Source organism: Meriones unguiculatus, chromosome 7 (genome assembly GCF_030254825.1).
Source record: "Meriones unguiculatus strain TT.TT164.6M chromosome 7, Bangor_MerUng_6.1, whole genome shotgun sequence".
NCBI classification, from domain to species: Eukaryota; Metazoa; Chordata; class Mammalia; order Rodentia; family Muridae; genus Meriones; species Meriones unguiculatus.
The window spans coordinates 59745965-59800100 of NC_083355.1; the positions used below are offsets into that span (position 1 = coordinate 59745965).

Here is a 54136-nt window from a genome sequence, read left to right on the forward strand (position 1 = left end):
CTCAAGTTCTTGAATTACAAGTATTTGAAGCACGTGTTTAGGTCAGTCATAGGAAAAATTTTCAAGATTCAATTCTCTCTTTCCACAAATGGATGCAGGGACTGAAGTCAGGCTGTCGGGCTTGCATGCCAAGTGCAGAGCCATCTTGTCAACCATAGAAACTCATTTCTCTGTAAGGAGCCAATTGGTGAGAATTCTGGAATTTTGGTGAATATCGTAAATACATGCTTTCATTTTCATCCCAGGCATGGGGATATGTGGCCGCTTTGTAACAGCTGACTATGATCTGCCTCATGCTCTAGCAGAGGCAGATGGAGACAGTTCCTGTGTTTGAAATGCCGGGAACTTTTCAGAGGGTATATAAATGCTAGGGCCCCAAGAGGCAGGGTTGGTGGTTGTAGGTCTTTCAGGGGCTTGTCTGTAGTTTATTAGTAATCATGATCAAGAAGAAAGAGTAAGAAAGAAATCAGATTCAAAGATCTCTTTCTCTCCCCTCCCCCATCTTTCTCTCCTATCTGGTGATAGGGGGAAACCGGGGGATAACTGGTGGGAAAAAGAAGAACTTACAAAGTAGCAAAGACCAGCTACGAGAGAGAGAGAGAGAGAGAGAAAGAAAGAAAGAAAGAAAGAAAGAAAGAAAGAAAGAAAGAAAGAAAGAAAGAAAGAAAGAAAGAAAGATTGATTTTAGATTCAGAGATCTGTCTCTCCCCTCTATCCTTCTTTCTCTCCTATCTAGTGATGGGCTGAGACCATGGGTGGTGGTGGAGGTAGGGGATGGTAAAGGGTAGAAAAAAGAAGAACCCACAAAGTAGCAAAGACAAGCTAGATACCCAACCTCTAGTATTTTATTTATAACAATAAAAAAAGGACCAAACATTAAGAAACAAAAACTTATTGCAAAACTGTTTAATTCTAGGAAGCTAATTTAATAAATAAGAAACCCAGAAGTCTCCAAATAATCATCAGAAATGGATTGGATAATCAGTCCCATCATCACTCATGGGAAAATTAAAAAGAAAAAAGGGAGAAGAGATAGAGGTTGATAACCATTCCTTTTCCTAAAGATGAAATACTGTTTTAATAGCGCAACGTCACTGAATGATACGAGTAGAAAGAGGAAAGCAGAGTGCATATTTGCCCTATACACAGCGCTGAACAGTTACTTGTCATACTGTTCAAGAATGGCTTGCTAAAACATTGAAAAAATGGAAGACTTCATCCTTGTCATAGACTGCCACTTCAGTTGAACACTCTGTGCACATGACAGGGTGATAGATTTCTTCCACTTCTGTTTCTGGGGGATCTTCGGGGTTAGACCTCATCTTCTTAATGCCTCGCTTTTTCTTCCTGTTTTCTGGATTCTTGTATCTTAGAACCTCCTCTCTGTTGACAGAACAATTCATCACAAACATTGCTCTGTACTGAGTCTTGTAGGATTCATGCCTAGAAGCAGAATGAAACAGAGAGTTTGGATTTAACAGCTGTCAATTTTAGATTGACTTTGAACACCAAAACCTACATGAATATCCACCAAAGGAAGGATAAGGGAATGAACTATAAATTTAAGGAAATTTGAAAACGTTGTTACAAAGTGGAGCATCTTTTATTTATTTACTTATTTTTTGAGATGGAGCAGCCAAAGCTAACCTGAAACTCACAATCCTCCTGTCTCAACCACTCAATAATGAGACTGCAGGCACGTATGGAGAAATAATTCCTTAAACGGAATGTCAGTGGGGCACAGTGACACACAACTTCGACTCCGACACTTGGGAGGCAGAGCCAGGGGGATCTCCTGTGAATTCATGGCCAGCCTGGTCTACATAGTGAGTTCTAGGACAACCAGGGTTACATAGAGTGACTCTGCCTCAAAAAAATAAATAAATAAATAAATACAGTAGAAATGTATTGCTGGGCTAGGGATATAGTTCAATGGAAAAGAATACACAATTGAGATTTAATCTCCAGCACTAAATTTATTTTTATTTTTATTTTTATTTTTTTAGACAGGGTCTCCCTGTGTAGCCCTGACTGGCCTGGAACTCCATCTGTAAACTAGGCTGGCCTCATACTCACTGAGAATCACCTGCTTCTGCTTCCTGACTACCAGGCTCAAAAGCATATGCCACCATGCCTGGCTCCAACCCTGAAGGGTTTTAAAATATACTTTTTTTTTTTCCTTCTTTTAAGACAGGATACATTTCACTATGTGTCCTTGGAACTCTCAGAGGCCCACCTGCCTCTGCCACCTGAGTATAAAACTGGATTCTTTTTCTTTTTTTGAAGATTTATCTATTACTTATGCAGTGCTCTACCTACACATAGCCTGCAGGCCAGCAAAGGGCACCGGATATCATCATAGATAGTTATGAGCCACTGAACACCCAGTGCTCTTAACCGCTGAGCCATCTCTCCAGCTCTGGGTTCTTTTTCTATTGCTTTAAAAACAATTTTTAGGGGCTGGAGAGATGGCTTGGCTGTTAAGAACACTGGCTGCTCTTGCAAATTTGGATTCGATTTCCACTGCCCACACGGCAGCTCACCTATTCTGGCCTCTGTGGTTACTGCACGCATATGATGCGCAGACATACATATGCAAGCAAAACATTTATACCCATCACAACAAAAATCAAGAGGAAAAGCTGGACAGTGGTGGTGCATACCTACACAGAGAAACCCTATTTTGAAAAATAAAGTGGGAAAAACGATTTGTATCCCATAAAAAAAATTATTTCTACAAAAGTTTTTAAATTTGTTTTTTAAACTTAGACAAAAAAAAAGTTGCTGGGAACTTGATGGACACTATTTAAGATTTTTTTGAGGCAGGTCTTTACATAACCTGAGCTGGCCTCAAACCTGCTATGTAACTCCCGATTCTCCTGCCTCTGCCTTTCCTAGTCTGGGACAGCAGGTGTGCACCATCATGCCAGTTCTGGATCTGTGGAGGTGGGAGCTGGAAAGGCGGGCAGCCATCACAGTCTCTGTGGAACTGAGAGGGAGCCTGCTCTCTTCTATGATGTGGCTGTTGGAGTGGAATGGAGCTCAGACTGTCAGGCTTAGTCACACCTTCATCATCTAGGCCATGCAGCCAGACCTCAAAGTTTATCTTTTCAAAACAAGGTCTTGTTATACAATCCAAGCTGAGCTTGAACTTGATATGTAGCTACAGTAAGTTTAGAATTCAGGACTCTGAGTCAGGTGTGGTGGTGTCTGCCTTTAACCCAGCACTCAGGGAGGGAACCAGCCTAGTGTCTACGAGGCCAGAATAGCCAAGGCTACACAAAGAAACCTCGACTTGCAAAAAACTGAAGAAGAAAAAAAAAAGGAAAAGAAAAAGAAAAAGAATTCAAGATCCTTCTCTCCATCTTTCAAATACTGACATTACAGGCATGTGCTGTTCTGTTCAGTTTGAACCAAACTCTAGAGAACTTTTACAGGATCCAGGAATCCCAGTACATTAGAGATGAGAAAGGACTGCCCAAAGTTTGAGGCCTGCTTACTCTACATAGTGAGATTCTGTTTCATAAAACAAACAATACAACAACAACAAAAACCTCAACAACAAAAACAACAACTTTCTATATATACAGACAAACTTAACTGGCTCAAATCTAAAATCAAATTGGAGGAAGTAGTATAAATTAAGATAACATGATACCCAGACACTTCAATTAAAATCAGAAACTTAAACTTCTGTCTTGAATTATTTGATGTTTATATTGTTTTGTTTGCAAAAAACAATTTATGTGTCTAAGTGTTTGCCTGTATGTACATGACAGGCAGGCCTGATACCTACAGTGATCAGAAGTTGTTGGATTACCTGGCTTCGGGGTGCTAGGGACCGAACCTGAGTCCTCCACAAGAGCAACAACTATTGTTAACCACTGAGCCATCTTCCCAGCCCATTTTTTAAAAGATTTATTATTCATTCATTCATTCATTCATTCGAATGAGTCCTCTATAAGAGCAACAAGTGTTCTTAACCACTAAGCCATCTTCCCAGACCATTTTTTAAAAGATTCATTTATCCATTCATTTAATGCTCTATCTGCATGTACACCTGCATGCCCAAAGAGGGCAACAGATCTCATTATAGATGGTTGTGAGCCACCATGTGGTTGCTAGGAATTGATTGCTAGGATCTCTGGAAGAACAGCCAGTGCTCTTAACCTCTGAGCCATCTCTCTAGCCCCCATTTTGGTTTTTTGAGGCTGGTTCTCACTTTGTAGCCAACCTACAACAACCATCCAGCTTCAATCCACAAATGCTGGGGTTATAGGCCTGAACCGCCATGCCAGCAAAAGTTTGAAATACTATTAATTAATAATTACACTAATAATTACAAATTTTAACAACTGTCCCTTGCGCACATATATTAAAACTGGAACAATATAGAGAAAATTAGCATCTCCCCTGTGCAAGGATGACATGAAATTTTTTTTTCTTTTTTGAGAAACAGTTTTTCTAGGCAGCTCTAGATGTCCTGGAACTCTCTATGTAAACCAGACTGGCTTTGAACTCAGAGAGATCCTCCTGCCCCTACCTTGAAAGTGCTGTAATTAAAGGCCTGTAGCATCATGCCTAGCAATGACATGCACATTTCTGAAGCATTCCATATTAAAAAATGAAATAAAAAATAGTCCCCTGAGCACAGCTCAGTGATACAGCGCTTGCTTCAAATGTGATGGCCTGAGCTTGGTTATGATTTCAATCCCCAGAACCTACATGGTGGAAAGAACCAACTCCCCACAAATTGTCATCTGACCTGCACATATGCCACAGCACGTGTGCAAACACGCGCACACTAAGTAAACAAACAAAAGAACAGACTACGGAGAAGGCTCAGCCACTAGGAGCACTCATTCCCTCAGAGAAGCCAGGCTTGCTTCCCACCAACGTGGCAGCTCACAACTGTCTGTTAATTTCCAGTTCTAGGTGTTCCAACCATCTTCTGCCTTCTAAGGAGCACTCATGGTGCACACACACGCAGGCAGGTAAACACTAACATAAATCTAGAATTAAACACTAACATAAATTAGAATTAAACACTAACATAAATTAGAATTAAACACTAACATAAATCTAGAATTAAACACTAACATAAATCTAGAATTAAACACTAACATAAATCTAGAATTAAACACTAACATAAATCTAGAATTAATTGTTGCTGGGAGCCACAGCGCTCCAGCTCACTGGGCATGTGCAGTATGCCTGTGACCCCAGCACTCAAAAAGGCTGAGGCAGGAAGGGCAAGTCTGCCAGACCATCTGTTGCATGGTGAGGCTCTGACTGAAAAAACCCGCAGTCTAGTAGTGGCCTGCGGTCACCCACCTAGGAGGCAGGTGGGCGTGCAAGGCCAGCCTGGTGTGCAAAGACAGTCAGGGCTGCACAGTGAGAACCCATCTCAAAGGAACACGCTGTCATCACTACACTGGGCAACAAAAGGGTCCCTGCAGCAACAGAGCAGTGACAGAGAAACGGGCTCAGCTTCATTTCCATTACTCAGGGAATGGAAAACAGAAATTTACTCTGCAAGGCCTTGAATTCCTTCTGGATTAACACTAATAAAAAACTAAGAAGCTCCTGCTTGAATTGGATATGGAGTTCTGTGTAAGTGGAAACTGCTTTTTTTTGGGGGGGGGGGCTTTGTTGCAGTTTTGCACTCTGTCACTCTCTCTTGACTTTTTGAGACAGAGTTCTCTGTGTAGCCTAACTGTCCTGGAACTCCCTCTATAGACCAGGCCAGCCTCTGCCTCCCAAGCGCTCAGATTAAGGATGTGTGTCACCACCACCTGGCTAGTTCTGCTTTCTCAGTTAACATCAGACTGAAACACGCCACATACCCACGTGGTATGGAGCCAACTCAGCCTTAGCTCTCTGCTCAATCACCCTGTTTCTGACTTAGCTGAACCCCTGCTCTCACTCCTATTTTTTAGGCATCACAGAGAGAGGAACTTTTAGCAAACTATACACTTGAATAAAACCAATTCTGCTCTTTAAATTCCTGCAACTATATCATATATCATAGTTATCACTTTTTCTACATTTTTGTCAAATAAATTTTTACTTGAACATGACTTAAGCAGAGAGCCACGAAGCTGTTTGGTTTTCAGGAAGATCTGCTTTAGGTTGGGACACACTCACTAGTGTGTATGTGATACGTTTACCTTTGGCAATCAAGGCACAGTGTGGTCATACAGGCAGGGCAATTCAAAACAGCATCACTGTTCGGAACGGGCTGTTGTTTCTGACGTGCTCTCTGTAATCCAAAAGCATGATAGCTAAAACAGAAAAATAAAATTGAGAAGGAAAAATACATTAATCAACCAAATCTTGGTTTCTAATGCCACTGTGCAGAGAAATGGCTAACTGCTTCATTATCATTACTTACATCTTTGGTGTATTTTAAGTATGTTTTGTCTGCATGTGTCTAAGTGTACTACATGCATGTCTGGTGTGGGAAAGTGTGGGATCTCTAGGGACTGGAGTTAAGGACGGTGAAGAGCCACCATGTGGATGCTGGAAACCAAACTCTGGTCCTCTATAAGAGAAACGAGTGTTCTTAACCACTGAGCCATCTCTCTAACAGAAATGGCTAACTCTAGGGATATGGTTTACAAGATCTATCTGAAACATCCTGCAGAAACAGAAAGTGAAGGGGGTGGTTCAAAAAAGAAAAAAAAAGAAGAATCAAATCTCAAGGAACCTAACTCCTCACTCAAGCCTGGAGTAGACACAGTAGCTTTCTTCCAAAGAAGAAAGTTTGGTGGGATGTTATAATCCCAGCACTATAGAGACAGAGGCAGGAGGTTACAGAGTTCAAGGCCAGTGCGAGCTAAAATGAGATCTGTCTCATAAAAGCTAAACCTAACAAACCATAACGTTACTGTGATTGTGAGGAAAATCTCAGGTGAATGCTAACAGGAAGCTAAGTTTCTCACACCTGACTCTTCAAAATACTTCAGATGCCAAAAACAAGGAGACTCTAAGAAAATATTTTCACCTTTGCAGTCAAGAACTTCAGTTGGCCAGGCAAGGCAGCCCAGACCAGTAATCCTAGCACTAGTGAGACAACACAGAAGACCACAAATTCAAAGACAGCCTGGACCACACAGTGAGCTCCAGACCAGTCTGAAAGAAATACCGTCTCAAAACACACAAAAAGAGGGGCAGGAGGCCTGGGGAGTGACTTAGTCAGAAAAGTGCTGCTGTGCAAATGTGAGGAGCTAAGCTAAGATTCCAGCACCCACTTAAAATGTACAGGGGCACAGAGCACGAGCCCGTGGCCAGTGCTGCAGGGACACAGGATGGACACAGGCAGATAACTGGAGGTCACTGGCCAGCTGAGCAGAGCTCAAGGTTCAGCCGACAGCATGTCTCAGAATGTAAAGGTGCAGGATTTTGTAAGACAGCCTAACAGGTAAAGATGCTGGCACTAACCCGATGACCCGAGTTCAAGCTGGAGAACTCACATGATCCCTACAAGTTGTCCACTAACCTGAGCAAGCATGCCTGCATAGATACACAGACCAATAACCAATTAAAAATAAATAAATGGCCAGATGTGCTGGTGCACATCTGTAATCCCAGCACTCTGGGAGGCAGACGCAGGTGAATCTCTGTGAGTTCGAGGTAGCCTGGTCTACAAATTGAGTCCAGGACAGCCAGGGTAAAAAGTAAAATTCTGTCTTGGAAAACCAAAAAAATGAATGAACGAACGAACGAACAAACGAAAGAAAAGTAAAATGAATCCAGAAAGCTAAGGCAGGAAGAGCAAAAGCTCCTAATGCCAGGCTGGGCTAACACAGCAAATCCCAGGCCAACCTACGCTTCCTAGGAGATCCTGCCTCAGAAAACAAAATGAAGGAAGCTTCAGGAACTGAACACCCGGAGACACTGGGGAAAGCATCGCAGGAGTCAATAAGGAAGAGGGAAAGGACACTGTGGAAGAACAGAAGCTGAAGGACCCCACAGCAATGTGGATCCTCTAGACTTGAAAAACAGACACCGTCTGGACGGAAGCAAAGCCTGCTGGGCACTGAGAGTGACGCTCAGCAGCACAGCACTTGCCTAGCACGCACAACAGCTTGAATTCCCTCTCCAGCACCACACACAAAAGTGAAAATACAGGATCACCACCAGATCCTGTCATGCCCCTCCTAAGTTCGTAACCAAAGACAGAACGAGGGACTCAGCCCAATACCTGTGCTGATAGCACTGTTCATGGCAGCCACAGGCAGACACCACACAAATGTCCCTTGGTGGACAAGTGGACAAAACACTGAGATACATACATTCAATTGCATTGCTCAGCCATAGAAAGAAGTTGAACCTCAGATGCAAATGAACCTCAAACACATTTTGCTCTTGGGCCTGCAAGGTGAGGCAAGCCTTTAATTCCAGCATCTGGGATTAAAAAAAACAACAATCATTTGAGAGGCAGAGGTAGATAGATCTCTGTGTACTCAAAGCCAGCCTGGTCTACATAGTTCCACAGCAGCCAAAATAAAATAAAATTAACAATTTAGATGCTCAAAGTAACAAAATTATAAAATAAGCATGTTAGTGCACATGCATAATCCCAGCATTTGGGAGGCTGAGGCAGGAGTAGCCCTGGGACTTTAAGGCCCTATCTTCACAACAATAACAACAAAAAACTAAAAAAAAAAAAAGTTAAAACCTGTCTATATGGGAAAAGTTAATTTGAAAAGACCAAAAAGAAACCAAACCAAACCAAACCAAAGGCACGGTGACACACGCCTTTAATCCTAGTGCTTGGGAGGCAGAGGCAGGAGGATCTCTTTATGAGTTCCAGGACAGCCTGGTCTACACACAAAGAAACCCTGTCTGGAAAAAAAAGGAGGGAGGGAGGGAAGGAAAGAGGGAAGGAGGAAAGGAGGGAAGGAGGGAAGGAGGGAAGGAGGGAAGGAAGGAAGGAAGGAAGGAAGGAAGGAAGGAAGGAAGGAAGGAAGGACTTAGTTTATCAGTACAGGCCCATAATTCCTGCTTCCCAGGAGGCTGAGGCAGAAGAATTGCAAGTTCCAGGCTCACTGGTCTACAGAGTTACTTCAAGGCCAGTCTGAACAACTTCCTGAGACCTTGTTTTAAAAAGGAAAATGGGGGTTAAGGATACAGTTCAGTGATCCATTTGCCCAGCATGCTTAAGAGCCTAGGTTCAAACAATCCCTAGTACCATGGGGGTAGGGTTGAGAGGGAAGGCCAGGTATAGTGCACATACCTGTAATCCCAGCTTGTAGGAGGCTGAGGCAGGATTGCTGTAAATTAGCCAGGACAACACGAATGAGTACCAGGCCAGCCAGAGCTACATAGCAAGAGCTTGTCTCACAAGAACAATAAAAAGTTATTTCATTTCTTAAGTGAAGAGACTATAACAGTTTAGATTCATCAATAACCCAACAGCTAATTGTTGTGTGAGACACACCTGTCACTGTAGACAGCCTTTAGAGGGTGGAGGCAGGATGAGCTGGAATTTAAGGCCAGCTCCAACTAAATATTACGTTTTGAAGCCAATGTGGGTTACATGAGAATCTGTTTATTCCGCCGGGTGGTGGTGCCATGTGTCTTTAATCCCAGCACTCAGAGAGGCAGAGGCAGGCAGATCTTAGAGTTGGAGGCCAGCCTGGTCTACAGAGTGAGTTCCAGGACAGCCAAAGTTACACAGAGAAACCCTTTCTTAAATACATATATATGGATCAAAGACCTCAACATAAAACAAGACACACTAAACCACTTAGAAGAAAGAGTGGGAAAGAGCCTTGACCTCATTGGCACAGGAGACAACTTCCTGAACAGAACACCAACAGCACAGGCTCTAAGAGCAACAATAAATGGGACCTCATGAAACTGAAAAGCTTCTGTAAAGCAAAGGACACTGTCGTCAGAACAAAACGACAGCCTACAGACTGGGAAAGAATCTTCACCAACCCTATATCTGACAAAGAACTAATATCCAGAATATATACAGAACTCAAGAAGTTAAACAGCAACAAATCAAGTAATCCAATTTAAAAATGGTGTACAGAGCTAAACAGAGAACTCTCAATAGAGGAACATCGAATGGCAGAGAAACACTTTAAGAAATGCTCAACGTCCTTAGTTATCAAGGAAATGCAAATCAAAACGACCCTGACATTTCACTTTACACCCATCAGAATGGCTAAGATAAAAAACTCAAGTGACAACACATTCTGGAGAGGATGTGGAGAAAGGGGAACCCTCCTCCATTGCTGGTGGGAATGTAAACTTGTACAACCACTTTGGAAATCAATCTGGCGCTTTCTCAGAAAATTAGGAATAGTGCTACCTCAAGATCCAGCTATACCACTCCTACGCATATTTCCAAAAGATGCTCAAGTATACAAAAAGGATTCGTAATACCCAGAATCTGGAAACAACCCAGACGTCCCTCAATCGGGGAATGGATATAGAAATTGTGGTACTTTTACACAATGGAATACTACCCAGTATAACAAGGAAATCATGAAATCTGAAGGCAAATGGTAGGAACTAGAAAAGACCATCCTGAGTGAGGTATCCCAGAAGCAGAAAGACACACATGGTATACACTCACTTATAAGTGGATACTAGGCATATAATATAGGATAAACATACTAAAATCTGTACACCTAAAGAAGCTAAGCAAGAAGGAGGACCCTGGGTAAGATGATCAATCCTCATTCAGAAAGGCAAATGGGATGGACATTAGAAGAAGGAGAAAACAGGGAACAGGACAGGAGCCTGCCACAGAGGGCCTCTGAAAGACTCTACCCAGCAGGGTATCAAAACATATGCTGGGACTCATAGCCAACCTTTAGGCAGAGTGCAGGGAATCTTATGAAAGAAGGAGGAGATAGAAAGACCTGGAGGGAACAGGAGCTCCACAAGGAGAGCAACAGAACCAAAAAATCTGGGCACAGGGATCTTTTCTGAGACTGATACTCCAACCAATGACCATGTATGGAGATAACCTAGAACCCCTGCACAGATGTAGCCCATGGCAGCTCAGTATCCAAGTGGGTTTCATAGTAATGGGAACAGGGGCTGTCTCTGACACGAACTCAGTGGCTGGCTCTTTGATCACCTCCCCCTGAGTGGGGGGCAGCCTTACCAAGCCACAGAGGAAGACAATGTAGCCAGTCCTAATGAGACCTGATAGATTAGGGTCAGAGGGAAGGGGAGAAGGACCTCCCCTATCAGTGGACTTGGGGAGCGGCATGGGAAAAGATGAGGGAGGGAGGGAGAGATGGGGGGGATATAGGAGGGAGCTCCAGCTGGGATACAAAGTGAATAAACTATAATAAATAAAAAATAAGTTAAAAAAATACATACATACATAAAATTGTCTAACTGAAATTTGCTGGTTATTTTCAAATAAAGCATTCAAGTTTTTCTCCTCCAACTTTTTGGTGTGTTTGCATAAAAACAAGTGTACATAGAGTAAAGGGGAAAGTACTGAAAAGCCACTCTGACCTTCTCAAAAAGAGTCTAAGGGGCTGGAGAGATGGCTCAGAGGTTAAGAGCACTGGCTGCTCTTCCAAAGGTCCTGAATTCAATTCCCAGAAACCATGTGGTGGCTCACAACCATCTATAATGAGATCTGGTGCCCTCTTCTGGCATTCAGGTGTACATGCAGACAGAATATTATAGATATAATAAATAAACAAATCTTTAAAAAAAAAAAAGATTGTCAATATAGACTTAAATTCTTACCCCCTTCTCTGCGCATCAACCCAGGCCTGGTCTCTGTTATCTTTCTCAGGATCATAGAGCAACTCATCGTTTGTTGGAATCCTGTGTTGTTTCTTCTTTTTCTTAGTCACTTGTGCTAATTTTTAAAAGGTTAAGAATATGGATCAGTATGTCTAAAGTTTATACAAAATGATGCTCCTGTTTCCCACACTGTGTATTTATTCTATGTACGTTATCTTTGAAAGGTGCCTAAAGCGTCTCTTTAGCCAGCACTCCCAGGCTTGGAAAGCTGAGGCAGTAGGACTGCCATGCCTGAGCCACTCAATGAGTCCCAGAGCACCCTGGCCACAAGAGCCCTACTCCCCAAAATGCATAAAATTAAATAAAGCTATCCTCAAATAAGAGTCTTGTCCAATTAAGACACTAAAATAAAAGATACAGGAGGCCAAAGGGCTAAATTCAGATAATGAAAATTCAGTCTCAAAAACCCACTTAAGCTGGGCGTGGTGGTGCACACCTGTAATCCCTGGGCTCAGGGAGTCAGATCTCTGTGAGTTCAAGGCCAGTTTGGTCTACAAAAGCAAGTCTAGGACAGCCAAGACTACACTGTCAAAAAAGAAAAAACAAACAAGAACAAAAAAAAAAAAACAAAAAAAAAAAAACAACACTTAAAACTACCTGGGCACATCTGTCACCCCAGAGCCTGGGAGCCTGAGACAGGTGGATCCTGAGCTCAAGGTCATCCTTGGCTACAGAACAAGTCTGAGATCAGCCTACCCTATATGAGACCCTGTGAAGAACACAAGGAAGAAGGTCAAGATGACTCACTGGGTGAACATGTCAGCCACCCTGCCTGACAATCTGAGTTCAATCCCTGGGACTCACATGGTAGAAGAGAAATGACTCTCACAAGTTGTCTTCTATAGCCACACATAAATTGTAGAATAAGCTCCCATAAACACACACACATACAGAGTAATTTTTTAATTAAGAAAAAAAAGACTGTTAAGAATGTGATTTGCATCTTGCGTAGCCTAAACTACGCAGATTCACTATGTAACCTGGGATAATCCTGTACTTCTGAAATTCCTGCCTTCACTTCCCACATACTGGATTTTAGGCGTGTGCCACTGCACCCAGCTTATCCACTGCTAGGGATCATATCTGGGGCTTTGTGTATACCAGGTGAGCTCCACCCTTATTCCTATGATCTACTTTTCACATATAAGCTCATCACAAGTTCTCAAACATAAAACATTACTAAACTAGACAATGGTGGTTCCCACCTGTAATCCTACCATTTGCAATGCAGAAGCATGAAAATGTCACAACTTTGAGGCCAACCTGTGCTGCACAGTGATTGCCACGTCAGACAGGGCTACACTAAGACCATCTCTCAAATCAATACTAAAATTAGAACAAAGAATATTTTAAAACCAAATGGTAATTTTTAAGTTTATTGTTTTTTACTTTATGTATGTGAGTATTTTGCCTGAATTATGTAAGTACATGAATGCCTAGTACTTGCTGAAGCCAAAAAAGGACCCCAGATCCTCTGGAACTAGAGTTACAGACAGCTGTTAGGGCAATGTTGAGTTCTAGGAATTGAACCCAAGCCCTCTGCAAGAAAGGCAAGTACTCTTAACCTCTGGGCCATTGCTCTAGCCCAGTGGTTCTCAACCTGTGGGTTGTGTCCCCTTTGAAAGTTGAACGACCCTTTCACAGGGGTCACCAAAACCATCAGAAAACTCAAATATTTACATTATGATTCATAACATTGCAAAACTACAGTTACAAAGTATCAACAACAACAATTTTTATGGCTGGAGAACATGAGAACTGTATTAAGGGGTCACGGTAACAGGAAAGTTGAGAACCAGTGCCCTAGCCCCTTGTCTAACATTCTTGAGTACCCAGAATATGTAAAACAAAAAGAGTAGACTTACAAGATGTGCTTTTAGCTGGGCTGTGATGGTGGCGGGCACCTTTAATCCCCGCACTTGGAAGGCAGAAGCAGGTGGATCTCTGAGTTTGAGGCCAGCCTGGTCTATAGAGTTAAGTGAAGTCCAGGACAATCAGGGCTACACAGAGAAACCCTGTCTTGAAAAAAATAATGTGCTTTTAGACCAGATATGGTGGTACACACATTTAATCCCAGCACTGTTGTTGGTATAATGTTCTTGTGGAATGTATACAATTTACCCTTGTTCATTCAAATGCTGATTTCTCTATCCCACTATCTGGCTTCAATCTGGACACTGCATTGTGATGTTTATTCTAAGCATCACCTGTCTCAAGTTTGTGTAAACATGCCACCATTTGTTCTCTGTATTGTCAATAAAACATCCAGCCAATGCTGAGCAATGGAGAGAATAGGGCAGGAGATCCTGGCCCAGAGAGGGAAGGGAAAGAAGCAAGTGGGAGGAGTGAGAGAAGAGAGATCCGCAGGGAAAGGCTTCAAACTTTGAGGAAAAATGAACCAGACCTAAGATATGACTAAAAGCAAGTATAATGTAGGAAATCTGAATGAGAGGGCCTGGAGGTTTAGAATGGAGTAACTATTGCCCAGCACTGTCCTCTAGGATAATTAAATAAATTCTAGTCTCTGTGTGGCGATTTGGGTATACAGCTGATTTAGGAACAACTGCTGTTTAACTAAAAGATAAATCAATATTAAATATTAATAACCCACAACACACTGTGGAATGGGGGGGTGGCAGGACAAAGGCAGCTGGATCTCCATGAGTGGAGGGTACCCTGATATAGAACAAATAGGTAGAGGTAAATATAAAAACATAAGAGCCAGACAGTGGTGTCAAACACCTTTAATCCTAGCACCAGGAAGGCACAGGCAGGTGGATCTCTGATTTCAAGGCCAGCCTGGTCTACAGAGCAAGTTCCAGGACAGCCAAGGGCTACACAAAGAAACCCTATCTTGAAAAAGGAAAAAAGTATGTAATAAAACATATATGTATAAAAATGTGTATGTTTACACATAATGTATATGTTTATATACATGTATATGTCCAGCCAGATACAGTGATACATGCCTTTAATCCAGTGGCTCTCAACTTTCCTAATGCTTCATTCAACCCTTTAATTCAGTTCCTCATGTTGTGGTGACCCTAACCAAAAAATTACTGTCATTGCTACTTCATAGCTACAATTTTGCTACTGTTATGAATCATAATGTATATATATGATATACAGGATGTATTTTCATTGTTATAAACTGAACATAATTAAAGCATAGTGATTAATCACAAAAACAATATGTAACTATATATTGTGAAATATTTATTTCTAATTACAAATAAGTGAAATTTGTCTTGAAGTATGGTGTAGCAATGGGTAACAGTGTTAGTATAACAACAGTAAACTACATTGATACGTTTTGTGACAGTTTGCATAAAAAGCCTGTGTGTCAGTGTGAAGGTTAAGACTGCTTCTTTCAAGCTGAAAAGCAGCAAACCAAGTAATCCAATTAAAAAATGGGGAACAGAGCTAAACAGAGATTTCTCTGTAGAGGAATATAGAATGGCAGAGAAACACTTAAAGAAATGCTCAACCTCACTAGCCATTAGGGAAATGCAAATCAAAACGACCCTAAGATTTCACCTTACACCCATCAGAATGGCCAAGATGAAAAACACAAATGACAACACATGTTGGAGAGGTTGTGGAGAAAGGGGAACCCTCCTCCACTGCTGGTGGGAATGTAATCTGGTACAACCACTTTGGAAGTCAATCTGACGCTTTCTCAGACAATTAGGAATAGCGCTTCCTCAAGACCCAGCTATACCACTGCTAGGCATATACCCAAAATTTGCTCAAGTACACAATAAGGACATTTGCTCAACCATGTTTGTAGCAGCTTTATTTGTAATAGCCAGAACCTGGAAACAACCCAGATGTCCATCAACGGAGGAATGGATACAGAAATTGTGGTATTTTTACACAATGGAATACTACTCAGCAATCAAAAAGGAGGAAATCATGAAATTTGCAGGCAAATGGTGGGATCTAGAAAAGATCATTCTGAGTGAAGTATCCCAGAAGGAGAAAGACAAACATGGAATATACTTGCTTATATAGACCTAAAAGATAGGATAAACATAATGAAATCTATACACCTAAAGAAGATAATCAAGAAAGCGGACACGGGGTATGATGATCTATCCTAATTTAGAAAGACAAATGGGCTATGCATTGAACGTATGACAGGAGTCTACCGCAGAAAGCATCTGAAAGACTCTACCTAGCAGTGCTCCAAAATAGATACTAAGACTCATAACCAAACCTTCGGCAGAGTGCAGGGAATCATATGAAAGAAGGGGAGTTTGATGTGGAAAGGATAGGAGCTCCACAAGGACCAAACGTATCTGGGCACAGGGTCTTTTCTGAGATGGACACTCAACCAAAGACCATGAGAGGATAAAACCTAGAACCTCTGCTCAGATGTGACCCGTGATAGCTCAGTAATCAATTGGTTTCCCAAAGTGAGGGGAACAGGAACTATTTCTGACAGGAACTCAATGACTGGCTCTTTGACCTCCCCACCTCCCAAGGGAGGAGCAGTACTGTTAGGCCACAGAGGAGGACTTTGCAGCCAGTCCTGAAAATACCTGACAAAAGCGAGTCATATGAAAGGGGAGGAGGTCCTCCCCTATTAGTGGACTTGGAAAGGGGCAGGGAGGAGATGAGGGAGGGAGGGTGGGACTGGGGAGAGAATGAGGGATACAAATGGGATACAGAATTAACAAAATGTAACTAATGAGAAAAATAAAATTATGGAAAAAAAAAAGACTGCTTCTTTCCCTGGGTGGATTGGGGGTGGTGATGTCACACCTTAAATCCCAGCTCTGAGGAAGCAGAGGCAGGTAGATCTCTGAGTTTGCAGTTAGCCTGGTCTACAGAACAAGATCCAGGATAGTCAGGGCTAAACAGAGAAACCTTGTCTAGAAGGTGAAGGGGGAATGGTTTTTTTCACAAGTCTTCTGTATTTAGATTTGATAAGCAATAAGCTGGAAAACCCCGTTTCACAAAGATATGTTGTTGGGAATGAAAGAAGGCACAATACAGTCTCAGACAGAACAGGATTACTTGATCACTTGCAAACACTTGACCCAGACTTTTGTAACTGGTGTTGTGGAAAAATGAGTGCTTTTATTGCTGCTGGTAGATTCAATGAACCCTTCTTGTGCTGTCTCAGGAACACCTTCAACTTACTATGAATGGGCTTCTGGCAAGGGCAAATGGGGTATCAGGCAGATTTGGAAAATATGATAAAATTTTGTCTGCAGGCATGTACAAGGGTTCTTTCACAGAAATTATCATCCCAATCCTTTTGTCTGGTTTAAGGTCATGTTCCTCAAAGAAAGCAGCTAAGACATTCAACATGTACATTTTCTTTTTATCCTTTTTTTTTTTTTTTTTTTTGCTAAAGCTAAAATTTCATTTGGAACGATTAGATCTTTTCAGACAAATCAAGGCATGCTGCATTTAGTCCTTGCATCAGTGATAAATTTAACACATTCAAGATGGCAAAGATGTTAACCCAGTAAGCTATTTTTCTGCAATTCACTACTACTGCTGAAAAGTGCTTCGAACTGTAGTTTTGTTTTCTGATTTAAAAACATCCTGAGTTTATCATAAAGCTCAAAAACTTTTCCTCTCAATAGCCATGTCACTTCAGTATGAACTATCAGAGCTTTGTCCAAGTGTATCTAACTTTTGCAGCTGAGAAAACAGTCGACTTTTATAAAACTGTTTACAAAACTGACAGACCTAAAGACACTTCTCCTCTGGGAACTCCCACGGCAGCATCTTCGCTGCTAGAACTGCTGATGAATCAGTGAGTTCTGATGACTTTTGGTGACTCACTCACTGGGAAATCCAGATGGACATCCTAGCACAGTTGCAGCACCTTGTGTGCAAACACCACAAACATTTCCCAAGAGATCTTACACGCTTTCAGAAACGAATCAACTGTGTCAAACACACCGTGTGCAATAGGTGTTGTTTATCTGTAAAGTCGCCATCATCAATAACCATGTAAACCAGTAACTGTGAACTACAACGTCTGTAGCGTCAACAAGCTCAAGTGCTGGAAGTGGAGCAGATCTCATTTCCTGGGCTACCTGATCAAGAATAACAGCAGCCAGGTCATCTATTCTTCCATGGACAGTGTCATTAGATAAAGGTACTGCACTCGACTGTGTGACAAATTCTACTCTGATCATAACTCCAACAATGGCAACAGGAAATCCGCAAAGATGTGAGCAAAGATATGAGGTTTGTTTCATCGCTCTGGCAATTCTGAGTGCCACCAAATATGAATTTTCTTTTTGAGACAGTTTGTATAGCTTTGGCTGTCCTAGCACTAGAGCTCTGTGTAGACCAGGCTGGCCTCAAGCTCACATAGACCTGCCTCTACCTCCTGAGTACTGGGCTTGCAGGTGTGTGCCGCCACTGCCTGGCTAGATAAGGCTTTCTAGAGTCCATCTGCTTTCCTTCTAAAATAGTTGGTACCCCTGTTGGCAAAGCTCCAATGCTTGCTATCAAAATGGCATTTTAGTTTGTTTGGTTTCATAGATTCTGCTGATAGAATTTCACAACAAATAACATGTAGTTTTTCAACTCCTGTTGTAATTATTAAAGTAAAACCATACAGTAAAAAATCCTCGCTGTATTTTCTTAATGTTTTTCTTTATGTGATCCATTGTCATGGGACAGTTTTCTAATGAAAATAAGATATCACAATAGCTTTACTAACACAAAAGATAAATGGCATAGTTTGGTCAACACAATTCATCAAGTTTCCTAGGATTTACCATTGTTTTGTTTTTTACCATACCTGTTGCTGTCACAAGGGGGCAGTATTCACGTCAACCACAGCTGAATCTAAAAACCAATCCAGATGAAGTTCCCCGGTTCAGAATCTTTTTTTTTTTTGGCAGAAGTTGATGATTTTACATTACCCAGTAATTCTAATTCATGAAGTGTCGTTTTACCTCCAATACCGCTGCTTTCAGCACAGTAGCTGTTCTCTGCACGTGTGTGACTGGCCGCATAAGTACAACAAGGCGCCAACCCTACCACACACACCTCTATCTGCATGTACATGATGGGGTTGGCCCGATGATGCCCTCGCACCGGGTACTCGTATGTGGGCCGACCTGCCTGGAGATGGATAGAGGAGTGTATCTCAGTTCCTAAGACCACAGGAAATAGGTGTTTTCCGACGGCCTTAGGCGACCCTGTGAAAGGATCGGTCCACCCACAAGGGAGACCCACATGTTGAGAAGTGCTATTGTAAATGAATGCACATATCTGTACCCCTCGCCTTTCTTCTCAGTCCTGTTGTGTTCCACTCCCCCAACACACACCCCATCAATAGCATCCAATCTCCTTCTGAGACAGAGTCATACTGTGTAGCTCTGGACTTAAACTTACTACATAGACCTTGAATGTGCTACAAGACCAGGCTGGCCTCAAACTCACAGAGATCTGCCTGCCTCTGCCTCCCTGAGTGCTGGGATTAAAGGTGTGTGCCATCACACTTGGCTGAGGCTATAGTTTCTTAAACACAAAATTAAGAGAGGGGCTGAAGAGATGGGTCAGTAGTTAGGACAGTGGCTGTTCTTCCAAAGGACGCAGATTGGATTTCCAGCATCAACACGGCAGCTCATTAACTTCTATCACTCCATTTTCAGGGAATTCAATACCCTTTCCTGGCCTGCACCAGGCAAGCACATGGTGCACACAGATAACCATGCAGGCAAAACACCATTAACATAGAAGTTTCAAATATAAAACTGAGGGGAAATCTAACATCAAATAAATGTTAGGGCAAATATTATTCATAAAATACACCTGCTAAACAAAATGTTTCTTACCTGCTTTGTCTTCATCCTCAGAATCAGAATCGAAATATACCTCATCGTAGTACTTTGCTGTAACTCCTCCCACTTGGCCAACTCCTGAGGAAGACCCTACCAAACCAGAAGTGAAATTTACAAACTCAACCATAGATGATACACACACGCACACAAAAAAGCCTCCACATATACTTCCATCACTTCAAATAGTGTTAATTTATTCATAACTCATTTGTATAGTAAAATATTCTTATTTATCCCAGTAACTTACTTGATTTCTGTGCCCTATGTACCTATAGGGAATCACTCCCTGATGAGTTTACCAAATTAGGGGAAAAGCATTCTTTTTCCCTTCCCATAGATCTAACTGAGGTTTAAATGCATATTTCCAGGTTTTCAGCATACGTGTTGTTACCTTTTAATGACACAATACAAATGGAGAACAGGAAAGGACGTCTTGAATCAGTAAGGGGCAGTAAGCAGTGAGATGAGCCAAGAGTACACACTTCCTCCTCCAGCTTACGTCATCACACACCTGTGGCCCTGACTCTTCCTGTGCCTCAATTACACCTTCCAGTTCTTCAGGTTACAGCACAGACCAATATGAAAATAAGTTCTGGGGCTGGAGAGATGGCTCAGAGGATAAGAGCACTGATTGCTCTTCCCAAAGGTCCTGAGTTCAATTCCCAGCAACCACATGGCGGCTCACAACCATCTATACATGAAATCTGGTTCCCTCTTCTGGAGTGCAGGTGTACATGCTAACACACATTGCATAAGTAAAAAATAAATAAATCTTAAAAAAAAAAAAATCAGTTCTGACCAGTCTTGCTTTCACAAACCAATTTCAAGTCAAGGAAATCATATATAAAGATCTAAAAACAAAAATGTTTATTTATTACCCACTACAAAGACATAGGAATTTGTAGTGATACACCATTAAATCTGCCATCACAACCTAAAAATATTCTTGTATGCCTTTTGGGTTTTTTAAAATTGTTTGTTTTTTTGTTCCAGGCAGGGTTTCTCTGTATGTAACGCTGCCTGACCTGGAACTCATTTTGTAGACCAACCTAGCCCTGATCTCTCTGAAGTATTGGGACTGAAGGCATGTGTCACCTCACCCAGCTGTGGTTTTTATTCTAACTACAGAAGGAAATAATACCAGGACTTGCTACTAAATAGTACCTAATTAATAATACATAACAGGTTAGTCATCAAAGAGAACTGGCAGACTGCCAAGCACATTCATCCCTTCATTTAACAGTGCAGTATTAGTCAAATTTGGTGGTGAGGATCTGTCACTCAGGAGGCTGAGGCAGAAGGATCACGGAGGCTACAGTGAGTTCAAGCCAGACTGGGTAACGCACCCAGAACTTGTCTCAAAAATTTAAAAGAAGTGAGGCTCTACCTCAGTAGTACAACAATTTACCAAGCAAACATTAAGACCCAGGCTTAACCCCAACACCAGCACCATTCACACACACACACACACACAGAGATTCTTAAGCACCTATACAAAATTCTAGAGACACAAAAAACGCAATCCTCTTCAGGATATCTCTGAAAATTAAGTGCAAAGTGTACCTGTTCCCAGAGAGGATAACTTGTCCTCCATTGTTTTCATGGTGGAGTTTAACTCAGCTTCCATTTCTTTTTCAAATTCATCCTCACTTGATGATTCACTTTCTCCAGTAAGACATTCCCGGATGAGTTTTCGTTTTTGGTCTGGAGTTCCATGTAAAAGCACATCCACTTCATCATCAGAACTACCATACATTTAAAGCACAGAAAATATAAAAACATTACTGGGTGTGATGGCGCACACCCTTAATCCCAGCACTCAGGGAGGCAGAAGCAGGCAGGTCACTGTGAGGTCAAGGCCAGCCTGGTCCACAAAGTGAGTCCGGCCAATGGTACACAGAGAAACCCTGTCTTAAAAAAAAAAAAATTAGAACCAGGGCTGGGATATGGCTCAGTGGTAGAGCACTCATGTAGCATGTGCGGTCCTAAGTTTGAAGTATAACACCACAAAATAAAACACAATCACTAAAAACTCTATCATCTTACTGCTCAACAGCAATTTTTTAGGTTTTACAAATTTACATCTGATACACCTATCATATTACATACAACAATGGTCATTAACAGGAGACAGATCAGCTAATCCTTATTATTTTCAGTTCTGGTTTTTTGTTTTGTTTGTTTTGGGGTTTTTTTTTGTTTGTCTTGTTTTGGGTTTTTGAGACAGGATTTCACTACATAGGTCTGGATAACCTGAAACTCACTATAGAAACAAGCTGACCTCAAACTTGCAGCAATCCTCCTAACTCTGCTTCCTGGACATTGAGTTACAGACATGAGCCACAAGTGCAGCCTGATCTTCTGTCTGTGTGTGTGTGTGTTCTGCTTGTAAGTGTAACTGTGTATCAGTTGTGTTGCCTGGAGCCACAAAGGCCAGCAAAGGGCACTGGATCCCCCAGAGCTACAATCAGATGGTTGTGACTTACAATGTGAGTACTGGGAAGCTAACCCAAGTGCTATGGAAGAACAACCAATGCTCTTAGCCACTGAGCCATCTTTCCAGCTCTTTCTGCTGTCTTGTATTATCACACTGCTTTCCAATACCATGTTACCAATTCATAATTCTAGCAACTAAAAAAGCTGACTTCACAAAACTGAGAATTTACTTACATTGTTGAGACCTGCTTCAGTCTTTAGCATAGCATAATAGCAGCCATTTTGTTTTTAGTCTCCATCTTGATTATAAGGTGAAATTAAGTTCAAGTTTTCAGGCTCTGCCTTCCAATGATTATGGCTCTATGGTTTTATTTCTTAAACTTTGTATACTTTATTAGCTGAACACTCTATAAAGTCCCTCAAATGCAGAACCAATCAAATTGAAGGTCAGTTAGACCTGCTTTGTCTAGCTAATCAAAATGATGTCCTGCTGCCCTCCCCTTGCTACCTGGTTGTTATCTAGTTATGCTTTGTTTCCTACACCTGGTTATGGATTTGTTACCTGGTTGTAACTTGGATGCAGTTTTCCTTATAAAAAGCCTGAGGAGCAGACCAGTGTCACAGTTTGGCTCTTGAGTCCTCTGTGTTCCTGGCCATGATCAATCTTGAGATGTTGTGTTCAATAAACCATCCATAGCTGACTGAGATCAGTTGTCTGAATGGTTTGTGCAACTATTCTTGGACTACAACAAAATAAAAAAAATATGGAGGCTAGAGAGGTGGCTCAGTGGTTGAGAGCACTGTCTGCTCTTCCAGAGGACCTGAGTTCAATTCCTAGCATCTACATGGTGGCTCACAGCCATCTCTACTGGGGTCTGATGCCCTCTTCTAGCATGCAGGTGTACATGCAGATAGAGCACTCATCTAAGTAAAACAAATAAACAAATAATACACACACACACACACACACATCACATATATATAATTAACCGGGCCTGGGGGTACACAACTTTAATCCTGGCCCTCAGGAAGCAAAAGCAAACAGATCTCTATGAGTCTGCAGCCAGCCTGGTCTACAAAGTGAGTCTAGAACAGCTAGGGATACACAAAGAAACCCTGTCCTGAAAAACAAAACAAACAAAAAATAGTTACTACATCAGTATAAAATGTTAATTAACAATTAAATATCATAATTTAAAAGACACAGTACTACAGAAAACTGTGACTACAGAGACTATGTACAGTGATTGTTTTCCTGGTGCTAGTAACTGAACCCAAGGCCTCATGCACACTAAGGACTTCTACCACTGAGCTGCATCACTAGCCCTAAGAAAATTACACTCAAATTCTCCTAACTAACTTCTGTCAGTTTCTTACCCACAGAATTATAACAATAATTAGGAGAGTGAATAAACTGTAATAAATTTAAAAATAAAATAAGTAAGTAATTAGGAGAAATCAAACAAAAAATAATTAAGTCAGGGCCAGAAAGATAGCTCAGCGACAGGTAAAGTGCTTGTCCCCAAACCTGATGACCTGAATTCAATTCCTCAGACCCACATGGAAGGATAGACCTCCACATGTGCCATGGCACCCATGTGCTCACACAGACAAAAAAAAAAATTTCCCCCGAGACACAGTTTATCTGTGTAGCCTTAGCTGTCCTGGACTGGCTTTGTAGACCAGGCTAGCCTTGAACCCACAGAGATCTGCCTGCCTCTGCCTCCCTGAGTGCTGGGAATACAGGGGCACACCTCTGTGCCTGGCTTCACAAAATTTTTAAAATGTGATTTACAGTATTTAAATGAATTAAACCAGCTATGGTGGTACACACCTGCAATCCTAGAATTTAAGAGGCCAGAGGGTGAAGAGTTCAAGAATATCCTCAGGCATGCAAAACAAGAACAAATTAAATGTCTATGACATTTCTAAGGCAATATGAACTATATAGCTAATAGTTAAAGGCTGAAGCTGTTACTGAGTTGGTAGAATGATTGGCTGGTAGGCACAGGCTGGTGTGAGCACCAACATCACATCAAACAGATGTGGTTGTGAGTGTCCGTAATCCCTGCACTTGAGAAGTAGAAGCAGGGGGATCAGAAGCCACCAGCCTGAGACACATGAGACCCTGTATCAGGAACGATAACAGATTCAGCAGGGAGGGTGGCGCACACACCTTTAGTCCCAGTACAGGGAGTTCAAGGCCAGCCTGGTCTACAGTTAGTTCAGAAACGGCCAAGGCTACACAGAGAAATCCTGCCTCTACAGACCAAAGAGAAAGAAGAAAAAACAGAGAGAGAGAACCCCAATACTCTGGAATGTAACTTAGTGACAGAGCACTTGCCTAGCAGGTACAAAGCCCTGGGTCTGATCCTGAGCACAGAAAAGAAGGGGAGGGGGCTGTTCAATATACACCACACAGCTAAATGTCCAGGGAAAAAAAAAAAAAAAAAAACCATGTCAGAGGTTGGAGAACATCGCTTATATAACATTCCTAACAATGACGAGTGGAGAAAAGACTAATGATATCACAGGGTCCAGTAGGATACAAGGGCAATAAAGAACTGACAGTGACTACTAAAGAGCCCCAAGACGGGAGCTAAGTGACGATGCACAGTTCTAACCCCAATACTTAGAAGACAGGAAGGTTAAAAAGGGCCAACATGGTGGCAGAGAGAGTGCAGTGAGTTTGAGGCCAGCCACATGAGTACCAAGAGCAGAGAAAAAGGAGACTAGCATCCTTATAGGCAGTAAGAGGGATCTCGTAATGCTACAATGTTCTGCATCTCCACTGTTTTAGTATTCATACAGCATTTGTATTTATGTGTGCACCTGCATTTGGAAGTCAGACTACAACCTTGAGAAACTGGTTCTTGCCTTCTGCCTTGCTGAGGAAGGGTCTCGTTTCTGGCAGTGCAGTGCAGGCTGGTTGGTCCGAAAGCTTCCTGTCTCCACCTCCCATCTCACCAAAGGAGTGCCAGGTTTAAAGACATATGGTAACACATCGAGCTTTTTACATGAGCTCAGGGGAATAGGACTTGGGTTCTCAGGCTTGCACACTGCAAGTGCTTTTTACAAGCTAAGCCATCTTCCCAGGCCCCAAAAGATAAATCTTCTCAAGTGGTTCTCAACCCCCAAAGTGTCCCATATCAGATATTTACATTATGATTCATAACATAGCAAATTACAGTTATGAAATAGCAATGAAATAATTTTACGGTTGGGGGGTCACCACAACATGAGGAACTGTATTAAATGGTCACAGCATTAGGAAGGTTGAAAACCACTGCTCTAAAAGCTAGGTTAACATAGGAAGAAACAAAACAGATAGCGGGCCCCACACCTTTAACCCCGGCACTTGGAAGCAGAGGCCTGGTCTACAGAGTGAGGTCTAGGCCAGGCAGAACTACCAACTGAGACCCTGACTCAAAAAACTAAAACTGTTGAGCCAGGTGCACACCTTTGGTCCCAGCATTCAAGGAGGCAGAGGCAGGAGGATCACTGTGAATTCGAGGCCAGCCTGGTCTACAGTTCCATGACAGTCAAGGCTACCCAGAGAAACCCTATCTCAAAAAACAAAAATAAAGATTTTTTTTTTTAAACTGCGGGTTGACTACCCAGCAAAGAAAAAAGAAGAAATGGATGAGTTTTATACATATGTATAAACACTACAAGTTCCCTCAAAAGGGTAAATACTCCCTTTCCACAATTATCACTTTTTATTTTCATACTGTTTTATTTTCATACTGTTTTCATCATGGAACTCGTCAGTGCCTATCACAGGTCATCATCTACGAAGGCCTTCGAAGATATGCACTTCATCTCCCCCATTATAAAGTAAACTTATGGAAGACAAGAATTTTGTATTTATCGCTATCATAACCAAAAAAAAAAAAGTCTATTCAGTATTCCCTTATTTCTATTTGACAGTCTTAAAGATGAGCAGTTCATGCCAAGTGCTGTGGTCCTCAGTAACTTAGGACACTGTCGCGCACTTGAATTTCGGTTTAAAAATGCGAAGCCTTCGGTCTGAGTGCTATTAAACAGTAAGAAGCAGGGTTCCGTCTGAAGATTTACGCCTCGGGCCCCGTTATTCCGGAACATCCCCTCCTCCCGCACTCAGAGACGGGGCAGTTCCACCAGGCATCCCGAGGCGCCTGCGAGCGCAGCGGGCGACAGCGCGCCCGGGCTCCGCAGACGCGGGGAGCCAACGGCCTGCCAGGCCCGGCCGGACACCGCGGGGCAGCGGCCCACCTGCTCAGAGCCGGCTCCTCGTCGCTCGACTCCTCCACCGCGTAGGGGTCGTAGTCATCCCGGAGGCGGCTCATGGCGGCCCCGAGAGGCCTACCCGCCGCGAGTGTCCGTGTACTCCGCAGGCACCTTCCCTAAAGCGTCCCCGGGACTCCACTTCCGCCCGGGTCCTCAGTCCTTCCTGCGCGCATGCGCAGGCCGTGCCAGGGGCCGGCTGCGGAGGACGGGGGTCGAGGAGGGTCATGTTTTCACGCCTGCGCGTGTTTTCTTTTCCTCCGAAAACAGCAGTCGTGTTTCCATGGGATTCCTTTTCCTTCCTTTGATGTAGTTTTTGAGGCGGCCTCCCTGGCCCTGGGTGACCTGCGGCTGGCTGTGTAGCCCAGCTGACTTGGCTCCGCTGGCCTACGGGGAGCTGAGACTACAGCTGGGCCCCTTTCCCGTCTCCTTTACTTTTCAGAGCTGTTCTTGGCCTTTCTCCCCGTGGTTCTTACTGGGTTTAGTGGTTGTGTGCAAATAAGTAGTATGTGGTAGACCTACTCAGGAAAACACCACAGGGGGAAAAAAAACATTTTCTGTTAACCAGGGCGACTCCCCTAGAATTGTGTTCTGAGACGGTACGTTCCCTCCGCTGACGGAAACACAATGAGCGAGAACTTCCTGCTGCCCAGAGTCTGTGCGGCCTTTCCTGGGCGGCCCAGGAGCTAGAGGCTCGCTAGGTCTTGGTTTCCAAACTTGAGGGTCCGCATTCACAACTATCCATCGCCCCGCCTGGCCCCGCCCCGCCTAGCCCGCCCAACACCGCCTGACCCCGCCCCACCTTGCCTAGCCCCGCCCCGCCTGGCCCCGCCGTTTCTCCGCCGCAGTGGGCGGAGTCGCTATGAGGGGTCAACACACTCGTTGGCTCTCGTCACCACAGAGGCGTGGTGTATGTAGATGAGCATGCTCGCAGAGGCTGCCGGTTTCCACACACACACACAAAATTTTCACGCCGTTGATGCCTAACATTTACACGGGGAAGAGCGTGCTTTAGGGGGCACTGTAAGAAAAAGGGAAAGCGGTATAGAGGAAGGCATGAAAGGAACTACCGCAACCGAGAAGAAGGTCCAAAACCATGGAGAGCCTACATGTGGGCAGAGCAACTCATACTTACCTGGCAGGGGAGATACCATGATCACGAAGGTGGTTTTCCCAGGGCGAGGCTTATCCATTGCACTCCGGATGTGCTGACCCCTGCGATTTCCCCAAATGCGGGAAACTCGACTGCATAATTTGTGGTAGTGGGGGACTGCGTTCGCGCTCTCCCCTGTCTTGCTCTGGTCAAAAAACAGAATCCATTGTATGTAGGCCAAATTCTGTTTTTTTTTTCTTCATAAGTTCTTATAGTCAAGTACTCAAGTTGCTCTAATAACCACTAGGTTGTCTTGAAAGTAAAGTCTCATTGCTAAATGATCATGCTGTTTAAGTGCCTTCTAAGTGTTTATATGTCCCTATGGGTGGAAAATCTTAAGTACACACACACACACACTGGGATTTGTTACTTTCAACTGTTTTTCTGCAACACAAGCTGGAATCACTTGAATCAGCCCCGAGGAGGCTAACTATTGCAACCTCTAAATTCTGTCCACCCTGAAAACACATGTGTAATTGCACACGTGTGTGTCCGCACATGGGTATGTGGGCACACCACACATAGCTACATCTTTAGTTTTTAATCCTCCTGGGACTCACTATGTAGAAGGCTAGCCTTGACCTCACAGAGCTCTGCCTCAGGCCCAGCCCCAGCCCCAGCCCCAGCCCCAAATAAATTTTTAACTTTTAAAAAGTCATTTTAACATATGTCTAAGTACCACATGTGTGTGTGTGCAGAGGCCGGGGGAGGGTGCTGGAATCCCTGGAGCTATGGTCACAGGCAGTTGTGAAACAGGAGACTTATGTGCTGGGAACCAAAGCCGGGCCCCTAAGAGAGCATCAAGTACTCCTGACCAATGGGTGATCTCTTTCTCCGGTCTCCAAGAGAAAATTTAAGAATTCAAGCTTGCAGCGGGGTGTGGTGGCCTTTGATCCCAGCGCTCAGATGGCAGGTGCAGTCAGGTCTGTGTGAGTTTGAGGCCAGCCTGGTCTGCAAAGCAAGTTCAAGACAGCCAGGGCAGTTACATAGAGAAGCCCTGTCTCAAACAAAACGAAGTAAAATAAAATACAGCTTGCTGATCAGTAGTGGCACTCACCTTTAATGCCAGCACATGGGCAGAGGCAGGCAGTCTGGCTTTGTACTACTCTAAGAAAGAACTTTTGTTGTGGGATATTTGATCCTATTGTGATGCCTTAGATTATGAACTGTAAAAACCTGTTTCTACTAGTGAACTGCCTCAGCCCAGCACACACCTTTAACCCAAAAACTTTTTGTTTATTGTAAACAGGTGATCTTGGTGTGACTAGGCCCTGCTACACACCTTTAATCTGAGAGCTAAATAAAGTCAACCCCAGGTCAAGAGGTAAAGCAAGAAACCAGCTGAAAGGGATTCAATAAAAAAGAGGGACCTGGAGAGAAGGGTATTTAAGCCAGGTGTGGGAGCACAGGCCTTTCATCCCAGCACCAAGGGAGGCAGAGGTGGGCAGATCTCCGTGAGTGCGGGGCCAGCTTGCTCTACAAAGCAAGTCCAGAACAGCCAAGGCTACACAGAGAAACCGTGTCTGGGGAAGGGGGAGAGAGAGAGAAGGGTATTTAGGACAGCATGGAGAAGAAGAAAAGGCTTTTGGCTTTGGCTTTTGCTTCTGGGATGTCAGCTGGGTAGGAAGGTCAGCTGGGAGCTTTCTCTGCTTCACTAAGCAACTTTTCTGGGCCCAGCATGAGCCTAATTTCGTGAAGGGATGAAGGGAACTCAGGAGACAGGTCTCAATGCAAAATCTCAAGAGGTTTATTTTGACCATTGCACAGTGGGGTCACCCCTGCTGGTCAGCAAGGAGTGGCATTCGGAGACAAAGGCCTTGGGTTTTTAAAGGATAAAGGGCGGGAATTTTGAGGTTGCAGTCTTGGCAATTCAGGATTGGATGAGGAAGCTATAAAGTAAGATAATTGGTTAGTCTTAGGTGCTCAAGCTTGGCGAGTACTGCCAAGTGTGGATGCAGCTGCAATTAAAGGTGGGGGTCATCCTTGAAGATTGGGGCTGTGGCTTTTGGCTGGAGGTCAGGGTCTACTCAGAAAGATTGAGTGCATCGGAGTTGGTTGCTAAGAAACACTATCTCCAAGACAAGGGTCTGGTCATTCTTTTTGCTGAGTGAAGGTCATTGCTCGCTCGCTTTTTTATACCTGTCCTCACAGATAGGGTCACATTCCTCCGTTCTCTGGAAAGGTACTAAGAGGCTTTAGCTTAACCTGGACCTAAAACTCAAAACTATAGACTTTAGAAGACATATAGGTTACAAAGATCAACCCCAGCATCTGGCTCCTGAGTCTTTTTGGTAAAATCAAAAGATTGGGATTTGTTTAAATTTCAGCTTATTTACTTCACATCCCAAGGTGCCCCCTTCCTCCTCCTTTTTCATTTGTTGAAACAACAAACTTCCCATCCGGTTTGGTGACTTATGGCTAGAAAGGTGTCACCACACCCTGGCTACACCCTGACATTTTAAACCTGAGGAGCAGAGAGTGGGAGGCAGGGAAGGAGGGTGAAGGAGCATCTGCTTCACAAGCCTGATGACCCGAGTTCAGCACCTGGAACCCAGGAGAAATGCTGAACGTGGAGGAAGCATGTGTAACCCCAGACAGGGGTCAGCTGGGTCTCTGCTGCTGTGAGGAAGCACCATGGCCATGGCGGCTCTTGTGGAGGAGGAGCACGGTCAAGTGGGGCTGTGCCCAGGTTCAGAGGTTTATTTAACAAGTCCATTATCGGGGCTGGATAGCTGGCTCAGGGTGAGAGCACTGGCTGCTCTTCCAGAAATCCTGAGTTCAAATCCCAGCAACCACACGGTGGCTCACAACCATCTATAATGAGATCTGGCACCTTCTTCTGGCCTGCAGGTACAACACTGTATACATCATAAATAAATCTTTTTAAAAAATAGTAAGTCCACTATTGTCACATGAAGCATGGCAGCATGCAGACAGACATGGCTCTGGAGAAGGAGCAGAGACTTCTGGGCCTGGCTTGGGCGTTTGGAACCCCAAAGCCCACCCTCAGTGACACTTCCTCCAGCAAAGTCCCATCTCCTAATGCCACTCCCTAAGTAATCAAATATGAGTCTGCTGGAGATATTATTATTCAAAACACCCCAGTAGGTATGGGAGAGTTGAGATAGGATGTCTCTCTGTAGCCTTGGCTGTCCTGGAACTCACAGAGACCCACCTGCCTCTGCCTCCCAAGTGCTGGGATTAGAGGTGTGAGCCACCAGGCCCTGCTCACATAACATCTCTCTTAAGCTCTTTTTTGTAAGGATTTATTTACGTATTATTTATACAGTGTCCTGCCTGCATGTATGCCTGCAGGCCAGAAAAGGGCATGAAATCTCTTTACAGATGGCTGTGAGCCACCCCACCATGTGGCTGCTGGGAATTGAACTCTGAGCCATCTCTCCAACCCATCTCCTAAGCTTTGAAGCTGGTTCAAGTGTTCTACAAATGGCTACCTGTATGGCAATTATGTAGAATACAATGCTAGCATTTTTTATTTTAAAAACACAGGTTTAGAGGCTGGAGAGATGGCTCCATGGTTAAGAAAACTGGCTGTTCTTCCAAAGGACCCGGGTTCAGTTCCCACCACTCACAGGGCAGCTCACAACAACAAGTCTGTAACTCCAGTTCCAGGGGATCTGACAGCCTCACACCTATGCACATAAAACTAAATACATTATTTTAAAACCTGCCGGTCACACAATCAGAAATCAGGTTCACTAGTTAACCTTGGACACAGAAGTCTTATTTGACCTTTGTCAAACATGTCCAGCATGTGGAGAGATGAGAGCAGTGGCCGCTCCTGAGAGAACCAGAGTTCTTCAGTTCCAGCACCCACTTGGTGACTAACCTGCCAGTGATTCCAGCTCCGGGGATTCTGACGTCCTATCCAAGTAATAGGTACAGGCACATGGGCAGAGCACATTCCTGCACATAAAATTTTTTTAAAAGCTGCTTTTTTAAGGGGATGGAGAGATGGCTCAGAGGTTAAGAGTACTGACTGTTCTTCCAAAGGTTGTGAGTTCAATTCCCAAAAACCACGAGGTGGCTCAAAACCATCCATAATGAGAACTGGTGCCCTCTTCTGGCATACATGTGTGTGTGCAGACAGAATTCTGTTATATAATAAATCTTTTTTTTAATGTTTTTTTTTTTTTAAGTCAAACCATCTAAACCATTGATCCTGGTCTAGGTAGAAATTTATTTAGTGAACAATTTGCTACTTTGTGTCTTTAAGCCATGAGAGAAAAGCTTCTAGAATTCTGACATCTTGTAATGCCAGGATCACGGGACCCTCAGAGACCACTGGGAGACGACTCGATGCAAGAGCAAGAGAGCTTCATCATGAGAGTGATCGAACTTGGGACCCAAGTCTCACTGGCACAGTAGTAGACAATTGGGGCCCCAAACCCTGAGTGAGCAGGGTTTTTAAAGGGAAAGTCTGTGTCGGGGGTTTCCATGACAGCAAACAGGCACATGTTTCTATGACAGCAAGCGGAGGGGGGGGACATGCCTTGACATTACAAGATTAGGTAAAAGAGGGGCAAGGTGACCTTCTCTGAGGCACATAATCACAGTTGCCTAAGGCACATGATCACAATGGCTATTCTTCTAAACTATATCTGAAACATTGGGGAGAATTTTCCCACCCGATTCGCATTGATTATTGCCAGGGAGATTGTCTCTATTTTCTATGAGGTATTTATTCTGTGATACTTCCTGGAGGCTGTTGCTGCCAAGTGTACATTCTGTGATATTTCCTGGTGCCTGAGTTCAGCTCCCAGTCAAGATGGCTCTCTCTTTCAAAATGAAATTATACCCAGGCTAACTTAAACTCTTCACTCTGAATACTATTTCTTTTATCTTTTTTCCTTGCTTGTGTGGGGCCCCTGAGGGCAGCAGGCAGGCACATGGTGTGCCCAGACATACACACCAAATAACAATTCAAATAAAATTTACAAACAACGTCTCTTTCAAGCTGTCAGTCTGCCAGCAGACTGGCCTCTGAAACTCAAAATGCTCCCATGTAGACTTGTCCTCTGTGCCCAGCCATGGAGGCTCAACCAGCACAAGAGCCATAGACACTTCCAGCCTTCCAGCGCCTTGGCCTGGAGGAGGACATGTCTGACCCGACATAAGTGCTCCAGGCTGACCTGGCAGACTTCCATCAGGCTGGACCTGCACTTTCCCTCCCAGCCATGGATGTTCTTCCAGACCTTGGACAGCATCAAAACAGCCTGTTCTTCCTGGGCCTGGCCAGCATTTCAGCCTTTTGACCTCCCTACAGCGCCCCAGTCCCTACCTGCTGCCTTGCATGGCTGGCAAGTCTCTTGGCAACCCTCTACCCTAAACTTTCCAGGGCAGGAGCTTCCCCTCCTCCTTTTGGCCACGTAATCTGGCCATTTTGTTGCCATTGTTTTTCCTCTCTGTCTTAACCCCTGCATGGCAACTAAGAGCTGCTTCCAGTGAACCTAAATGATATACTTTAACTTGTCTTACATGAGAAGCAGCCCAAGCTCCTCGTTTTTAATTATAGAAAAAGGGAGGAATGTTAGCATTTAGGCAGCTTGCCTCTGGGTTGCCTAGCGACCAATGATGTCTTCTGTGTCATTGGTCAGGTAGCCACACCTGGCAGGCTTGGTTCTGTTGCTCCTTAAAAGGACCAACCCTCCACTTTATCTCTTTCTTGGTCCCTGCCCTCTCCTCTCCTGCCCTCTCCCCTTTCTCTGTCGGCGCCTCCTCCCTTCCCTCACCATGGCTCTCCCTCTCCTCTCACTCTTCATCTCCATCTAATAAACCTCCTTCATATAGAATCTGCTGTCCACATCGTCATCATTTATTTGGTCCTAACGCTCGGGGCGCCGGAGCAGGGGCTTTGGCTTTTCTTTCCCGGCAGGAAACCGGTCTCCCCGGGACTGGAAACTGTAACCGGTCAGAGCTGTGTCGAGGGCCCGGCGGAAGGTGTTTTCCTGGGGGGTGCGCGGGGTGTCGGTACTCCAGACCAGACCCGGGGTCTGCTGACTGGAAAGCAAAGCAGACCCTGCAGACCCCACAGGACCCCACCGAGGCCGAGAGAGCCGAGCCAGCCGCGCAGGCTGGTGTGTGTGTCCGGTGGACGCGAACGCGAGTCCTCGGAGAGGAAGGCGCCTCAGCTGAGGGGGTTCCTGAGTGAGACCCGGAGGTCGGCTACGGAGGCCCCGCGCTGTGGGCTGCTCCCGGGACCGCGGTCCAGGGGCTTCGGAAACGTTGGCATCCACGACGCCCGGGCGTGTTCTCCCCAGCCGTGGGCGACGGCTCCCAGGCGGGCCGAGAAGTCTAGTCGTGCAGGCCGCAGAGCGCGCGCCAGGCCAGGCCAGGCCAGGCCGGGGGAGAGCCTGCGGGTCTAGAGAGGAGAGCCAGGAGGGAAAGGAGGGGAAGCGGAAGCCGGACGGGAAAGGCTGCGGGCGGGGCTATGCAGATGAGGCCCCGCGCGGAGGCTGCCGGTCCCGCGGATCCCGAGGGCGGCGTCGCGCGTGGCGATCGTGGGCGTGAGGCGCGCGTGCGTCGGACGCGGGGCGAGCGTGGCGGGCGCGTGTGGAGGGGCGCGGGCGGGGCGGCGGCCCCGGGTGTGGGCGTTAGTTGAAAGGGAGCGGCGGTCGGGGGAGGGCGGTCGGGGCGGGCGTGGAACTCATACTTACCTGGCAGGGGAGATACCATGATCACGAAGGTGGTTTTCCCAGGGCGAGGCTTATCCATTGCACTCCGGATGTGCTGACCCCTGCGATTTCCCCAAATGCGGGAAACTCGACTGCATAATTTGTGGTAGTGGGGGACTGCGTTCGCGCTCTCCCCTGGTTTGATTTGTTTAACAGTAGAAGTTTTCTGAGACAAAAATCCTATTACGTCAGCACTATGTCACTAGGGGAAGAGTCTCCACTCCAGTACATATTGCCCTGTGTTAATATTTGCCGAGCAGCGGTGTAACCCCAGCACTCAGGGGAGGCCTGATCTCTGTGAGTTCTAAGACAGCCAGAGCTATGCACAGGAACATTCTCTGGGAAAACAGAGCAAAAAGATTAAACTTTTACACTGGATTTGTGTTTCGGTTTTTCTGCAACACTTGAATGCTGTGGTTACTGCCGAGAATAAGGAACTGTGAGCGCTCAGCTGCAGGTCAATGGTCTCCATCTGCGCCAAGGAACTCGGGAGAGGGCCAGGCTCCCCTGAGAACTGTCAGTGAGAGGACAGCTGAGAAATTCTGTCTGGTGGACAGCACACGGCCTTCGCGTGCACACATCACCTCCCAGACGCTGTGGTGACCCGCACCACAGCTCATCTGGCTGCAGCTGTAACTCCAGACACAGAGAAAGGGCGTTTCCAACACAAGCTGGAATCACTGGAATCGGCCGGGGTCCAGCTGGAGCCCTGCCTCAGGAAACAGAATGGAGAGACAGCTAAGAGGCTAACCCTATTGCCACCTCTAACTTCTGTCCACCCTGAAAACATATATGTAAATTGCACACGTGTGTGTCCACACATGTGAATATGTGGACGCACGACACGTAGCTACATACATACTAAATACATACCCTGTCTCAATAAACCAAACGAAAGTAAAATAAAATACAGCTTGCTGGTCAGTAGTGGTACTCACCTTTAATGCCAGCACATGGGCAGAGGCAGGCAGTCTGGCTTTGTACTACTCTAAGAACTTTTGTTGTGGGATATTTGATCCAATTGTGGAGCCTTAGATTATTGTTGGTGTAATGTTCTTTTGGAATGTATACAATTTACCCTTGTTCATTCAAATGCTGATTTCTCTAACCCAATATTTGGTTTCAATCCAGACATTGCATGGTGATGTTTATTCTAAGCATCTCCTGTCTCAAGTGTGTGTAAACATGCCACTGTTTGTTCTCTAAACTGTCAATTAAAACAACCAGCCACAATGTTGAGCAATGGAGAGGATAGGGTGGGACATCCTGGTCTGGAGTGGGAGGAGGAAGAAGGAAGCAGAGAGAGTGGAGTGGTGGAGAATCTGGAGGAGAGGTCTTGGAACCATGTGGAGAAATGAACCAGACCTAAGATATTGTCACACCCAGTTCGAGAGCCCACAAAAGACCTACAGAAATCGCCTCCATTGTAAAACACGTGAGGGTCTTTTTATTACAAGCTCGTGCCCGGGTGGGTGGCTGCCCTTTACAAAGACATTTGGGCAAGCAACCCCCGGCTCCAGGAGATCAAGGTTTTTAAAGGCGTTTTTGTTCAAACGCCTGTGTGGTTGTACAAGCATTGGCATTACAGGATTGGGTAAGAGGAACAAAACACAAGCGGGGTGGTCTCTAGGGAAGCTGACCTTTAAAATGATTGGTCTATTTTTAGGCACCAAGACTGCTAACAGTCGGGCCTAGCTACCTGGGAGACATCTGACCTCTAGTTCTTAGGGGCCATGTGACTCTAGTCATACCCTGAGGTTTATCTGGGAGGGGACTGTTGCTGGCCGGCCCATTATCTGAAAGGAATATGGTCTTGTGATTCTGCCCCAGCCCCAGGAATTAACTCTAACCTTCCAATATGACTAAAAGCAAGGATAATGGGTGAATCTGAATGGTAGGAAACTATGCAGGCTTGGAGGTTTAGGATGGAGTAACTATTGCCCAGCATTGTGCGGTAGGTTAATTAAATGAATCCTAGTCTGTGTGTGGTGATTTGGTTATACAGCTGTTTAGGAATAACCGCAGCTTAACTAAAAGATATATTAACAGTAAATATTAATGACATATACAACAAATGTTGCCCAACTAATTAAGTATCCACACCCTTTAAATCATACTTTATCATAATTTGGTGGGGGGAGGGGGAATAAGCTCCCACTGATACAACCCAAACTTAAAGCCTACACACTCCCAGGTCAGTTACTGTGTCTTTATGAGAGACCCTTAAACTGGCCCAGGAGCAAAAGACAGCCTACTGTGGGCAGACCTGAGATTTAACATTTAAAAACTGGGGGCTGGAGAGATGGCTCAGAGGTTAAGAGCACTGTCTATTCTTCCAGAGGTCCTGAGTTCAATTCCCAGCATCCACATGGTGGCTCACAACCATCTATACTGGAATCTGCTGCCCTCTTCTGTCATGCAAATGATCTACAGATAGAGCACACTTATATGCTAAATAAATAAATAATTAATTAATTTAAAAAAAAAAACATTTAAAAACTGGCTGCTGCTACAGTCTAACAGGATGGAAGAAACAATAAAACAGACTTCTTAGAGCTGGGCCGATAATCTCTTCTACGGTTTTAAGACAAAAATAAAGGAAAGTTTAGCAATTATGACTATGTTTACATTCACTGTAAACATTTAACTTTAATCATTGCATTAGCTTTTTATGTCTTCTCAAAGGCAAAGGCTTTAGAAAAGAAACTAGAACAATATAAAGGAAAAAAAGACACTTGGAAGTGAGGCATAAAACAAAACTCAAGAGATTATTGAACAAAACAACAGAGAAATAGGTATAAAATATGGGTGCAGACCTTAAGAGAAGAGTTTAGAATACTAAGTACAGAAAATACTCAGGCAGAGGCAAAAGACAAAAATAAAAAGAACCAACCAAAGGTGGTTGGCTTATCCAGTCACTATACCGCAGAGACCAGCAGATGATGATCATCCACTGGATTATCATGAAGCTGAATAGCGCCCTGTGGAAGTGCTAGATCTGAGGAAATTTAAGGAAAGTGTCACTAATTTTGGAATGCATTCACCATTTGTAAAACAAATGCTGACTTCCTGGTCAATCAAAAGTAGAGTAATCCCCAAGGACTGGGAGGATATGGCAAAGGCAATATTAGAACCTGGGCCATATTTATCATGGTGAAGAGAAGAGGCTAACAAGAAAGCACACAAAAACAGCGCCAGAGGTTCTGGTGTTTCTAGGGAAAGGCTGCTTGGTGATGGCCAGTATGCTGACACAGATACACGCTGTATATAACAAAGAAACCTTAGCATTATGCTGCCTAGCAGCCTTAAATGCCTGGGACAAAGTTGAGGAATCAAGAAAAAGGCTTGAGCCATTCTCCCAGGCCATACAAGGTCCAGTGAAACATTCACTAACTTTTTGCAAAGATTGACTACTAGCTAGAAAAGCACTAAAAGCACTTTTGAAAAATGCTAATACTGAATGCAAAGAGGCAATAAGGCCATTAAGAGCAAGATCTGCTCCAAAAGATGAATGGATTAGAAATACGATTGACATCAGACCTCATTCACCTAATTTGATTTTGATAGGAGAAGCTACTGTAATGCCAGGATCACAGGACCCTCAGAGACCACCAGGAGACAACTCGATGCAAGAGCAAGAGAGCTTTATAACGAGAGTGATCGAACTCGGGACCCAAGTCTCACTGATGCAGCAGTAGAGAAGTGGGACCTCGAGCTCTGAGTGAGCAGGGTTTTTAATGGGAAAGTCTGTGAGTAAAGGGTTTCCATGACAGCAAGCAGGGGGGCACATGTTTCTATGACAGCAAGCAGGGGGAGCACATGCCTTGATGTTTCTGGATTAGGTAAAAGTTAAGGAGCAAGGTGATCTTCTCTGAGGCACATAATCACAATGGCTGTTCTTCTAAACTGTATCTGAAACATTGGGGAGAATTTTCCCAGCCGATTCCCAACTGATTCTCATTGATTATTGCCAGGGAGATTGTATTTGTTTTCTATGAAGTATTTAATCTATGATATTTCCTGGAAGCTGTTGCTAGGAGAGTTAACTTTGTTTTCTGCCAAGTGTACATTCTGTGATATTTCCTGGTACCTGAATTCAGCTCCCAGTCAAGACGGTTCCTCATTTCAAAATGGAGTTATACCCAGGCTAACTTAAACTCTTTATTTCCCCCTTTTCTTGTTAATAAAGAGGCCAATCTTGGGCTCTTACAGTCCATGGTCAGCCTCAAACTGGCGATGCTGGGTTCTCATTACCATCAACTGTATAGTCCCTAGTCTTTGCCTAATATATCCTAACAACTTATTAAGCAAGCATGGTCCAAAAATGATCAAAAGCAAAAAGATTCTGCCTTTGAGCTGTTATAATTCTGGCTTTGTACATCCAATTGCAATACTAGTTTCTGCTCCAGCTAAGCAGGTCTCTAAGATAATAGCTAATGTCAGGGATCCCCCTTTGACCTAGCATTTCAGCCTGTTAGGTGGGATTTAGGGCCAAGGGTCTCATCTTCTGAAACTTCATCAGCTCTGACAATGGAACCATTGTCATTGCCAGTCAAAGGCTGACTAATGGGGCAGTCCTCAGAAGCATCTGGTTAGGTGGTCCATCTGAGGAGGCAGTGAACAATCATGTCAGCTTCTAGCAAGTTCAGATCTCAGCTTGCAGTCTCAACCAGGTGAAAACTCTGCTGAGACAAATTCAAACTAGAAACAGAAGTTAAAATTTGTCTAATAAATGGGAAAAATTAGAACTCCCCAAACCAAGGAAATAACTCATCTGGGGTCCATTTGAGCTATGTCAGATTCAGGTCTCATGACTTTTTGATTTCCTGAAACTCATAAAAAGACTCAGAAAAATAATATATCAACAACATTTTGCTAGTAACAGGTAAAACTGCATCTAATGGAATGAGCAACAATTTAGGTGTGTCCATGGTCTAAAACTCTAACATTTTATCTGTGGGTACAGCTGTTGGTAATCGGCCATAATGCCATTTCTTGTATGCTCAGCATTTACTTTTAGTTCCCATCTCCATGTCACATTGGAAAGTTAGGCAGAAATACATTAATGGCCTTAGTATTAAACTCTGAGTGCTTGGACTTTCCTTAATAAAGCAACTAAAAAATGAATTTAAAATATTACTAAATCCTATATCAAAGTCTGCCTTATAAATGGCAGATATTAAAAATATCATAGTAAAAGCTCTGGCTTTTGGGTCAGATATACACATCGCATAGATGTGTTTAGCATGATGAAATGCACCTCTAAATCTATCTCCAGAAGACAAACAAAAGGCAATTAAAATCTCAAGATTGTGACTGGATAATAAGCAATCAGTGTTTCATCAACTTATCAGAACTCTATTGATCAATGTGAAAACTCTGAACTTCTGAAATCTTATAACAACGTAAGCACAACAATAGCAGAAAGAAGGGAGAAACCTGAAATATCTTTCAATTTTAATATGTCTCAAATCACTTTTCTGTATCATTTCAATTCATATTCATATACTTTAAAACACCTACTTATACCCTCCAATCTTTCTTGCATTTATCAACTCTGAAACATTTTCCCAGACCAAACAACATTCTCTAGATCTCAAAAACTAAACTCCTATATCCTCAGATCCTAAATGAACTCCATTATCTCTCTATCCAGCTATTCAACATAAGACATAGATAATTAACATGAAGTCTGTAGGCAAGGCAACCCTGCTTGCCTTTTTTTAAATAGAAGACCTAGTACCTGGTAATTTTAACTAATAAATTAACCAATAACTTAAAGTCTTCACTACCCCACAAGACCTTGGGAAATGTCGTGATTGTGATGGGCAAGGTTACTACAAAAGAAATTACCAGGAAAACCGAAATAATTCACGAAGGGAGCCTGTGCTTCCTAGAATATGTGCAAGATGTGGCAAGGGCTGACATTGGATTAGTGAGTCTAGCGAAGTCACAGATAAATGGGGTAATCCTTTATCAGAAAACGCCCACGGGGGCCTCTAGCAGGCCCCAAAACTGGACAGGTATACTTCTCCACAAGAAAGTTAAACACCACTGCTCTGGGAATAAACATTAAAAATTAGATAGCGAGGCCAAAGCAGGTTCTATAGAGAAATCAAAAAACCAGGAAGAGAACAAAAAACAAATATATTGGCAAACCTCTATAAGTGATCAAAGGACAAAGTTAAAAATAATTTTAAATAATATTGAAATTGAAGGCATAGTAGATACTGGGGCTGATGTCACAATTATCACTCCTAAATCCTGGCCCCCAAATTGGCCAATTCAAGAGGTGGATATTCAATTCCAAGGAGTTGGAAGTTTATCTAAAGTGAAACAAAGTGGCAGATGGCTTAAAACCGTAAATAGGAAAAGGAAGGCCATACGTGGCTGAGATAGACATAAACTTATGGGGGAGAGATCTGTTACAACAATGGAAAACCCAGATTAACATACCCCCAGTTTCGGAGACAAGCCAAAAAACAGGTAATACTCCTGACAAAGAAGCTAAATTTATTTAAAAATGTCATCAAAAACAGTTACAGACTGTCCAGACTGTCCATAAACAAAATACAGCAGAGGCCGTCTTTTTAACTGCCTGTTGGGAAGCCACTGCTAATAAACCCCCTCACGGCCTTACCACTAAGGTGGTTGGCCGACCAACCTATTTGGATTGAACAATGGTCTATGAGCAAAGAAAAATTCCTGGCACTAGAACAGCTCGTCCTGGAACAGCTGGAGGCTCAACATAGAGAGGAGTCCAACAGCCCTTGGAATTCTCTGGTATTTGTCATCAAAAAGAAATCTGACAAATGGAGGATGTTAACAGATCTGAGAGCAATTAAAAAATTACTCAGCCAATGGGATCACTACAATCCAGAATCCCATTGCCTTCCTTGTTACCTAAGGAATGGCCTATTATAGTGATTGATTTAAAGGATTGCTTTATCACAGTTCCTTTACATGAACATGATAGGGAAAGGTTTGCTTTCTCAGTACCCAATTTGAATAGAAGCTGTCCAATAAAGTGATATCACTGGAGGGTCTTACCGCAGGGGATGTTAAACAGTCCTGCTGTGTGCCAAGAGTTTGTACAATTGTGCATTGGAGACAATCTGTAAGATATGGCCTCAATACATAATTAATAATTCTATAGATGAGAGCTTATTGGCTGATTCAGATATGAATACATTAGAAAAAATTTGATGAAATAAACAGAACTTTGCTTTCCTGGAGATTACAAATTGCTCCCAAAAAAATACAAAAAGGAAATTCTATTAATTATCTAGAATGGAAAATAGGTCTACAGAAAATTCGACCCCAAAAGGTACAAATTAAGAGAAATCAATGAAGTAACTTATTTCAAACCTTACAGGGTGATAAGGACTTAAATAGTCCAAGAACGTTATCAACTGAAGCTGACAAGGAATTGGCTCTGGTAGAAAGGAAATTACAAGATGCATGTGCAGACTGTACTCATCCAGAGAAGGCCTGTATTTTGGTTATTTTGACCTCCATTCATTCTCCCACAGGAATTCTTATGCAGAGGGAGGACCGTGTCTTAGAATGGATTTTTTGGCACACAAACAAAACTAAAAACCTACATAGAAAAGGTTTCTGAATTGATCCAAAAGGAAATATGAGACTTCATCAACTGGCTGGAGTGGATCCAGCTGAAATCGTGGTGCCCTTTATCAATGCTGAGACTGTGTCATTATGGGCAGACAATGAATACTGGCAGAGAGCTTCCTGTGACTTTTTCGGAGAATTCAACAACAGATACCCAAAAAGCAAGTGACTTCAGTTTATAAAAAGAACCAATTGAATTCTCCCTCATATAATATAAAAAATTCCAATTTCTGGAGCGCATACATTTTTTTTTTTTAAATACGGGTTTCAGGGATTGAACTCAGCTTATGTGGCAAGCAGACAAGTTTATGGAGGGCCCCTTATCTCCTGTGTATTTTTTTTTTTATTTTTAAGATTTATTATGTATATAGTGTTCTCCTTGCATGTGTGCCAGCACGCCAGAAGAGGGCACCAGATCTCGTTACAGATGGTTGTGAGCCACCATGTGGTCGCTGGCAGTTGAACTCTGAAAGAACAGCCAGTGCCCTTGACCTTTGAGCTATCTCTCCAGCCTGAGTGCCTACATTTTATACGGATGCCAGTGAATCAAAAAGGGCAGGTTACAAGTCAGAAAATATGACTAAAGTGGTTGAGAGTCCTTATGATTCTGTTCAAAATCAGAATTATGCACAATTCTCTTGGTGTTATCAGATTTTCAAGAATCTCTTAATACAGTCACTGACTCTCAATATGCAGAAAGAGTTCTGCAAATAGAAGAAACTGCTGATCTAATTCAGGATGATTTGGACTTATCTTCACTGTTTCTTCAATTACAACAAGTAATCAGAAATAGAAATAATCCATTGTATGTAACACATTATCAGATCTCACATGGATCTACCAGGCCCTCTGGCACAGGCAATGATGAAATTAATTGATCATTGATAGGGAGTGCTTTAGAGGCCTCAGAATTTCATTTAAAAACACTATATTAACAGCAAAGGTTTAAAAAAAAGTTTTCTATCACTTGGCAACAAGCCAAAGAAGTTGTGAGAAAATGTCCCACTTGTTCTTTATATAACCAAACTCCACTACCTGCAGGAAGTAACCCTAAAGGTAACCAAAGAAATGAAATTTGGCAAATGGACGTGCTTTATCTTACAGAGTTTGGTAAACTGAAACATGTGCACCATACTATAGACACTTATTCAGGGCTTCACTGGGCAACAGCCTTCAGCTCTGAAAAGGCTGATTCAGTTATTACGCATTTATTAGAGTTGATGGCAGTTACGGGTATTCCTAAACAAATTAAGACTGATAATGCTACAGCGTATGTCTCTAATAAAATGGAAAGGTTTTTTACATATCATAAGATGAAACATGTCACAGGTATACCTCACAATCCTACTGGTCAAGCACTCATGGAAAGATCCAATCTTTACTTTTAAGGGACATGCTTAACAAATAGAGAGGGGCATTAAAACCCCCAGAGATAGATTACATAATGCTTTATTGACCTTACATTTCTTAAATGTTAATGAACAACACACAGCAGCTGCGGAGAGACACTGGGTTATAGGAAAAATGCCGAGTTATTTCAGCCTATATATTTCAAAGACACCCTAACTTCACAAAGGAGAGTAGGGAGTGTGTTTCGCAGGGGAAGAGGTTTGCTTATGTTCGTGCAGGAGAAGAGAAATTATGGGTTCCTTCAAAACTAATAAAAATCAGATATGACAGAGGAAGACCACATGAAGACCTTGGCCATTCACAAGAAGAGAGAAATTAATTAGTTCAAACAGAACAGGTAACATAAGTTGATAATCCCTTCACATAGGAACAACTCTGAAACTGACTGAGACATAAAAAATCATCTCCAGCCATAACTCCAACAATACTCGGCCAATGAATCCTTGGCTACAATATCCTCAAAATGCATCTTAGCCAGAGTCCTCCTTCATGATTAGCTTCCTTAGGTGTACAGATTTTAGCATTTTATCCTATATTATATGTCTAATATCCACTCATGAGTGAGTATATAGCCTGTTTGTCTTTCACCTAAGGAAGCTAATCAGGAAGGAGGACTCTGGCTAAGATGCTCAATCCCCATTCAAAAAGGCAAAGAGAATGGACATCAGAGGAGAGAGAAAACAGGGAACAGGACAGGAGCCTACCACAGAGGGCTTCTGAAAAGCTCTACCGGGCAGGGTATCAAGGCAGATGCTGAGACTCATAGCCAACCTTTGGGCAAAGAATCTTATGAAAGAAGTGGGAGATAGTAAGACCTGGTGAGGACAGGAGCTCCACAAGGAGAGCAACAAATAAAAGTCTGGGCACAGGGATCTATTCCTGAAAGTGATACTCCAACCAAGGACCACTCATAGAGATGGCCTGGAACCCCTGCCAGGAGGTAGCCTATGGCAGTTCAGTGTCCAAGTGGCCTCCATAGTAATGGGGACAGGGAATGTCTCTGACAGAAATTGATTGGCCTGCTCTTGGATCACCTCCCCCTGGGGGGGAGCAGCCCTTTTAGACCACAGAAGAAGACAATGCAGCCACTCCTTATGGGACCTGATAGACTAGGATTAGAGGAAAGGGGAGGAGGACCTCCCTTATCAGTGGACACGGGTGGGGAAGAGGGAGGGTAGGATTGGAAGGAAGGAGGAAGGGAGCTACAAAGGGGATACAAAGTGAATAAAAATAAATAATTTTTTAAAAAGTAAAAAAATATATCCTCAAAATGTATTATGCTACTCTTTTAATTGGCATAGATAAAATTGGCTTACAGTTTAGTTTCATCCTGCACGTCTCATACATTTATAATTTCAGAACTGTATAATGCTTGTGAGAAATTATGTTTGCAGAACAAAAGGAATGGACACTGGGGACCCTGGATCAAACCTGACAAAATCCTCCTTCCAGCATGCTAAGATATTGACAATCTGTTCCAGCATCTTGCATGTTCTAGCATTCTGCTTGTTCCTGCCTCAACTGCTTCAATTGCTGTTTCTCATCAAAGCCTGCTCCCAAGGGAACTTTGAAGAAAGCTACTAATCTTGATTGGTTCAGCATTTTAGACTGTTCCAAACAGGACTTTTATTAAGCCTGAAATTTCTCAACATTCAAAGACTGGACCACAAATGCTATTGCTTGCTTCATTAACCAATTTTTCCCAATTTTCTTTGGGCTCCCTACCAGGATTTCTGTGTGTCCAAAATGTCAGCTACAAGAAATCCATGAGAATGACATCCAGTTTTCCATAAAGGGGGTTGGATATGTTTTTGGTTGTTTTCTATGGCTATGAATTTTTATTGTCATTGGGAGATGTTTATAAATTATTAGTGATCTTACTCAGAGTGAAACTAGGTTAGACTCAGGGATTTCTCTCTTTTCCTTTTTCTTTTTTCTATCTTTCTTTCTTAGAAAAGGAGAAAAGGGGTTAAAAAAAAAAAGGAGTATACAAGGATATCTTATAGGAATAAGAGAAGAGGTAGATTATTGAATCTACTCAATTTTGGGTTTTATTTGTTCTTCTCAAATAAGGTTAATTTTAAATGGTATAGGATTTTGCATATTGATGCAAAAATAAGTCTATTTTTGATACATTGGTATGAGCTTTAGTATATTGATTCTAAGAGTTTAAGTTAGCCCGAATATAACTCCATTTTAAAATAAAGATCTTGACTGGGAACTGAATTCAGGTACCAGGAAATATCACAGAATGAACACCTGGCAGAAAACAAAGTTAACTCTCCTAGCAACAGCCTCCAGGAAATAGAATAAATGCTTCATAGAAAATAGAGACAAACTCCCTGGCAATAATCAATGGGAATCGGTTGAGAATCGGGTGGGAAAATCCTTCCCAATGTTTCAGATATGGTTTAGAGAAAATAGCCATTGTGATTCTGTGCCTTACCCATTCTGACTTTAAAGGGTCCAAGCTATGTGGAGCGCCCGGCAAGGTGTTTTCCTGGGGGGTGCACGGGGTGTCGGGACTCCAGACCAGACCCCGGGTCTGCTGACTGGAAAGCAAAGCAACGGTCCTAGGGACCCTGCAGACCCCACAGGACCCCACCGAGGCCGAGAGAGCCGAGCCAGCCGCGCAGGCTGGTGTGTGTGTCCGGTGGACGCGAACGCGAGTCCTCGGAGAGGAAGGCGCCTCAGCTGAGGGGGTTCCTGAGTGAGACCCGGAGGTCGGCTACGGAGGCCCCGCGCTGTGGGCTGCTCCCGGGACGGCGGTCCAGGGGCTTCGGAAACGTTGGCATCCACGACGCCCGGGCGTGTTCTCCCCAGCCGTGGGCGACGGCTCCCAGGCGGGCCAAGAAGTCTAGTCGTGCAGGCCGCAGAGCGCGCGCCAGGCCAGGCTAGGCCGGGGGAGAGCCTGCGGGTCTAGAGAGGAGAGCCAGGAGGGAAAGGAGGGGAAAGCGGAAGCCGGACGGGAAAGGCTGTGGGCGGGGCTATGCAGATGAGGCCCCGCGCGGAGGCTGCCGGTCCCGAGGATCCCGAGGGCGGCGTCGCGCGTGGCGATCGTGGGCGTGAGGCGCGCGTGTGTCGGGCGCGGGGCGAGCGTGGCGGGCTCGTGTGGAGGGGCGCGGGCGGGGCGGCGGCCCCGGGTGTGGGCGTTAGTTGAAAGGGAGCGGCGGTCGGGGGAGGGCGGTCGGGGCGGGCGTGGAACTCATACTTACCTGGCAGGGGAGATACCATGATCACGAAGGTGGTTTTCCCAGGGCGAGGCTTATCCATTGCACTCCGGATGTGCTGACCCCTGCGATTTCCCCAAATGCGGGAAACTCGACTGCATAATTTGTGGTAGTGGGGGACTGCGTTCGCGCTCTCCCCTGTATGCGCTGGTCAATAAAAGAATTTAGTTTCCTCTGGTAACTTGTTAACAACAGTAAACCTGGTATGAGACCGAAGGTTGTGCAATCAACCCTTTCCACCACAATTTGCTAGGTTTTCGTCCGTGAAGTTCAATTGAAACTAGAAGACAGTCACCATTGTGATCCTAATAATTTTTCATTAGTCTTCACATGTCGATTATGTCACTAGGGCGAAGCTCGAAAAACAAAACCAAATTACATTTATGTGTGGCATTTGTGTTACCGTTTTTCTGCAACACATGATTGCTGTGAACGGAACTGTGAGCGCTCAGCTGCAGGTCAATGGTCTCCATCTGCGCCAACCATCCAGGAACTCGGGAGAGGGCCAGGCTCCCGCGAGAACTGTCAGTGAGAGGAGAGCTGAGAAATGCTGTCTGGTGGACAGCACACGGCCTTCGCGTGCACACATCACCTCCCAGAAGCTGTGGTGACCCGCACCAGGGAACTGAAGACATGAGTCCGTGGTTAGCAGACTCGCTGCTCTGGCGGACGACCAGGTTTCCTTCCCAGCACCGAGTGGGGGCAGCTCATCTGCCCGCAGCTGTAACTCCAGACACAGAGAAAGGGCGTTTCCAACACAAGCTGGAATCACTGGAATGGGCCCGGGGTCCAGCAGGAGCCCTGCCTCAGGAAACAGAATGGAGAGACAGCTAGGGGGCTAACCCTATTGCCACCTCTAACTTCTGTCCACCCTGCAAACACATATATGTGTAATTGCACACGTGTGTGTGTCCACACATGTGGGTATGCGGGCACACCACACATAGCTACATACTGGTTTAGTTTTTAATCCTCCTGGGACTCACTATGTAGACCAGGCTAGCCCTGACCTCACAGAGCTCTGCCTGCCTCTGCCTCAGGCCCAGCCCCAAATAAATTTTTAACTTTTAAAAAGTCATTTTTATATATGACTAAGTGACATGAGAGAGAGAGAGAGAGAGAGAGAGAGAGAGAGAGAGAGAGAGAGAGAGTGTATGTATGTATCTGCAGGGGCCGGGGGTGGGTGCTGGAATCCCTGGAGCTATGTTTGTGAAACAGGAGACTTATGTGCTGGGCACCAAAGCCAGGCCCCTAAGAGAGCACCAAGTAAGTACTCCTGACCTACAGCTGATCTCTTTCTCCAGTGAAGAAGAGAAAATTTAAAAATTCAAGCTTGCAGCCTGGTATGGTGGCCTTTGATTCCAGCACACATATGGCAGGTGCAGTCAGATCTGTGGGAGTTTGAGGCCAGCCTGGTCTACAAATAAGTCCAGCACAGCCAAGTCTACACAAAGAAACCCTGTCTGGAGGAGCGGGAGAGAGAGAAGGGTATTTAGGACAGCGTGGAGAAGAATAAAGGGCTTTTGGCTTTGGCTTTTTGCTTCTGGGATGTCAGCTGAGCAGGAAGGTCAGCTGGGAGCTTTCTCTGCTTCACTAAGCAACTTTTCACCTCAGCCTCTTTTTGGTAAAATCAAAAGATTGGGATTTTTTTTTTTTTAATTTCAGCTTATTTACTTCACATCCCAAGGTGCCCCCTTCCTCCTCCATTTTCATTTCTTGAAACAACAAACTTCCCATCGCGTTTGGTGACTTACGGCTAGAAAGGTGTCACCACACCCTGGCTAAACCCCGACATTTTAAACTTGAGGAGCAGAGAGTGGGAGGCAGGGAAGGAGGGTGAGAGAGCACTTGCTTCACAAGCCTGATGACCCGAGTTCAGCGCCTGGAACCCAGGAGAAAAGCTGAACGTGGAGGAAGCATCTGTAACCCCAGACAGGGGTCAGCTGGGTCTCTGCTGCTGTGAGGAAGCCCCGTGGCCATGGCGGCTCTTGTGGAGGAGCACGGTCAAGTGGGGCTGTGCCCAGGTTCAGAGGTTTATTTAATAAGTCCATTATCTGAGCTGGAGAGATGGCTCAGAGGGTGAGAGCACTGGCTGCTCTTCCAAAGGTCCTGAGCCCCGTTCCCAGTAACCACATGGTGGGTCATAATCATCTGAAATGAGATCTGGCGCCACCTTCTGCCCTGCAGGCACAACACCATATACAGAGTACATATAAGTCTTTAAAAAAAAAAAAAAAAAGGCCACTATTGTTACAGTGGGAAGCATGGCAGCATGCAGACAGACATGGCTCTGGACAAGTAGCAGAGACTTCTGGGCCTGGCTTGGGCGTTTGGAACCCCAAAGCCCACCCTCAGAGACAGACTTCCTCCAGCAAGGCCTCACCTCCTAATGCCACTATGAGTCTGCTGGGGCCATTCTTATACAAAACATAAAACACCCCAGTAGGAGTGGGAGAGTTGAGATAGGATGTTTCTCTATAGCCCTGGCTGTCCTGGAACTCACAGAGACCCACCTGCCTCTGCCTCCCAAGTGCTGGGATAGAGGTGTGAGCCACCAGGCCCTGCTCATGTAACATCTCTCTTAAGCTCTTTTTTGTAAGGATTTATTTACTTATTATTTATACAGTGTCCTGCCTGCATGTATGTCTGCAGGCCAGAAGAGGACATGAAATCTCATTACAGGTGGTTGTGAGCCACCATGTAGCTGCTGGGAATTGAACTCTGAGCCATCTCTCCAACCTCACATCTCCTAAGCTTTGAAGCTGGTTCAAGTGTTCTACAAATGGCTACCTGCATGGCAATTCTGTAGAATACTTTTCCTTACAATGCTAGCATTTTTATTTTAAAAGTACTAGTTTAGGAACTGGAGAGATGGCTCCGTGGTTAAGAGCACTGGCTGTTCTTCCAAAAATCCTGTCCAAAAGGACCCGGGTTCAGTTCCCAGCACCGGACAGCTCACAACTGTCTCTAACTGTTCCAGGGGATAGGACAACCTCACACCTATGCACATAAAACTAAATACATTATTTTAAAACCTGCCAGTCACACAATCAGAAATGAGGTTCACTAGTTAACCTTGGACACAGAAGTCTTATTCAACCCTTGTCAAACGTGTCCAGCATGTGGAGAGATGAGAGCACTGGCCTCTCCTGAGAGAACCAGAGTTCTTCAGTCCCAGCACCCACTTGGTGACTCATCTGCCAGTGATTCTAGTTCCAGGGATTCTGATTAATAGGTGCCAGGCACACAGGCAAAGCACACTAGTGCACACAAAAGTTAAAAAAAAACTTTTTTTTTAAAGTCAAACCATCTAAATCCTGGTCTAGGTCGGTAGAAATCTGTTTAGTGATCAAGTTGGTACTTTGTGTCTTTAAACTGTGAGAGAAATGCTTCTAGACTTCTGGCATCTGATTACTCTTTCTCTTATCTTTTCCCTGCTTGTGTGGGACCCCTGAGGGCAGCAGGCAGGCACATGGTGTGCCCAGACATACACAGCAAATAACAGTTAAAAAAAAATTACAAACGCAAACGACGACTCTTTCAAGCTGTCAGGACTAAAGAGGTTAAGAACACTGGCTGTTCTACCAAAGGTCCTGAGTTCAATTCCCAGCAACCACATGCTGGCTCACAACCATCTACAATGAGATCTGGTCCTCTCTTCTGCCCTGCAGGCACACATGCAGGCAGAACACTGTATAAACAATAAATAAATAAATAAATAAATAAATAAATAAATCTTTAAAAAAATTACAAACGACGATTATTTCAAGCTGTCAGGACTAAAGAGCCTGATGATTGACTGTGTTTCCGACTCTAGGGCAATCTCCAGCTGCTGCAGAACTACCTTGCGGTTTTAAACGGGGACACATAGGCCCCGCTCGCCTTCTGTCGAAAAGGGCTGCCTTCAACTCTGGTTTGCTTTCCTGATGACGTCCGGCATCTAAGCTCACTGGGAACAGCAGACACCGCGGGCCGATGCATTGCTCTTCTTCTGAGAGACAGTGGCGCGGCGGGGCTCAGCGGCCCGCGCCTGACCTTCCAAGAAGCCCAAAGTTCAACCCTCTCTCTCCTCTAAGTAGCCTGTCTTAACTGCGTTTGTTCCTACGTGGCGATTTTCTGGCTGCCAGCCTTATTTACCTAGGAACCACTTGTCCAGTTTGACCTTCTCAGAGTATGTCGTTCACACAAGATAAAGGTTGCCTTTCTGGATTGTTTTCTTCTTTTTGAAGCGCCCTGTGTTCTTTCATGTATCCGTGTAAGCATCTTAATAGACTTACTTTGAATTAACGAACGTAGACGTTTTGGGTCAGAGTTTGTGTAAGCTTTGTAAGTGTGCTCTCTGAAGAGAAGCGGATGCGTTAGGATGTTTGCCTTAAACTTGTGGACTAAACCGATATTGTAACCGCCCAGGGCCACCGGGGCGTTTTAACTCCGCGCTCCCTGTATCACTCTGGAACTCGGGGTAGCGATAATAAATCTACTCCAGTATTAGCTCTACAGTGCAGGTCTGCTTTCTGATCTTTGCCCTGCCCGCTGTGTCTTGAGATGAACCCAGCGCACAGAGCGTGTTCCGGCAGCGCGGCCTGCTCTTCTGCGCTGCACTGTGGGGGAGCTGGACAGGGGCATCTTGGCTCCCGGGATCCCGTCCCCAGCTCAGCCCGTCAACCCTGAGACGTTTGTCCACCCAGCCCGCGTCTTTCTAAACCCCGGAGCTCTGGCCGGGTCAGCCGGGACCGGGTTCCTAGTTTGTTCACATTTCTCCACACCATCCTGGAGACTGCGGTCCGGTCGGCCTCGCAGGCAGTTGCCATGGCCCCCACCCAGCCTCCCCCGGGGCCTGTTCCCTCGCCTCCCTCGTCCCTGTGCTGGTGAGTGCGCTCTCTGACTGACCTGGTCGGGTTTCCTGTTGTTGGCGGAGAGGTCCTTTCGTCCTTGGTGTGCGTGACCTTCGTGGGCAGAAACACACCCAGGCGGTGTCCACCGTGGGCAATGTGCAGGACCAAGAGCCCTTGCCTGTGGGGTCGGGTCCGGCCCTCCCCAGCTGCCCTCGTGGCCTCAGTCTGCTTTGGGCAAGATGCTCTTGGCCTTTGCCTCAGGCCTCTGCTGGACAGGACTCGTCGACCTCCCTCACAGGGGTGCTGTGAGGATCCACCAATGTTGGTGCCACGCTTTGGAAAGGTGAAAGTGCTGCGTCAACGCTGAGAGATAGGAGGGGACAGAATGCACGATGCTTCTCTTGCCCGTGTTTGTTGTTGTTCTAAAGCGGACAGAGTGTGTTTTTTATTAATGTTACATCGTGAAAAAACGTACTAGGTTTTTACTTTTGCTCTGCCGTGTAGGAGTGCTTTGGCCTGCCCATCTGTGTGCCACATGTGTGCCGTGGGTGAGAAGGACAGGAGGGGGGTGCTGCCGAGGAGGACATAGGATTCCCCGGACCCGGCACCTCACTGTGGATGCGGGGAGAGGAATGCGGGTCCTAGGGAAGAGCAGCCTCCATCACCAAACAGCTCAAACCCCCGGGTTCTCTCTTTAGAGGGCTGTGTGCACTGTGTCAGGGCAGGGACCTTGGTAAAGGTCGTCAGTTCTGTCCTTTCCACCGAGTGATTGGGCCGTGGGTACCCGACTCCAGTTGTGGGCAGTGACGTGGCTGCACGTGTGCTTGCCCCCTGAGCGGCCTTTCAGGCCCCGGATTCATTGTGAGAGGGCCTCCCGGGGTAGGGTAGAGAGTTCAGCAGTACACACTGCCTGGGGGCCTTGGGTGGGGGTGCATAACGGACATAATGAGTGGACAGTGCGCAGGGCTTTCTCACTGCCACCTTGAAAATAACACCTATGAGCTGGGGTTGTGGCACATGCCTGTAATCCCGGCACTTGGGGCCAGAAGAGGACTGCGGCTGTGAGTTTAAGGCCGGGCAAGCCCAGGAGGGGAACAGTAAACACCAGCTTCAAAGAAGGGCCGCCTGCATGGAGGCCCACACCTGTAATCCTGTCACTCTGGGAGGCAGAAGCAGGTAAATCTCTGTGAATTCCAGGCCAGCCTGGTCTACAAAGTGAGTCCAGGACAGGCAAAATCCAGGACAGAGAAATCCCATCTCAAGAAAAAAAAAAAAAAAAAAAAAAATATATATATATATATATACATACACACACACACACATATATATATATATGTATATATATATATATGTTATGGGGGTTGGTGGCACAGGCCTGTAATCCCAACACTGGGGAGGCACAGGCAGGCAGATCTCTGTGAGTTCATGACCAGCTTGGTCTATATAGCTAGTTCCAGGACAGCCAGGGCTACACACAGGGAAACCCTGTCCAGCAAAAGAGCAACAGCAGAAGGAAAACCCGGAGAGACCGGGCGTGGTGGCGCACCTCTCTAATCCCAGTGGCAGTAGGTGGATCTCTGAGTTTGATGCAGCCTGGTCTACACAGGAAGCTCCAGGCCAGCCAGGGGCTACACAGATGTCGCACCCCTACCCTGTAGGCGCTAGCTTTTCAAATGCTACTTTATTTGGGGGTTCCTTAAAGCTTGTACCTCCCTTCCAAGCCCACCCCCCAAGGAGAAAGAAGGTTGGAGGGAAGGGGGACATAGTCCTCTTCTTCCTGCTGGGTAGGATCCTAGGAGTCTTTGGGGGCAAGACCAGTGTCATGGTCAGGAAATCCCAAAGTCCAGGTGACCAGCAAGCCAGCAAAGGCAGCAAGCAGTCCGCGCTCTTCCTCTGGGCTATTCTATCCATAGCCCTCAAAGTCCTAGAATTCAGCTCATCCCAGCTGGCAAAGACCACACCCCTGCACTAGGCAATAATCAGCTGTGAAGAGACTAAAATTCCCCCACTTGGGATCATAAAAAAATGTTTACATAGCATAAGCCAAAACCTCCACAACACCACCCCGAACCCTGTTCCTCCCGAAAGTGTTTGGGGGTGTCAGGGTGGCTCCCTGGGTAAGGGTTGCTGCTACCAAGCCTGACCTGGGTTTGAGCCCCAGACCCCCTGGAGTGGAGGCAGAGAACCAAGTCCCAGAAGTCAGCCTCAGCCCTGGACACACAGACACACACGAGTGCTGTGCACACCATGTGTGCACACGTGCACAGGAGAGGGTTTCATGAAGGGAAGCAAGGCAGAAAGAATACACCTAAGTGCGTGGCTCCGCCTGGGGCCTACCCAGGAAGGCTGGTTTGTGCTTGGAGGACAGGTCAGTGGCCAGCTCTGCTAGTCCCTGTCAACACCACTCTGGGTTCGCTGCTGCTGATGTAAGACCTGGGGTTTCACAGCTCAGGAGTTCAAGATCTCGCCCTTCCCAGAAACTCTCACAGACCAAAACTCATTGCAAAAGCAGGAGGTTTAATTTAACCATTGCGCAATGGGTCCACCCCTGCCTGTCAGCAAAGAGTGGCCCCGGGAGACAAAGGCTTTAGGTTTTTAAAAGAAAAATTGCGGGAAATTTGAAGTTGCAGTCTTGGCAATTTAGGATTGGATGAGGAAGCTGTAAAGTAAGATAATTGGTTAGTCTTAGGTACTCAAGCTTGGCCAGTCCTGCCAAGTGTGGATGCAGCTGCAATTGAAGTTGGGGTGGTTAGCTCATCCTTGAAGATTTGGCTGGAGGTCAGGAGCTACTCAGAAGAAGGATTGAGGCCATCTGGGTTCGTTGCTAGGAAACACTATCTTGAAGACAAGGGTCTGGTCCTTCTTT

At 44.7% G+C, this 54136-nt stretch overlaps 1 protein-coding gene, 1 long non-coding RNA gene, 3 other non-coding genes and 1 pseudogene across 6 annotated transcripts; 4 read left to right on the forward strand and 2 right to left on the reverse strand.

Annotated features, from left to right (window-relative positions):
* Positions 1-823: 823 nt before the first annotated feature.
* Eapp (E2F associated phosphoprotein) lies at positions 824-26485 on the reverse strand. Of its 2 annotated transcripts, XM_021662575.2 has the most exons (6): positions 26307-26482; positions 21180-21361; positions 19611-19706; positions 11734-11848; positions 6171-6284; positions 824-1443 (listed from the first exon to the last, which is right to left on the reverse strand). In XM_021662575.2, the coding sequence occupies exons 1-6, from the start codon at positions 26378-26380 to the stop codon at positions 1176-1178; spliced, it is 849 nt and encodes a 282-aa protein (XP_021518250.1). In that variant the 5' UTR covers positions 26381-26482; the 3' UTR covers positions 824-1175. The 2 variants fall into 2 exon arrangements, with proteins under 2 accessions (XP_021518250.1, XP_021518251.1); XM_021662576.2 differs by lacking the exon at positions 11734-11848 and having other exon boundaries at positions 1409-1443; positions 26307-26485.
* Positions 4358-4450, forward strand: LOC132655502 (U6 spliceosomal RNA; annotated as a pseudogene).
* LOC132655229 (uncharacterized) lies at positions 17118-19600 on the reverse strand. Its single transcript, XR_009592961.1, has 2 exons — positions 18726-19600; positions 17118-18615 (listed from the first exon to the last, which is right to left on the reverse strand). It is a non-coding gene; the product is annotated as an uncharacterized LOC132655229 (long non-coding RNA).
* A 960-nt stretch (positions 26486-27445) lies between the features above and the next one.
* Positions 27446-27609, forward strand: LOC132655518 (U1 spliceosomal RNA). The gene has a single exon (XR_009593320.1). It is a non-coding gene; the product is annotated as a U1 spliceosomal RNA (small nuclear RNA).
* A 6531-nt stretch (positions 27610-34140) lies between these two features.
* Positions 34141-34304, forward strand: LOC132655529 (U1 spliceosomal RNA). The gene has a single exon (XR_009593328.1). It is a non-coding gene; the product is annotated as a U1 spliceosomal RNA (small nuclear RNA).
* A 12108-nt stretch (positions 34305-46412) lies between these two features.
* LOC132655540 (U1 spliceosomal RNA) lies at positions 46413-46576 on the forward strand. The gene has a single exon (XR_009593334.1). It is a non-coding gene; the product is annotated as a U1 spliceosomal RNA (small nuclear RNA).
* The last annotated feature ends 7560 nt before the right edge of the window (positions 46577-54136 follow it).

What these genes read in the sequence shown, in the direction of transcription:
- Eapp (XM_021662575.2), bottom strand. Translation starts at nt 26,380, where the DNA reads ATGAGCCGCCTCCGGGATGACTACGACCCCTACGCGGTGGAGGAGTCG. An exon ending in GTTGATGCGCAGAGAAGGGG is followed by an intron (nt 6,285 to 11,733) that starts GTAAGAATTTAA and finishes TTTCTGTTTTAG; the next exon opens with CTATCATGCTTTTGGATTAC. An exon ending in CTGTGCCTTGATTGCCAAAG is followed by an intron (nt 1,444 to 6,170) that starts GTAAACGTATCA and finishes TTCTGCTTCTAG; the next exon opens with GCATGAATCCTACAAGACTC.